At 34.1% G+C, this 72,089-nt stretch overlaps 2 protein-coding genes and 2 long non-coding RNA genes across 10 annotated transcripts; 2 read left to right on the top strand and 2 right to left on the bottom strand.

The window, feature by feature from the left end:
- Positions 1–26,827: 26,827 nt before the first annotated feature.
- On the top strand, positions 26,828–28,329 carry LOC136218742 (uncharacterized). The gene is made up of 3 exons (XR_010683919.1): positions 26,828–26,962; positions 27,505–28,013; positions 28,112–28,329. It is a non-coding gene; the product is annotated as an uncharacterized lncRNA (long non-coding RNA).
- LOC136218741 (BTB/POZ domain-containing protein At1g55760) lies at positions 27,165–29,816 on the bottom strand. Its single transcript, XM_066005815.1, has 4 exons — positions 29,080–29,816; positions 28,685–28,830; positions 28,221–28,339; positions 27,165–27,971 (listed from the first exon to the last, which is right to left on the bottom strand). Exons 1-4 carry the CDS (start codon positions 29,196–29,198, stop codon positions 27,369–27,371), a joined length of 987 nt encoding a protein of 328 aa, XP_065861887.1. The 5' UTR covers positions 29,199–29,816; the 3' UTR covers positions 27,165–27,368.
- Positions 29,817–46,504: 16,688 nt separating this feature from the next.
- Positions 46,505–49,127, top strand: LOC136220634 (uncharacterized). Of its 7 annotated transcripts, none has more exons than XR_010684639.1 (7): positions 46,505–46,732; positions 46,881–46,917; positions 47,132–47,286; positions 47,523–47,689; positions 47,827–48,036; positions 48,702–48,785; positions 48,882–49,127. It is a non-coding gene; the product is annotated as an uncharacterized lncRNA (long non-coding RNA). The 7 variants fall into 7 exon arrangements; XR_010684645.1 differs by having other exon boundaries at positions 47,132–47,272; XR_010684641.1 differs by having other exon boundaries at positions 46,881–46,986; positions 47,132–47,689.
- Positions 49,128–60,957: 11,830 nt separating this feature from the next.
- Positions 60,958–63,930, bottom strand: LOC136220636 (heavy metal-associated isoprenylated plant protein 41-like). Its single transcript, XM_066008432.1, has 3 exons — positions 63,749–63,930; positions 62,663–62,861; positions 60,958–61,991 (listed from the first exon to the last, which is right to left on the bottom strand). Exons 1-3 carry the CDS (start codon positions 63,903–63,905, stop codon positions 61,079–61,081), a joined length of 1,269 nt encoding a protein of 422 aa, XP_065864504.1. The 5' UTR covers positions 63,906–63,930; the 3' UTR covers positions 60,958–61,078.
- Between the last annotated feature and the right edge of the window lie 8,159 nt (positions 63,931–72,089).

Genomic DNA, 72,089 nt, shown 5'->3' on the forward strand with positions numbered 1-72,089 from the left:
ACCCGCAACCCTTGCATATTTGACACCACCCCCGGGTCCTGGGGTGGCGCGCCGCTTCGGGGCGACGACCTAGCAACCCTTGCACATTTATCACTACACCCGGGTCTAGGAAGTGCAGCGCGTCGCTGAGTAGGGAACGCCCCAACGGTATTTATATTATGGTTCATGTCATAAGATGTGGCTAAGTTTTACGCTGGCCGCCACAAACCTACCGCAACCCTCCTCCTTTGTCCGGGCTTGGGACCGGCTGTAAAGGCCACCAAGTGACCCTCACAGGCGGAGTTAGCAATAGAAGCTTCCATATCAACCCAAAATGTTGGGGTTTAGTGTCCTATAGACAATTGTTCTAGGATACAAACTTAATATAAATGAAGTGTTCTTTTATATCATTTGTTTTAATGAGATATATGTTTTACAACTATATAAAGGCAATCACTTTTAAGCACTAAATAAAGTCTAATAAAAAGGAAATCCGTAAGTTTGTTTAAAAGTGATTATAAAGTGTTCATACAAGCATGAAGTGAGACGAAACTTTATAATAAACTAATAAACTTAAAACCACCCCAAGTCAAGCAATATGTTTAGGATTGACATATCGCGGTTGAGACTTGCATGTAACAATGTCTTCTGTCCGACAGAAAGCTGATCTCACAAGCTTCATATATATAGATATCTGGACAGTTACATGGATCCGATGAAAAGTAGTTCATTAGGATTGGGGACCCGACTTGAGATAACATGATGGGTAGATTCATCCTTGTCACCTGTTCATCTCATTGGTATTAATAGGTATAAATAATCATCAGACTCAAATGAATGATAATTTGTATTCTGGATTACGGAATGTGACGCTTTGACTCTGTTGTAACACGATCCTTAACAGAGATGACTCTGGGGTGTGAACAGCAGACATTGGGTATCACAGGAAGTGATTGCGGGATCGTTATACATTGGATTGAGCATTTATCACTCCCGACAAATGGGAGATATGTCCATGGATCGCTTGTGGAAGACTTGACTTTAAATCCTTGCAAGGTGATAGCTTAAGATTGAAATAGAGATTTCTCTTAACCTATCTAATTGGAGTTGACTCGGCCTAGACAAGTAAAACGAACGTCTCGCTATATGTGACTTGACATTATCCATAGTCATAAGATTCAGTTCAAGGACGTAGTTGATAAAGGATCGAATTATACCGTAACTAATACGGAAAGGTCAACGACGGAATCAACCTGTCTTCTTATAGCTCTAGGGGAATGATTACGGACTTGCTAATCACATACTCTGTACATCATTCCGTTATGCAAAGATTAAATATAATTCTTTGAAAATTAATTAATAAAGTTGCATACGGCTAGAAGCAATAAGAACCTAATGGGTCACACATAAGACTTGGAACCCAAAAGAGAGACAAATGCTAATTAATTGACGGAAGCCCAATTGAGCCCAATAAGGCCCAATTACCAAGGGGGGGCGATTTTATGTATGTTGAATACATAAATAATTAATTTGATTTTATCAAATCCTAATTAGATTAGGATTATGAATTAAATTAATTAAAGGATAAATAAGTTAAGAGTTTTAATTAGATTAAAATTACTGCTATTATTATCCAATAAGGTTATTATTATTATCTTTTATATTTAGATATATTAATAGATAATAATTAAGAATTCTATTCCAAATTGAATTCCTATTCAGTAACCTAATTCTATCTAACTAGGGATTAGATACAAGAGAGATTATAAATACCCCCATATGTGATTTTCGAAATTCACGATTGATTCCAGGAGAGAGAATTCGAACCACCTTAGCCGAGGATGAGATTTCACTGCTTCCATCCGTTCAATTGATTTTCATCTTTTTTCTTTATCCTTGATCTTGTGTTGATTAATTAGAGACAATCTACTTTGATTGTTATAAACGGTTGATTCTAACTTGATCTTCCTTTGTTTTGTTTTGTGCTCGGGAACTCGAAGTAAGAGTTGTGGGCACTTCGTTTGCAACGGTAGATAGAACATCTAAAAGGTATTTCTTCTTATCCCCCTTTGTATGAAATAACGATTAACGGATCTTAGGGTTAATGGAAATAGGTTAAAATTTTTATATTTCCGCTGCTATACGTTAGCCTATTTTCCTTCATTGGTATCAGAGCCTGCGTTAAATCTGTTATTTCATATATGAAAATTTAGAAGTTTTTCAATCAGGTGGAATAAATATTTATAGTTAGGTTAATTAACAAAACTGTTTTGATTAATTAGTTCTAAAAGATAAATAAGTTTTAATTAATTGTTAATTAAAATAGGTTATGCACATGTTCCTAATAATTTTGGTTGATAATCATTATAACAAAATCTATTAGTTTTATGGTTAGATTGATAAAATCAGTTTTATTTATTCTAAAAGATAAAACGGAAAATCTACAATAGTTTTTCCTATTTTCTGAAAATCGTTTTAAAACTGATATATTTATATATATTTAAAAAAAAATTACAGAAGCTCGGGTCGCACCTTACGGCGTGTCCCGACTGCTGTCGCGGTTGCTGCCGCGCGGCAGCAACCGCGCGCGGCGCCTGGCCGCCGCTGTCGCAAGGCAGCGGCGGGTCAGACGCCTAGGGCTGCTGCCAAACGGCAACAGCCCAGCCTCAGGCCCGGCCCGATACCCACTTAATTTTAAATCGTTTAAAATTAGGTATATATATATATATATATATATGTTTCAAAAATTAATAGTTTTCTGTTTTGATTATCGAATGGAAATTTATTTAAAAGTTTGTTTTACATATTTGTAAATAAAAAAGGTTTAAATGAATTAAAATCAAAATAATTGGGACGTGCATAATTAAAGTTTTGTATAGTTATATTAATCTAAAAGTTTAATATAAAAGGATACGAAACTGTTAGAAGTAAAATTGGATGAAAGTTAATTTGATGAGTTAATGTGATTAACCTAAATATTACATAAAATATTTATGTAATCAACCAATTAAATTTATTTAATTGAGTCTATGCATGTTTGGAGTTATGGACATATTTGGACCCTCTTTTAGTCTTTTGGTATTTTTGAAATAGGGTCTGCGAGTCCTGCCTTTCTACTATCTATTGTAATTTCTCCTCTCATCTAAATCCCTTCAATTTAATTGAAGTTTTCTTTAGTAGTATAGAAATTAATATGTAATTTCAAGGCGCCATGGAGAAGACGGAGGACCTAAAGAGAAATATGTAATAGTTAGTATTTCCTTAGGTTTGCCCCTTTTATTCCGTCTCTGGCTCGACGGAATAATTTAGATGATATGTCCATAACGCCAATGTATGTGTCTGATGTATGCTAAAGCAAATCAAGACTAAGTTAGATTATGAGACCTAAAATAAAATCCCTCATTAAAAGTTAAGTAAATAAGCAAGTTATTAAAATCGGTTGCCCCTCCCTAATATTATAATTCAGCCGGCAGTACTGAGGGCCTTTGGGTTGTTGAGTAAACTCAAGCTCGGGGTCTTATGGTAACACCTGAATTATCGAAAATCATTTTTCATGAATATGGGGTAATACTTAAATTAGATTATGATAATTGGATGAGTAAACTCATGTTTTCATAAACTAATGGGCAAAACGGTTGGGATTAATATGAATAGCATATTAGTTACTAATGTGGTTAGTAACCCAATAACCTAGGAATCACATTAAAGATGTGATTGATTACATGAATCTACCTAACGAATGAGACTAGCTTGTTGAGTAAACTCAAGGCGAAATCTCAGGAGTTAGGATCCTAGCTCACTAAAGGATTTGTGAAATTCTTCGAATTAATATGGAGGGCTATTAATTTGGCAAAATAGTGGGAGCAATCTGAAATAAACTAAAAGGCCTATAATTTTAGATTGATATACTTTAAACAAATGAATAACATACGTTTACTCTTTCTCACTCTCAGGTTTAATTAAACACTCTTAAAATCATGACTAAAACCAATCTGCAAAACATTCTTACCGATAACAAGTTGAACGGTTCAAACTTCACCGACTAGTTTCGTAACTTCAAAATTGTTTTGAAGTTCGATAAGATAGGGTATGTACTTGATACATCGATACCTCCTATCCCTGCTGATGATGCTCCCATCGAAGAAATTGATGCTTATAAGAAGCACAAAGCTGATGATGATCATGCGGGGATGCATCATACTTGCATCGATGACACCGGAATTACAAAGGCAACATGAGGAAATGGATGCCTATTCCATCATCATGCACCTTAAGGAACTGTTTGGGAAACAGACTAGGTGCGAACGCTACGAGATATCCAAATTGCTATATCGTAGCAGGATGCAAGAGGGCACATCTGTCATGACACATTGTGTCAAGATGATTGGCTATATTACCAAACTTTCTAGTATTGGATTCGCGATGGATAACGAACTAAGCATAGACTTAATTCTTCAATCCCTCCCAGAGAGTTATTCACAGTTCATCATGAACTATCAGATGAATGACTTGCAAACCTCTCTTAAAGAGCTTGCAAATATGCTCAAGTCAGTTGAGCCCAATATGAGAAAGGACAAGGCAATATCAGCTCTTGTCATAGAGGGATCTAAGAAAAGGAAAGGGAATTTTCCCAATCCTAAATATCCCAAGAAAGGCAAGGGAGCCATGCCCACTAGAGCTAAAGGAAAGGAAGTGAAGAAGCCCAAAGGAGAGTGCCACTTTTGTGGTAAAGACGGGCATTGGAAAAGGAACTGCAAGGAGTACCTAGCCTCCCTCAAGAAGGGAAAAGGCAGTGCTTCAACATCTGGTATGTTTTATATTGAAATAAATACAATTTCATAGTCTGAATCTTGGGTACTTGATACCGGATGCAGATCTCATATTTGTACAAATATGCAGGAACTAAATCGGACTAGGGAATTAAAGAAAGGAAGCATAAACTTGCGAGTAGGAAATGGAGCAAGAGTTGCCGCCCTCGCAATTGGAGATTATGTTTTAAATTTGCCCTCTGGGCTTGTAATAGAATTAAGGAACTGTTTATACATTCCACAAATGTATCGCAACATTATTTCTATTAGCCGTCTTGTTGACGACGGTTTTCATATTTCAATAAAAGACGAACATTGCGATTTTTATAGAGATTCGATTTTCTATTTTTCAGGAATATCACAAAATGGGATTTATGTGTTAGATGACAAAATTTCTGTTTTCGCAATTGATACCAAAAGACATAAGCTAGATAATTCAACTTACTTGTGGCATTGTCGTTTAGGCCATATAAACAAAAGACGCATGCTTAAGCTACATCAAGATGGGCTTATAAATTCAATTGATCCTGAATCATTGGAAACATGTGAAGCATGTTTAAAAGGTAAAATGACAAAGACACCCTTTAGCAATAAAGGTGAGCGTGTATTAGACACTCTAGGACTCATTCATTCAGATGTATGTGGTCCTATGTCAGTCCAAGCAAGAGGAGGATTCAGATACTTCATAAGCTTCATAGACGACCATACCCGATATGGTTATATCTACTTGATGAAGCACAAGTCCGAAGCTTTTGAGAAATTCAAATGCTTCAAGAATGAAGTAGAAAATCAATTAGGAAAGAAAATAAAGACACTTCGATCCGATCGAGGTGGCGAATATCTTTCAGATGATTTTCTGAATTATCTAACTGAATGTGGGATATGCTCACAATGGACACCTCCCTATACACCACAACACAATGGTGTATCCGAGAGGAGGAACTGTACCCTACTAGATATGGTACGATCCATGATGAGCATAGCATTACTTCCAAAGATATTCTGGGGCTATGCCTTAGAAACCGCCCTCTTCACCCTAAATCGAGTACCAACTAAATCCGCTAGTTCCACACCACATGAATTGTTCGTTGGTAGGAAACCCGTGTTCTCATTCATGAGAGTATGGGGTTGTTCAGCATATGTCAAACGCATTGCGTCCGACAAACTAGATTCTAAATCTGATAAATGTTTCTTCATTGGATACCCTAAGGAAACTATGGGATATTACTTCTATCATCCAGATGATCAGAAAGTAATAGTATCCAAGCACGTAACCTTCTTAGAGAAAGAGTTTCTCGAAGACACAGAAAAGGGAAGCATGATTGAACTTGATGAAGTTCAAGAACAAGAAACACCAACTGAAACAACAGAAGCGATTAAGGAACCCGATGCAGTCCCATTAGATGAGACTCAAGTGCCACCCCTTCGTAGATCACAAAGAGTTCGTGAACTCCCTATTAGATATGGTTTTCTAGTGGGAGATGATGATGAGGTTACCGTGTTAGACGATGAACCTGAAAACTACGAAGAGGCTCTTAACAGTCCAGATTTTAAAGCATGGCTTGAAGCCATGGATTTTGAGATGGATTCCATGTATACCAACCAAGTGTGGACTTTGGTTGATCCACCCGAAGGGATAAAACCCATTGGGTGCAGGTGGATCTTCAAAAAGAAGACTGACATGGATGGAAAGGTTAGCACCTACAAAGCTAGGTTAGTAGAGAAAGGATATCGTCAGAAGCAAAGAATTGATTATGACGAAACTTTCTCTCCTGTGGCTATGTCCAAATCAATCAGAATAATGCTTGCTATTGCCGCTCACTACGATTACGAGATTTGGCAAATGGATGTGAAAACAGCTTTCCTAAACGGAAACCTGCTTGAGGATGTATATATGATGCAACCTGAAGGTTTCATATCAAAGGATGCAAACAAGGTTTGCAAACTTCAGAGATCCATTTATAGACTCAAGCAAGCATCTAGAAGCTGTTGGAAATTAGGCTAAGGTATAGCAGCGGAAATATAAATTTTTTAACCTATTTCCATTAACCCTAGGATCCGTTAATCGTTATTTCATATAAAGAGGGATAAGAAGAATTACCTTTTGATGATCAATCTACCGTTGTTAATGAAGTGCCCACAACTCTTCTCCGAGTTCCCAAGCACGAAATAAAACACGGGAAGATTAAGTTAGAATCAACCGTTGAATAGCAACCAAAATAGATTGCCTCTAATTAATCAACACAAGATCAAGGATAAAAGAAATAGATGAAATCAATTGATCGGAAGGAAGCCGTAGAGAAATCTCGTCCTCGAACTAGGGGTCGAATTTTCTCTCTCTTGCACTAGGGTGGATTTCGAAAATCTCTCTAGGGTTTTCACACTTGGATTTCGAAAATCCTAAGGGAGGGGGTATTTATAATCTCTTGTATCTAATCCCTAGTTAGATAGAATTATGTTACTGAATAGGAATTCAATTCGGAATAGAATTCCTAATTATTATCTCATTATATATCTAATATATTAAGGATAATAATAATATGAGTATTATAATCTAATTAAAACTCCTAACTTATTTATCTCTTAATTAATTTAATTCATAATCCTAATCTAATTAGAATTAATAAAATCAAATTAATTATTCATGTATTTTACTACATGAATTTCGACCCCCCTTTGGTCCATGGGCCTTATTGGGCTCAATTGGGCTTCCATCAATTAATTAACATCTATCTCTCTTTTAGGTTCCAAGTCTTATGTGTGACCCATTAGGTTCTTATTGCTTCTAGCCGTATGCAATGTTATTAAATAATTTTCAAAGAATTATATTTAATCTTTGCATAACGGAATGATGTACAGAGTATGTGATTAGCAAGTCCGTAATCATTCCCCCAGAGCCATAAGAAGACATGTTGATTCTGTCGTTAACCTTTCCGTATTAGTTATAGTATAATTCGATCCTTTATCAACTACATCCTTGAACTGAATCTTATAACTATGGATGATGTCAAGTCACATATAGCGAGACATTCGTTTTACTTGTACAGGCCGAGTCAACTCAAATAGATAGGTTAAGTGAAATCTGTATTTCAAGTCTTAAGCTATCACCTTGCAAGGATTTAGAGTCGAGTCTTCCACAAGCGATCCTTGGATGTATCTCCCATTTATCGGGAGTGATAAATGCTCAATCCAATATATAACGATCCCGCAATCACTTCCTGTGATACCCAACGTCTACTGTTCACACCCCAGAGTCATCTCTGTTAAGAATCGTGTTACACCAGAGTCAAAGCATCACATTCCGTAATCCAGAATACCAATTAATATTCCTTTGAGTCTGAGGATTAGTTATACCTATTAATACCAATGAGATGAACAGGTGACAAGGATGAATCTACCCATCCTGTTATCTCAAATCGGATCCCCAATCCTAATGAACTACTTTTCATCGGATCCATGTAACTGTCTAGATATCTGTATATATGAAGCTTGTGAGATCAGCTTTCTGTCGGACAGAAGACATTGTTACATGCAAGTCTCAACAGTGATATATCAATCCTAAACATATCACTTGACTTGGGGTGGTTTTAAGTTTATCAGTTTATTATAAAGTTTTGTCTCACTTCATGCTTGTATGAACACTTTATAATCACTTTAAATAAACTTACGGATTTTCTTTTATTAGACTTTATTTAGTGCTTAAAAGGGATTGCCTTTATATAGTTATAAAACATATATCTCATTAAAACAAATGATATAAAGAACAATTCATTTACATTAAGTTTGTATCCTAGAACAATTGTCTATAGGACACTAAACCCCAACATACTCCCACTTGGACTAAAGCCAATTGTTTCCAAAACTTATCATAGTAGAAGTTAAATGACGATCATGTACTCTCTGGGTTAAGGGCTTTGTCAACGGATCTGCAACGTTGTCCTCTGTAGGTACTCTTTCTATTCTCACATCTCCTCTAGCCACAATCTCTCTTATGATGTGGTATCACTTAAGGTAATGCTTGGACGCATTATGAGACTGTGGTTCCTTTTCTTGCGCAATGGCTCCATTGTTATCACAATACAGTGTAATGGGATTTACAATGTCAGGCACCACACCAAGTTCTGTAATGAACTTTCTTATCCAAACCACTTCCTTTGCTGCTTCCGCAGCTGCGATATACTCTGACTCGGTCGTAGAGAAAGCTACGCTTCCCTGTTTGGAACTCTTCCAACTGACCGCGCCCCCATTCAAGATAAACAGGTATCCTGATTGGGATTTAAAATCATTCTCATCTGTGAGATGACTTGCATCTGAAAATCCTTCTATTTTCAGATCACCTTCTCCATACACTAGGAACATATCTTTAGTTCTTCTTAAGTACTTAAGAATGTTCTTGACGGCAATCCAATGCTCGTCTTCCGGATTTCCTTGGTAACGACTCGTTACAGATAACGTGAACGCTACGTCAGGTCTAGTGCATAGCATAGCATACATAATCGAACCGATTGCGTTGGCGTACGGGACTACAGCCATGCGTCTTTTGTCATCATCGGTTTTAGGACATTGATGATTGTTTAACTTTACTCCATGTAGCATGGGTAAGTTACCTCGTTTCAATTCAAGCATGCTAAACCGATTTAGCACCTTTTCAATGTATGTAGCCTGTGAAAGACCAAGCAGTCTTCTTGATCTATCTCTGTAGATCTTTATACCAAGTATATAAGCTGCTTCACCAAGGTCTTTCATTGAGAAGTTACCAGATAACCATACTTTTACCGACTGTAGTAGAGCAATGTCATTTCCCATTAATAATATACCGTCCACATATAGTATGAGAAATGCTATAGAGCTCCCACTTGCTTTCTTGTAAATGCAAGCTTCTTCGCAATTTTGTTCGAAACCAAATTGTTTTATGGTTTCGTCAAAACGCTTATTCCAGCTTCTTGATGCTTGCTTGAGTCCATAAATGGATCTCTGAAGTTTGCAAACTTTATTTGCATCCTTCGATATGAAACCTTCAGGCTGCATCATATATACATCCTCAAGCAGGTTTCCGTTTAGGAAAGCTGTTTTCACATCCATTTGCCAAATCTCATAATCGTAGTGAGCGGCAATTGCAAGCATGATTCTGATTGATTTGGACATAGCCACAGGAGAGAAAGTTTCATCATAATCAATTCCTTGCTTCTGACGATATCCTTTCGCTACTAACCTAGCTTTGTAGGTGCAAACCTTTCCATCCATGTCTGTCTTCTTTTTGAAGATCCATCTGCACCCAATGGGTTTTATCCCTTCGGGTGGATCAACCAAAGTCCACACTTGGTTAGTATACATGGAATCCATTTCAGAATCCATGGCCTCAAGCCATCCTTTAGAATCTGGACTAGTAAGAGCCTCTTCGTAGTTTTCGGGTTCGTCGTCTAACACGGGAACCTCATTATCATCTCCCACTAGAAAACCATATCTAACTGGGAGTTCACGAACTCTTTATGATCTACGAATAGGTGGCACTGGAGTCTCATCTAATGGACTACTTCGGGTACCTCAACCGCCTCTGTTGTTTCAGTCGGTGTTTCTTCTTCTTGAACTTCGTCAAGTTCAATCACGCTTCCCTTTTGTGTTTCTTCGAGAAACTCTTTCTCCAAGAAGGTTGCGTGTTTGGATACTATCACTTTCTGATCATCTGGATGATAGAAGTAATATCCCACAGTTTCCTTAGGGCATCCAATGAAGAAACATTTATCAGATTTAGAATCTAGTTTGTCGGACGCAATGCGTTTTGACAAATGCTGAACAACCCCACTGTAGACACCGAGTCGGAGGACCTGTGACGAAAACCTGAAAACAAGACGGTTGAAGCAATTGATTCCGGAAGTTTTGAAAAACAAAAATATATAAAGAATAATAAGTACATAATAAAGAAGAAAGAGTTACGGCGGGTCGCTGTTGTTGATCGGATGGCTCGCGAATGCTTAGCGGCATGGTGCGAGTGCTTAGCGGCGGCCGACGCACGTTCGACGACAGTCGGACGCCCGTTCGACGACGCAAAGCGCGCGCTCGACGTCCGTCGGACGCACGCATCCAACCACGAATGGCACGCGCTCGGCATCCGAGCGATGCACGGGCCCGGCGGCGCGGAACGCGCGCTCGTCGGCCACAGGGCGTGTGCGCCTGGCAGCGTGGAACGCACGTTCGGCGGCCACGACGCGTGGATGCCCGACGGCACGGAACACGAGCTCGACGGCCGTGGGACGTGCGCGCCTGACGGCGCGAGACGCGCCCCGGCGGCCGTTGGGCGAGTGCCCAACCACGTCGGGCGGACGCCCAACGATTGTTGGGCGAACGCCCAACGATTGTTGGGCGAACGCCCAACGGCAGTTGGGCGCACCCCCAACCTTGCGTTGGGCGCTCGCCCAACGCTGTTGGGCGATCGCCCAACAATGTTGGGCGGTAGCCCAACAAAGGTTGGGCGGCCGCCCAACAATGTTGGGCGGTAGCCCAACGGAGGGTTGGGCGGTCGCCCAACATGCCATGGGCGGCCGCCCAACCCCCTTGGGCGACGCCCGATTTTACTCGGGCGTCGCCCATTTTTCCGGGGACCCGTTTGCCTATAAAAGGCACGGATCCCCATGCATTTTGGGAGGAGAATTTTTGGAGCTTTCTCACTCTAAACATTTTTAGAGAGAGAAAGTCAATTTTTTGGAGAAAATATTTTTTTCCCAAAAAAATCCAAATTTTCCCAAAGTTAAATTTTTACTAAAAACCGGAAAATCACGACTCGTGGAATCAATCGGCTTCGACTGTCCGATACCGAATTTCAGGTATTATCCGAGGACTAGACTCTTTTATTTTATTTTATTTATTCTCTTCTTCTATTTATTTTTTATGTTATAGTTTCTTTATTTGATTAGTTATTTATTTTATCACGTTTTATTTAATTTTTCGTATTTATTTAATTCCCGTCTCGTGTTGAATAAAATTCGGTTTTGCTTTAAAATAAAAAACCTCGTTTTGATATCCCAATACGAACCATGATCCGATAAAAAGGTAGTTCGGGTATTGAAAGCGTTGTAACTATAAGTTTTAATTTAAAGGAATTTCCGAATAACGTTTTAAAATAAAAACGTCGTTTTAGGAACTTCCGTTATTGACTATGATCCATTTTGGTAGTTCGGAAATCCAAAACGATTGAATTAGATTTAATTTAAAGCTTTTGAATAAATCTGGAAATAATTGGAGTGCTGCTGTAATTTACCATTTCTGTCACTAATTGCTGTTTACCGACGGATTTTCCGTCGGTAAATCTGCTGGAATGTAAAAAATGCTGTTTTGGTCCCTCTTTCTTAACTTTTAAGCTTTTAATCCTTCATATGTATATGTATAGTTATGTAATATATATTTTCAAATTATTTTAGACATTTAGTATATATAATTATTTAGGATGTTTGTATATCATTTTTTATTCCATTTTTAAATATAAGTATATGTATATATATATTTTCTTTTTCATTCCTTTTGGGTTATATTGGATTTTATTTTAAATGTTATTTACTTGGGCATTTTGGAAAATAATCAATAGATATTAGTATATGCTATTTTTTTTATATATTTAAAACTATAATAGTTATGTACATATGTAGTTTTGGGATGTTTGAGTTATTTTATTGGTTATTGAATGAAATTATTTTGGGTAAATGTTATTTTCTTATTTATGAGATTTATTTACTATTTTCACATCTTTAAAGTATAAATGTATTTTATCTAATATTTTCATATATGTATTATATAGTTTCCTTTTATTAACTTTTATTTTCATATTCTCTTTTTGATTTAAATGTATATATATATATGCTAGAATTACTTTCTTTATTCTTTTGGATCATTCATGGGTCCATGTTTCAAATGGGCTTTATTTGATTATGAATCTTGCTTTAAATGAGTTTATTATTGTAATTATAATAGGTAGAGAGAGTCCATTAAATAAAAGGAAAAATTAAATCACAAAAAGAGTTTTTAATTTAATCATTTAAACTAATGAATTTTTAGAGGTTCCTAATGTAAATAAATAGTGTTTTCTTGACATTTCAAATCGTTTCTCAAAACATCACGCTTTAAAACCTTAGTCCGTTCCAACGACGGATTAAGCGAGCCTTGTAATTAAAATCATTTTCATTGTGAATAATCGAATATTTTGAACCATTTTCTCAAAAGAATTTGTACAAAATAAAATGGACTTGTATGTTTAACCACGTTTTCTTACTAAAGGTTTTTATCTCAAACGTTTTCAAACACTTGAGTCGTTCCAACGGCGATTCGAGTAAACTTCACCAATCGGGGTTTTAAAACGCACCTAAATCGTTCCACCGGTGATTAAGGTGCGAACCACGTAAATAAACTCGTTTTGGGAGGAAATAAGTTAGCATAGAATAAACACACAGCATGACATTTAAATAAAGTTGTAAATAAATCACTTCTTTCTTCCCCCTTCTCTGTGTATGTATAATATAAATGGGTGATTCTTTACTAATGTGGCTTTTTAATAATATATGCTCAAAACGGTTTCCAAAAAGAGAAAGAAAAGGTTTCAAATGAATTTTAAACTTAAAGAAGTATACGATTAGTCCGTTATCGCCTAACATGCTGAGTAGGAGGCCGGTGGTTCATAACCGGGTGATGTCGGAGTGCCTAGTAGCCTTTCTCCGGAAAGGAGCTAGCCTTCTCGGCTCGTACCTAAGTTTCCCGAACCCACACCGGTCTCACGCAAGGGATCGGTGTTCATTTTCCCATTCGTGGGTGGCGACTCTTCCATATCTCCGAGCTCCGGTCCTGCCGAGCAGCTTGATTCCACGATTGGTTGCTTTTGGCGCCAATCACCGCTTACGTCGCCATGAGGTTGTCCACCCCCCGGTCCGCCCGGGAGATTAGGCCGCGGCACCTCGTCTAACACCCACACTCTCATGAATGAGAACACGGGTTTCCTACCAATGAACAATTCATATGGTGTGGAACTAGCGGATTTAGTTGGTACTCGGTTTAGGGTGCAGAGGGCAGTTTCTAAGGCATAGCCCCAGAACGTCTTTGGAAGTAAGGCCATGCTCATCATGGATCGTACCATATCTAGTAGGGTACGGTTTCTCCTTTCGGATACACCATTGTGTTGTGGTGTATAGGGAGGTGTCCATTGTGAGCATATCCCACATTCAGTTAGATAATTCAGAAAATCATCTGAAAGATATTCGCCACCTCGATCAGATCGAAGCGTCTTTATTTTCTTTCCTAATTGATTTTCTACTTCATTCTTGAAGCATTTGAATTTCTCAAAAGCTTCTGATTTGTGCTTCATCAAGTAGATGTAACCATATCGGGTATGGTCATCTATGAAGCTTATGAAGAATCTGAATCCTCCTCTTGCTTGGACTGACATAGGATCGCATACATTTGAATGAATAAGTCCTAGAGTGTCTGATACACGCTCACCTTTATTGCTAAAGGGTGTCTTTGTCATTTTACCTTTTAAACATGATTCGCATGTTTCCAATGATTCGGGATCGATTGGATCTATAAGCCCATCTGAATGTAGCTTTAGCATGCGTCTCTTGTTTATATGGCCTAAACGACAATGCCACAAGTAAGTTGAATTATCTAGCTTATGTCTTTTGGTATCAATTGCAAAAATAGGAATTTTGTCATCTAACACATAAATCCCATTTTGTGATATTCCTGAAAAATAGAAGATCGAATCTCTATAAAAATCGCAACGTTTGTCTTTTATTGAAATATGAAAGCCGTCGTCAACAAGACGGCTAATAGAAATAATATTTCTAGATATTCCTGGAATATCCTTAGGCTGCATCCGGTATCAAATACCAAAAGATTCAGACTGTGAAATTTCAATATAGAACATACCAGATGTTGAAGTCCTGGCTTCTTCCCCTTTTGAGGAAGGCTAGGTACACCAACATTTCTTTTCCAATGTCCCAAGTCACCACAATAGTAGCACTTTCCTTTGGGCTTCTTCAATTCCTTTCCCTTAGTTTTATTGGGCACGACTTTCTTACCTTTCTTGGGATATTTAGGATTGGGAGAATTCCCTTTTCCTCTTCTTTGATCCCTCTATGACAAGAGCCGGTATGGCTTTGTCTTTCTTCATATTGGGCTCAACTGACTTGAGCATATTTGCAAGCTCTTCAAGAGAGGTTTGCAAGTCATTCATCTGATAGTTTATGATGAACTGTGAATAACTCTCTGGGAGGGATTGAAGAATTAAGTCTACGCTTAATTCGTTATCCATCACAAATCCAATACTAGAAAGTTTGGTAATGTAGCCAATCATCTTGACACAATGTGTCATGACAGATGTGCCCTCTTGCATCCTGCAACGATATAGCAACTTGTATATCTCGTAGCGTTCGCACCTGGTCTGTTTCCCAAACAATTCCTTTAGGTGCATGATGATGGAATAGGCATCCATTTCCTCATGTTGCCTTTGTAATTCTGATGTCATCGATGCAAGTATGATGCATTCGGCATGATCATCATCAGCCTTGTGCTTCTTGTAAGCATCAATTTCCTCAATGGGAGCATCATCAGCAGGGACAGGGGGTATCGATGTATCAAGTACATACCCTATTTTATCGAACTTCAAAATGATTTTGAGGTTACGAAACTAGTCGGTGAAGTTTGAACCATTCAATTTGTTATCGGTAAGAAGGTTTTGCAGATTGGTGTTAGTCATGATATTAAGAGTGTTTTAATTTAAAACTTGAGATGTGAGAAAGAGTAAACGTACGTTATTCATTTGCTTTAAAGTATATCAATATAAAATTATAGGCCTTTTAGTTTATTTTAGATTGCTCCCACTATTTTGCCAAATTAATAGCCCTCCATATTAATTCGAAGAATTTCACAAATCCTTTAGTGAGCTAGGATCCTAACTCCTGAGATTTCGCCTTGAGTTTGCTCAACAAGCTAGTCTCATTCGTTAGGTAGATTCATGTAATCAATCACATCTTTAATGTGATTCTTAGGTTATTGGGTTACTAACCACATTAGTAACTAATATGCTATTCACATTAATCCCAACCATCTTGCCCATTAGTTTATGACAACATGAGTTTGCTCATCCAATTATCATAATCTAATTTAAGTATTACCCCATATTCATGAAAAGTAATTTTCGATAATTCAGGGGATACCGTAAGACCCCGAGCTTGAGTTTGCTCAACAACCCAAAGGCCCCCAGCACTGCCGACTGAATTATAATATTAGGGAGGGGCAACCGATTTTAATAACTTGTTTATTTACTTAACTTTTTAATGAGGGATTTTATTTTAGGTCTCATAATCTAACTTAGTCTTGATTTGCTTTAGCATACATCAGACACATACATTCACATACATTGGCGTTATGGACATATCATCTAAATTATTCCGTCGAGCCAGAGACGGAATAAAAGGGCAAACCTAAGGAAATACTAACTATTACATATTTCTCTTTAGGTCCTCCGTCTTCTCCATGGCGCCTTGAAATTACATATTAATTTCTATACTACTAAAGAAAACTTCAATTGAATTGAAGGGAATCATATGAGAGGAGAAATTACAATAGATAGTAGAAAGGCAGGACTCGCAGGCCCTATTTCAAAAATACCAAAAGACTAAAAGAGGGTCCAAATATGTCCATAACTCCAAACATGCATAGACTCAATTAAATAAATTTAATTGGTTGATTACATAACTATTTTATGTAATATTTATGTTAATCACATTAACTTATCAAATTAACTTTCATCCAATTTTACTTCTAATAGTTTCGTATCCTTTTATATTAATTTTTAGATTAATATAACTATACAAAACTTTAATTATGCACGTCCCAATTATTTTGATTTTAATTCATTTAACATTTTGATTTACAAATTGGTAAAACAAACTTTTAAACAAATTTTCATTCGATAATCAAAACAGAAAACTATGAATTTCTGAAACATATATAAAAACCGATTTTAAACAATTTAAAATTCAAGTGGGTCTCGGGCCGGGCCCGAGAGTGGGCTGCTGCCGATTGGCAGCAGCCCTAGGGCGGCTAAACCGCCGCTGCCTTGCGGCAGCGACGGCCAGGCGCCGCACGCGGCTGCTGCCGCGCGACAGCGGCCAGTCGCGCCGCGAGGCGCGACTCGAGCTGCTGTCGTATTTATTTATTTATTTATTTTTTTTGTAATAACAATTTTAAATATATATATCAGTTCTAAAACGGTTTTAAAACGATTTTCAGAAAATAGAAAAACCTACTATAGATTTCCGTTTTATCTTTAGAATTAATAAAACTGATTTTATCAATCTAACTATAAAACTAATAGATTTTGTTATAATGATTATCAACCAAAATAATTAGGAACATACGCATAATCTATTTTAATTAACAATTAATTAAAACTTATTTATCTTTAGAATTAATTAATCAAAACAATTTGTTAATTAATCCTAACTATAAATATTTATTCAATCCTATTGAAAAACTTCTAAATTTTCATATATGAAATAACAGATTTAACGATGGCTCTGATACCACTGTTGAAAATTAGGCTAAGGTATAGCAGCAGAAATATAAAATTTTTAACCTATTTCCATTAACCCTAAGATCCGTTAATCGTTATTTCATATAAAGAGGGATAAGAAGAATTACCTTTTGATGATCAATCTACCGTTGTTAATGAAGTGCCCACAACTCTTCTCCGAGTTCCCAAGCACGAAATAAAACACGGGAAGATTAAGTTAGAATCAACCGTTGAATAGCAACCAAAATAAATTGCCTCTAATTAATCAACACAAGATCAAGGATAAAAGAAATAGATGAAATCAATTGATCGGAAGGAAGCCGTAGAGAAATCTCGTCCTCGAACTAGGGGTCGAATTTTCTCTCTCTTGCACTAGGGTGGATTTCGAAAATCTCTCTAGGGTTTTCACACTTGGATTTCGAAAATCCTAAGGGAGGGGGTATTTATAATCTCTTGTATCTAATCCCTAGTTAGATAGAATTAGGTTACTGAATAGGAATTCAATTCGGAATAGAATTCCTAATTATTATCTCATTATATATCTAATATATTAAGGATAATAATAATAACCTTATTGGATAATAATAGGAGTATTATAATCTAATTAAAACTCCTAACTTATTTATCTCTTAATTAATTTAATTCATAATCCTAATCTAATTAGAATTAATAAAATCAAATTAATTATTCATGTATTTTACTACATGAATTTCGACCCCCCCTTTGGTCCATGGGCCTTATTGAGCTCAATTGGGCTTCCATCAATTAATTAACATCTATATCTCTTTTAGGTTCCAAGTCTTATGTGTGACCCATTAGGTTCTTATTGCTTCTAGCCGCATGCAACGTTATTAAATAATTTTCAAAGAATTATATTTAATCTTTGCATAACGGAATGATGTACAGAGTATGTGATTAGCAAGTTCGTAATCATTCCCCCAGAGCCATAAGAAGACAGGTTGATTCTGTCGTTAATCTTTCCGTATTAGTTATAGTATAATTCGATCCTTTATCAACTACATCCTTGAACTGAATCTTATGACTATGGATGATGTCAAGTCACATATAGCGAGACGTTCGTTTTACTTGTACAGGCCGAGTCAACTCAAATAGATAGGTTAAGTGAAATCTATATTTTAAGTCTTAAGCTATCACCTTGCAAGGATTTAGAGTCGAGTCTTCCACAAGCGATCCTTGGATGTATCTCCCATTTATTGGGAGTGATAAATGCTCAATCCAATATATAATGATCCCGCAATCACTTCCTGTGATACCCAACATCTACTGTTCATACCCCAGAGTCATCTCTGTTAAGGATCGTGTTACACCAGAGTCAAAGCATCACATTCCGTAATGCAGAATACCAATTAATATTCCTTTGAGTCTGAGGATTAGTTATACCTATTAATACCAATGAGATGAATAGGTGACAAGGATGAATCTACCCATCCTGTTATCTCAAATCGGATCCCCAATCCTAATGAACTACTTTTCATCAGATCCATGTAACTGTCCAGATATCTGTATATATGAAGCTTGTGAGATCAGCTTTCTGTCGGACAGAAGACATTGTTACATGCAAGTCTCAACAGTGATATATCAATCCTAAACATATCACTTGACTTGGGGTGGTTTTAAGCTTATCAGTTTATTATAAAGTTTTGTCTCACTTCATGCTTGTATGAACACTTTATAATCACTTTAAATAAACTTACGGATTTCCTTTTATTAGACTTTATTTAGTGCTTAAAAGGGATTGCCTTTATATAGTTATAAAACATATATCTCATTAAAACAAATGATAAAAAGAACAATTCATTTACATTAAGTTTGTATCCTAGAACAATTGTCTATAGGACACTAAACCCCAACAGAAGCTGGAACAAGCGTTTGGACGAAACCATAAAATAATTTGCTTGCATTTACAAGAAAGCAAGTGGGAGCTCTGTAGCATTTCTGATATTATATGTGGACGATATATTATTAATGGGAAATGACGTAGCTCTACTACAGTCGGTAAAGGTTTGGTTATCTGGTAACTTCTCAATGAAAGACCTCGTGAAGCAGCTTATATACTTGGTATAAAGATCTACAGAGATAGATCAAGAAGACTGCTTAGTCTTTCACATGCTACATAGATTGAAAAGGTGCTAAAGCGGTTTAGCATGCTTGAATCGAAACGAGGTAACTTACCCATGGTACATGGAGTAAAGTTAAACAATCATCAATGTCCTAAAACCGATGATGATAAGAAGTGCATGGCTGTAGTCTCGTACGCCAGCGCAATCGGTTCGATTATGTATGCTATACTATGCACTAGACCTGACGTAGCGTTCGCGTTATCTATAACGAGTCGTTACCAAGGAAATTCGGGAGACGAGCACTGGATTGACGTCAAAAACATTCTTAAGTACTTGAGAAGAACTAAAGATATGTTTCTAGTGTACGGAGAAGGGGATCTGAAAATAGAAGGATTTTCAGATGTAAGTCATCTCACAGATGAGAACGATTTTAAATCCCATTCAGGATACCTGTTTATCCTAAATAGGAGCGCGGTCAGCTGGAAGAGTTCCAAGCAATGAAGCGTAGCTTTCTCTAGGACCGAGTCAGAGTATATCGCTGCTGCGGAAGCAGCAAAGGAAGCAGTTTGGATTAGAAAGTTCATTACTGAACTTGGTGTGGTGCCTGACATTGTAAATCCTATTACACTGTGCTGTGATAACAATGGAGCCATTGCGCAAGCAAAGGAACCACAGTCTCATAATGCATCCAAGCATTACCTTAAGGGATACCACATTATAAGAGAAATTGTGGGAAGAGGAGATGTGAGAATAGAAAGAGTACCTACAGAGGACAATGTTGCAGATCCGTTGAAAAAGCCCTTAACCCAGAAAGTACATGATCGTCATCTAACTTCTACTGGGATAAGTTATAGAAACAATTGGCTTTAGTCCAAGTGGGAGTATGTTGGGGTTCAGTGTCCTATAGACAATTGTTCTAGGATACAAACTTAATATAAATGAAGTGTTCTTTTATATCATTTGTTTTAATGAGATATATGTTTTACAACTATATAAAGGCAATCCCTTTTAAGCACTAAATAAAGTCTAATAAAAAGGAAATCCGTAAGTTTGTTTAAAAGTGATTATAAAGTGTTCATACAAGCATGAAGTGAGACGAAACTTTATAATAAACTAATAAACTTAAAACCACCCCAAGTCAAGCAATATGTTTATCGCGGTTGAGACTTGCATGTAACAATGTCTTCTGTCCGATAGAAAGCTGATATCACAAGCTTCATATATATAGATATCTGGACAGTTACATGGATCCGATGAAAAGTAGTTCATTAGGATTGGGGACCCGACTTGAGATAACAGGATGGGTAGATTCATCCTTGTCACATGTTCATCTCATTGGTATTAATAGGTATAAATAATCCTCAGACTCAAAGGAATGTTAATTGGTATTCTGGATTATAGAATGTGACGCTTTGACTCTGTTGTAACACGATCCTTAACAGAGATGACTCTGGGGTGTGAACAGCAGACGTTGGGTATCACAGGAAGTGATTGCGGGATCGTTATACATTGGATTGAGCATTTATCACTCCCGAAAAATGGGAGATATGTCCATGGATCGCTTGTGGAAGACTCGACTCTAAATCCTTGCAAGGTGATAGCTTAAGATTGAAATGCGGAATTCTCTTAACCTATCTAATTGAAGTTGACTCGGCCTAGACAAGTAAAACGAACGTCTCGCTATATGTGAATTGACATTATCCATAGTCATAAGATTCAGTTCAAGGACGTAGTTGATAAAGGATCGAATTATACCGTAACTAATACGGAAAGGTCAACGACGGAATCAACCTGTCTTCTTATAGCTCTAGGGGAATGATTACGGACTTGCTAATCACATACTCTGTACATCATTCCGTTATGCAAAGATTAAATATAATTCTTTGAAAATTAGTTAATAAAGTTGCATACGGCTAGAAGCAATAAGAACCTAATGGGTCACACATAAGACTTGGAACCCAAAAGAGAGACATATGCTAATTAATTGACGGAAGCCCAATTGAGCCCAATAAGGCCCAATTACCAAGGGGGGGGCGATTTTATGTATGTTGAATACATAAATAATTAATTTGATTTTATCAAATCTTAATTAGATTAGGATTATGAATTAAATTAATTAAAGGATAAATAAGTTAAGAGTTTTAATTAGATTAAAATTACTCCTATTATTATCCAATAAGGTTATTATTATTATCTTTTATATTTAGATATATTAATAGATAATAATTAAGAATTCTATTCCGAATTGAATTCCTATTCAGTAACCTAATTCTATCTAACTAGGGATTGGATACAAGAGAGATTATAAATACCCCCTATGTGATTTTCGAAATTCACGATTGATTCCAGGAGAGAGAATTCAAACCCCCTTAGCCGAGGACGAGATTTCACCACTTCCATCCGTTCAATTGATTTTCATCTCTTTCTCTTTATACTTGATCTTGTGTTGATTAATTAGAGACAATCTACTTTGATTGTTATAAACGGTTGATTCTAACTTGATCTTCCTTTGTTTTGTTTTGTGCTCGGGAACTCGAAGTAAGAGTTGTGGGCACTTCGTTTGCAACGGTAGATAGAACATCTAAAAGGTATTTCTTCTTATCCCTCTTTGTATGAAATAACGATTAACGGATCTTAGGGTTAATGGAAATAGGTTAAAATTTTTATATTTCCGTTGCTATACGTTAGCCTATTTTCCTTCACAAAACACGTGAAATTCATCCATAAATCACCCTAAACACCAATGAAGATCAGAATTAAGGTCTTAAAAAGAAGTTGGGAGAGAGAGAAACACATAAAATCATTTGAAAGTCAGTAAAAGTGAGTGAAATCCTTGATTTTCCTTACTGATTCTCCGGGTAAACACCCAATTCCACAACCTCATCCTTTTGAGAAGCAAGGAAATGGATTAAATCAATCATTCGAGATCAATTATGCCCGGTTTAAATACAGATTCATCAATTTAGGGTTCCATTTTCGGGTTTCAATTGCAGTCCTATTCATCTATGTTCGTGAGTCTACCTCCACGCAAAGCCGAATTATAGCACCAAAGGTAACACTCTTAAGGGTTTAAAAGCATTCCATTAACTACACAAATTTTGTTTAATTCGTTTCGTTTCACTATAGTTTCAGAGCTAGTAGTGGTGTTCGATCGACACTGCTGTAGAATTACAGAATTCTATATTCGTCTATTTTTTCCAGGCTGAGTTTATAATTTCCTGTTTCGATAAATTTACATTCAATTAGGCGTAAATAGGCGTATAAATGCTCAAACACATAAAATGAGATTAAATACAGGTTAAAGGGTATTTTGGGAATACATGTTAAATATGTTAGAATAGGTATGTAAATCACGGATTGAATGCATGTTGATGTGATTGGACAATATGATCTGAATGAGTCCTACTTGATCGAGTCTGGCATCATCGATAAATCCAAAAGACGGGTCCTAATGTCCCACAACTAATATTTATCTGTCTTGCAGGTTTAATAGCTTTAGTTCTTAGGACTAGACTGATTGTATAAGTTTTTTTTTGCAATTTTGAAATGTAATCTATTATTCAGTATTCATTTATCACTTTTGTGTACCGAATGATTTTAAACTGAAAAATGAATTAGATTATATAATGATATTCTAACAGAAGTCAAGTCTATATATTTATTGATCAAACTCTTTAATCATTTAATTCACGAACCTAACTCTGAAGAGATAGCATAGTGCGAGACCATATGTCATCTAATTTATATGTTCTCGGATATTAATCACAGGTGGCGATTCTGACATATCAAATTAGCCTAAAACATGATAAAAAAAGAGGTAAGTAATGCATGCACAAGAAGGGACACGCCAAACATCGTCCTTAAAAAATGTTAAGTGACGGTGTATTATAAAAACAAATCTTTCCAAGTAAAAGGACCGGCCGCTCACAACAGTTACATGGATTGATATGAAAAAGTACATATACATTAAAGATCCAACATGAGATCCCGTATGGATAATCTTTCTAGTGCCATTGGTTGTGATAGTAGGTATAGATTATCTTCATACTTAAATAATCATCATTATGATCTTGGATTATGAATTATGATACTTTGCGTTTGTTTCTTATACACTTGAGAAAGTTGTATCTTAGACAATGATTGGGTATCACATGAAGTAATTGCAAAATAATTGAATGATAAATTAAATATTCATGACTCTCAAAAGATGAGAGATATATCTCATGCCTCTTGTGCATGGCCGGTCATAACAATTTACAGGCTATAGACGAAATAACAGATAAGGACCCCTTTAATAATAAAAAAATTGTACGTAAAAAAAATTTAAAATATATTTCAATATACAATAAACAAAAAAGTATTTCATTAATAATTGTACGGTATGTATTATTACGTAAACTAAATACATTTGTTTATCCAAAATAAAAAAATGTATTTCACAATTTCTTTAAATTAACTGGTAATATATATTGAAAAAATTAATTGGACCTTCTTTAAGTCTAAAATATTAATTATTTAGGTTATTTAAAGTCTAAATAATTTTAATATATGTGTAATTTTTTAAGCAGAAACTAATAAAACATATATATATATATATAAACCAAAATAATACAGGGTAAATTACACTCATGGCTACTGAACTATATCTATTTTCACATTGTGGCCACCGAACTTCAATTCTTCCCGGTATGGTCATTGAACTTTATACTTTGTTACACCAGTGGTCACTGTTACCGTTGACCACCATTTTTCCACCTTTGACTTCCATTTTAACCGGATGTCTCTCTCCTTCTCCCTTCCTCAATTATTTTATACCCATTTTACCCTTATATATATATATATATATATATATATATATACTCTTCTACTTCCAACCTCATCACCATTTATTATTACTTAACACCTAATTTAGCATCCAAATACATATTTTTATATATATCTCAAGGAAACTCTATTTTAACCTTTTTGTATTGGCTTAATATATTTTATTTTAATTAAAAACTATATTAAAAAACAAGAGGAATAAAAAAAACACAAACACAAAAATAAAAAAAAAGACATTTTTTAAGACCGAGCCTGTGAAAAACCCAGTTTCCGGCCATTATCTTATCCTACTTCTTCTTTTGTTCTTGTCGGCAACCGTCTCTATCGCAGACTTAACAATAATCCTTCTCACCTGTCGATTTTCTCTCATCTCTCTTAGTCGGCGAACGAAGATTTTTATGAAAAAAAAATTGAAGTGGACAGATTAATTAACAGGAAGAAAAGGAAAAAAGTGAGTGGAAGGAGGGAGACACGGAGGATGAGGAGAGGAAAAAAGGGTTGCGGAGCGGAGTTGTCACTACCGACCTAACAGAGGAGAGGCGTTGTTGTTGCCGCCTCACGAACTGACCGGAGAAGGAAATACAGACCACTGGATTTGAACTCCGGTCACCGCCTCTCACTCCCCTTGCTGGACACCGTTGTGACCATAGTTCGCCGGAAACCGTATCTTCGTCGCCAAATCAGAAACTGATTTTCTGAAACTGATTTCTGAAACTCGCATATAAAAATGGGTAAAATGTGTTTGATGACCTGGGAGAGGGGTTGAAGATGAAGGGTGAAATGGAAATTTTAGGATTCAGAAGGGTGAAAGGAGAGAGTCAGCCGGTTAAATGGGGAGTCAACGGTTGAAAAACGCTGGTCAACGGTCACAGTGGCCATCGGTGTTAAAAAGTGTAAAGTTCAATGGCCATATCAGGAAGTAATGAAGTTCAGTGGCCACAATATTAAAATGGGTACAGTTCAGTGGCCATGGGTGTAATTTACCCAAATAATACATATATAGTATACACAATTATTCTCAATAAGATGTTTATTATGTGCAAGGCACGTGAAACAAATGAAACTACATTAAGTGGTCAAAAAACTCTATTAAACTTATGATCATAAAATTCAAGAAAAATTGTGTTTTGCCCAATTTATAAATACATTGACGTGATTTTAAAGGTTTGTAAATAGAGACGTGTAGTATGTTTTGTTTACAAAACAAATTATCTTAAATGACATTGTTAAATTCTTATTACAAACCAAAGACATTTTTATCTTAAAAAACTATATATCTACCTATCGATAAAACACAGTCCCCCCAAAACACCGCTCCCTAATCAAAATCGTATAGCGGATATTTTGCATTTTTTTTTACTAATTTTACAATTTATGAACTAATTGATACTTAAGTTCATTTTACACGACTACAATTTGATTTGGGGTATGTGTTTCGTCAATATGGTAAATGTAATTTTTTTAAAAGATAAAAAATTTCTCGATTACCATCAAAACGTGATGGTGTAATTTCAAATACTTTGTTTTATAAAAAAAAAAAAATATACCATAAACCTTTATTACAAACTTTTAAACAATATACCCATATTTATAGATAAGACAAACCATATATATATATATACAAAATTTATGATCATGAAATTTGTAATCACAAATTTTTTTACCACTAAGATTAAGTCCCCTAGTTCCATAAAGGATTTCACTTATTAAGCTCGGGGTCTTTTACTAAATTTTTATGGATCATTAATATTCAATAGAATTTTATATTAAAAAATATAAAAATAAATAGATAGATTAGAAGGGTGTTTTTTCAAAAAAAATTAGAACTGTGTCAATTTTTCATAGTTAAATAAATATAGGGAAAATTACACAGAAATTCGTCTTTTAGAAACTATTTACAACTATGTCAAGTCATAATTCTGTATTATGTGAAATTAGTAAAATCAGTACTTTTAATATATTTTAAGGATTAAAATTTATAAATTAGAAGTCTAGAATATATTTTTTAGGGTTTATGATTTATGAATTGGAGTCTATAATTTTTAAATTATAGTGTAAAATTATAATATATAGAGAATAATGACACATTAAGGATTAAGTTTGGTGATATGATTTAGTTGTAATTTTGTAGTTAATTATGATATTCATGTAATTGACCCTTAAATATATACACTTGATATAATGAAATGGTAAAAATTGAATCTTATTACATTATATTTATTTTTTCAATTTTAAACTAATATAATAAGAGCGTAAGTGTAGATGTACTACTTGGTCAGCCTTATTTGCGGGCCTGCTTAGGCCCATTAGTTTCTACAATTTGGTTTATAAGCTTGTGTACGAAGTGATTTTGAACTGTGTAATATCAACCAAACGCAGTGTGCCTTTTCTCTTTTTGAAATATTTCATGTAGAGATGTGAAGGAAGAAATTATTTTGCAATGCATATCTACTTTTGGTAGATACTTTAATAATAATAAAATGATAGGAGGCAATAAAGAAAAATAATAATAATGAGAATCTCCATGGGCCTGAACTCAGAAAGAAAAAGATGCTAATAATATTCCCCTCCATATTCGGATTCTCAATCTCTGCTCATTTCTAGCATCTGCTTATTTTGTTACTTAATAATCTCCTTCCTTATACTACATCTCAACATTCATCTTCCTCGGATCGGATTTCTCTGTCACCTTCCATACCATACCAGAGGCACAGGTAACTTCATTTCATTTCCCAGATACATACTGTCATTTCTCTCTTTTCTTTTTTTCTTTGATTTTGCATATCTCCATTAACGATATCTTTTCATGAATTTGATTTATTCCTAATATCACTTTATGATTTGTGTTTCTGATTGTTTCCTTAGGAACCAGATTTTGCTTCATTTTCAGATCCTAATCATTCTCAAAATACATAATTCAAATAACAAGAAACATTTCATTCAATCAAGCATCCATAAGAATATCACTTCTAGTTCATGAAAATCAAATATGTACATCATGATAACAAATTCCTTTCAGCTTAAAGAATTCTTTTAATTCCAACAAATAAATGCACACTAATCTTTCTAACAATCCACTTCCGGATTTTGTAAAATTCAATCAACTTTAACAACAATACTTCAGAATCCTTTCCAGGCATTAAGAACTTCATGGAAAACTTCAGCTATCAAATCCCTGTCAGCACATTGCATAAACACATTGAAATCATCCCGAATATCAAATATCTTACTGAACTTCACCAAATATCTCATGCAGCTCGTCTTCAGTTTCGGTAACTGATACAAGGATGCACTTTGTAGCCTCTCAAGCACATTCTTTGTATCAATATCCTCCAAAAGACTCTCATGACATGCCTCCTTCAAGTCATCCATATCGTACTTATCGGCTGCTCCGAGAAGTGCGAGACGGTGGGTCAGAAAATCCTCATGTTGGATGCTTCCGTAAATGTAATTCAGAAATGTGTGACAGGCTTCAATTGACATATCAGAGATATTTATGGTAGACAGTTCTTTTTCTTTCAAGTCATGAGCAAACATGCTGCGGAAAACAGGTGATCTTGCAGCAAGAACAGCACGATGGGCTCCGATGCTTCCATTGGAAGCATTGATCGTAATGTCCGTATGGATGCTTTCGGATAACATTCGACTAAAGGATGAAAGAGCTGTAGCATTTGATCGCTTTTTTGCAACTCCTTCAGCCCAGATGGAGCAAGGTTCTCCGCCCTGTATATATTTATAGATTGAATCCCATACGTTAAAATTGAGGTAAAGAACTCTTCCAATTATTAGATTTTCCAATCATGCTAGATTTCAATATAGTAAAGTGAAATTAACAACACTAATCGGGTTTTCTATATATGTAGGTAAATAAACAGGACCATCATATTCAGTAGTCTTTTTGAGGAAAAGTATAATAATTCTTCTGCATCAGCCTAATGGCCAGAGAAGCAAGATGGGGAAGTTAGAGCATACGTCTGGAGATGGTGTCTTTAAATCGAGAAACTCAATGTCGATGATGAATTTTCCTGTAAGTGGAACCTCAATTTGCCAAACAAAATCCTCACTATTCTTGAGCTGCTTATCTGTTATCTCTGCAGGCACATAAAAACAGAATTATATAACATAAAATTGACAGTTCAAACAATCAACATACATGACAGAAATCTTGATTAGAGATGATTAAGAAAATATAGAAGGCAATTCTTATTTCTCGGGTGAAATTGGATCAACACTCCAATTCAAATAACCACAGGTACCCATAACAGAGTAGGAGAGCCCCAAGTTAGGCCTAAGTTCAACTTAAGAGTCCCCTAATTGAAGAATCACTTTGATTTAGCTATAGACTAATCATAATTAGTGTACAATAAAGATGATGTAATCCTTCCAAATGAAAGAATTCATAGAATTGAGAAATGGAAATGTAAGATAGTAGTTACCTGGGTGAGTGAAGGCCTTTCGATCTCCAACAGAAGAAACAACTCGAATAATGAAAGATGCAATTGGGGGAGTGCCTCTAGTGAGGTTGGATATCTCTGGGAACAATTTAACAAATAGCAACCTGCTCTTCTCCACCGATATATGCCTTTTTTAGTCCAATCCAAATACACACAGAGTCAGTTAACAAAAGAGAAACAAACTAGGCAACAATACAAAACTCATTCTAGGATATTTTTAGCAAAGAAACAAAATTTGTCAGAAACTGAACAATATTATTATGCCCATCCTGTTTATGAATTAGACCATAACTGATATCTTATCTACATCCAATAAAATACAAAAAACGCAGTTGATGATAATATTGATGAAATAGAAAAAGAAGAAAGGATCTGACCAATTCCAGTTGCCGATCTTGAAAGGATCGGATTTGCGGTAGGTACAGGAAGCAAGATTGTCTATCCTCCATTGAGCGAGACGACACGTAGTTTCAACTTTATAAGCAGAATCGCTCATCCTAGCGAAAGCGAGTGCCCCAGTGATTTCATTGATGCAATCGAATATCCTCCCGTCCAGAAAATAAGCACTTGCCTTGCCCAGGTTTATTAATTTTTCTAACCCACATGAAAATTATCCCCCCAACCCAACCCACTATTCTTCTCTTATTCTTCTTCTTCTTTCACCTTCTCATCATCATCATCACTCCCACTCCTACTCTCGAAATGAATAAATTTATTGTTTATGCGCAAGAGAATCAATCAATATAAATATAAATATGAAATCTCTGGTTTGTTTAAAAAGGTTTCCGGCACGCAAGGGCAGTGGTGTTCTCTTTCGTTTACGCCATTGATAGTGAAATACGAAGAGAGAGAGAAAAGGGTGATGATTTGGTGAGGGTTTGTTGGCTTACAGTGCACTTAAAGGAAGGAAATAGGGTGAAAGCATAGATTGTCTTAATTAAAGATTGTTTCTAATACATTAATGGAGACAGGCATATGTGTGTGTACGTGTTTGGGAGGAAAAGAATTCCCCTTTTTCCTTTTTTCTATTTTGTTTTGTAAAAATGGGTGCTTTGACGCAAAGTATCTTATTCTTACTTATTTCCAAGCTTAACTCAATGTTTCACTTCCAATTTTAATTCAACCAATTGGATTGCTTTTCATTCCTTCATAACGCACTAGACCAAGACTTCTTTATCTATAAAACCGGATTAAAATACCTAAAAGGTTATTTGGGATAATATTAGAGACTCTTTATAATCAAATGCTTAAAATAACCTATTCCAACAATATTATCACACTGTAACAAAGACAATGAAATGGATTCTTCTATTACAAATCCCTTCAAATTATTTATCCAATTACGACTTAAAATGCACTGTAATCGGGCTCATTATGATACCTTAGATACTATAAGAGTGGTAAGAATTCGTGCATTTTATAGAGATTTTTAAAATGATAGGACAATAGATTCATGTCTCGTCTCTTTAAAAGGAATGAGAAAGTGGTGTATATTTATTTTTAATTTATTAATTAAGATTAAATTAAATGAAATATAAATTAAATAGCGTTTGAATTATTCGGTTAATGGATTGAATAATTAATCCGTTCGAAATGAAAATGTGTTAAATCCATCTAAAAGATGAATGATTAGAGTTAGAGTTTTATAGCCTAACTAGGCTATAAATAAATAAAACCCATCTAACCCTAATCACAAGCTGATACACAAATGCCTCCTCCCTCTCCTGCACCACCCTCCCTCTTGGTCTCAAACATCAGCTTTAATTTGCAGACTCACTGTTTTTACCTCGTGCTTGATAACTACGTGGGAGATTCATGACTGTTGACATGAGATCGCGGTTAATCTGATTCTTTTGCTACTTATCTTCCCAACAGGTTAAGCTCTACAAGAGATAAGCCTTAAACTCGTATTTGTATTAGGATTATTTATTAGAATAATCCCTTAATTGCTATCAAAGCCACAAATCTCGTCATTTGTTTTTGTATCGTGAATATGAAGAAAACATAGTTTTTGCATGCTAGGATTAATATTTGTATTAATTTTGTGTTAAATGGGCATGTATAAGTGTTTTTGTGCAAAACGACATAGAAATCACATGAAACTGTGTACTTTTGTGTATGGGGTTTTTCTATTTCAAAGTAATTGGTATCCCAGTCTCAACCGAGAGTGTGCGAGTTGCAAACCCTATTTTATGTTCATCGCATGGACAAACGAACTTCACCGTCGTGATAATGGGTCTCGAAAACCCTAGAGCAGACCGAATTTCGAGACCAGTAGATGATGGGAAGGTAGCGCTTGGCAGGCGCAAGTCACGTGTTGCGCACGCCAACCATGTTGCTACACGTGGTCACATGTGCCCAACCACAACACGCCATGTCGCATGTGTGGACCCCACATGCATGTAGCGCGTGAGGGGCTATCCCGAACCCGGTTTTTTCCAATGCATCTTTTGGAATTTTTCTAATTTTTGGTAGTTTTCGGATAATCAGAATATTTAATTTTGATTTATTTAGTATTCTAAATTCACTTAAAAATAATAGAAAATATTTTTCTATTATACAAAAATTACGTAAATGTTTATAAAAAATTCTAATAATCAGAAATAATTTTTTTTGGAATCATTTTTTGTTCAATCAAAATGTGTTATGATTGATAAAGACATTTTTGTATATGTAAATTAACTCTTTTTCCATTTTAATCAGAGAAGCATGGAGGGTCGCAATACCCTGCATATCTAATGGATAAATTTGCTGAAGTTATCTCTCACTGTCAACTAAATGAAATTATTCCCTAAGGTGAGAGATTTACCTAGGAACATGGAAGGGGAACGAATTGGTGGGTTTGAGAGAAGTTGGATGACGCCTTCTTTTTAGACAGTTGGGGATTGAGATTCGATGAGCATAAATTGCAGAACTTATTTTCCACATAGTCTAAAGGGCACTGTTTATAACCTTGTTGAATTAAAAAAAAGTACTTAATCAAACCACTACCTTATGGCATGTTTTAAACAATAAAAGAACTTATTAAGTTTACAAACCATGCCTTTTTCAGAGACCCCTAAACCTGGTGGTAATTGCATATAAACCTCTTTATTCAATTCCTCGTGTAAGAATGCATTATTAACATCACATTGTAACATGGGCTAGTTATGTATGGTAACTAGGGCAAGCACCAACCTAACTGTGGTTAACTTATTAACTGGGGGAAAATGTCCATAAAATCAATACCCTCTACTTGAGTGTATCCTTTGGTAACTAAGTGTGTCCTGTACCTTTTTAGAGTGTCATCACTCTTCAATTTAACTTTATGCACCCATCTACAACCAATTAGGACCTTTCCAGGTGGCATATGGCAAATGGTCTGTGTGTTAGTCAAGACTAAAGCCTCAAGTTCTTTATCCATGGCAGTTCTCCAACACTGATGTTGAGTTGCTTGTTTATATGTCTTTGGTTCTGGTATAATAATGAGGTTCATAATATACCTTTTATGGTCTTTAGATAATTTCTCATAACTAAGAAATGTGGATAAAGGATATTTAACATTAGTGGTATACCTAGGCTCTTTGCTAAGCTGATTATATTGATAGTCCACAAGATAAGGAGGAGTATGTTTATCCATGGTTGATTTTCTAATATGACTATGAGTTGGTACCACACTATGACTAACACATGCGTTATCATTCAACCTATGAACAACATCAACCATATTATTATCACGCAAACTGGGAATAACATCAATAAAAGTACTAGCACCCAAACTCAGAATAACATCAACCACATGATCATTAATATTTGAAAGAGGATGAGTTATTGTAACTGGTTTTGGAATATGCACAATATGTGGAATACGCTTTATTGAAGCATATTGTTCTCGTAACGTACTACTGATTGATGAAGAATAGATTCTTGGAAACCAATGTCAACTAGTTAATCAAGTATAGGTATAGATAAAAATTCTTCACTAAGCAACTGATAGGCTAAAGTTGTATAGCTAAATTAAGAGCAAGTGAACCCTATTGTTATCAAGTAGTAAACGTTCCTAATTAGACTAGGTTCCAATTCCCCACTCGTATAAAAATCCTATGTTATCTAAGGAATAATAAAGAGATTTGAGTTGTTGTCACTTTAATACTAAATTAGACTAGAAAGCAAAGATTAATATTCGGTTGTCTAATGAATGAGTGGAACGTAAATATATTGGATTCCCATGTTAACTATTGTGGAATAAACTATGTTGTGTTGCAACAAAAATAAAACTCGAGACGATAGCCTTCCTTAATAAAATAGTAATCCCATCCTAAAATTACTAACTCTATTCCTAGTTCACTTAGGTCGATGCTTAGTTAGGCAAAATCCATAAGATTACTAAGAAGCATGAATTACAATGAAAGCTAAAGCTAGGCGATGACTTAGACTACAAAGGCGCACTATCTGGTTAAGGTATAGGTAAAGTTAGGTTACTCGGTTGAATCATTTACTTGATTAGGTTTCACAATTCAACCTCTTTTGCTAATTACTTGATTAGGCTTCTTAGCTTAAGATGAGTAAATAAATCCTAACTGAATCTCTCATTCTTGTATTTTTTACAGCACAATTTAAACAACAGTTTATTAATCCATATTTGTTACACACGGTTCACCTTCATTTAGCCCAAAGGTGGGTTAGCTCATGTTCAAGCTAAAACATAAAATGGGAGTAAGATGGATTGAAGGTAAGCCCATGTTTATCGAGTACGTTTATTTAATTCAAGACCGATGAACGAGAAACGAGATTAAAAGAACTTAAATATAAATCAGTAATAAGATAAATAAGGGATGGAGACAAACCGATATTGAAATCTTAAAAATAAAGAACGAATCTACCTTGATAAAACTGAATTGAACTTACTTGAATGGAAAATGAAACTAAAAATGAACTAAAACTAAAGTTAAAGCTATAATGTAATTGAGTACTAAAAACTGAATGAATTATACATAGTGTTAAGTCTATATTTATAGTGCTTAAATCCTCTTCCTGGTCTATGTAGGTCTTCAACCACTTTAGAGTTGAAATACAATGTTCGTGGTCGATTCAGATTAGAAGTCTCGAGTTAGAGATGTAATAGGAACAAATAAGCCCTTTTAATTGTTGCTCGTCGAGTAGCCTAAGGTCTGCTCACTGAGCAACATGTGTAAATCGTGTTTTGTTCCTTGGCTGACTTTTCCTTAACAGGTGACTTTGACATTGGACCTTTGACTGCTCTTTTGGTACTTACTTCGACGAGTAAGGAGCTTACTTGCCGAGTGGTCACTTCTAGCTAGTCGAGCAATGAATCTCGATTTGTTCCGTTTTACTCTGTTTCATGCTCGATTGTTTCTGAAACAACTTAAAACACTTATTAGACATATAGTGGACAGAAGACACTATAAACCAAGGTATTAAGGTGATAAAAGCATATAAACGAGGCTTAAACTATACGTAAAACTCTATATAATATGGCGCTAACAGCAAACGATGATCTTCAATTTCCTGAAAAAGGACTAGTAGAAGCATATGGAAAAATATTTTCCAAAAATTTTACATCCCTAGACATAGTATATTTGTGTGTATAAATTATAGACTTTGTAGCCTTTAACATGAGGTTTGTATCCCATAAAAATTTAAGGTATTCCCTTTGCATCAAAATTATATTTACCTGGTTTGAAATTCAAAATATATACCAAACTTCCAAAAACTTTCAAGTCTTCATATACTAGTGTTTTACCAAACAATGCTTCATAAGGTGTGGAATTATGTAAAACTGGTGTTGGCATAACATTTATAATATAAACATCAAGTAAAATGCAATCAGCCCAAAAAGATAGAGGCAATGAAGCTTGAAAACGCAAAGATCTAGTTGTAGTTAATATATGTTGATGTTTCCTTTCCACAACACTATTTTGTTGTGGAGTACAAGGATAAGAAAACTGATGGATAATCCCATTTCTATCACAGAAATCAGCTAATCTCAGTTTTGGTGCATTATCACTTCTTATGGATTTGACAGACACTGCAAATTGATTCCAAACATGATTATAGAAATCCTCAATACAACTAGGTGTTTGAGATTTTATCTTTAACAAATATACCCAAGTATACCTGCTAAAGTCATTAATAATTGTCAAGAAAACCATATAACCTACATTTGACTTGGTTGAAAAAGGACCCCAAATGTCTAGATAAATTAGATAAAAAAAATAGCTGTAAAATTAGTAATACTAATATGGAAAATTGTTCTTTTCATTTTGGCTAAGGGACAAATCAAACAATCACAATTTACATTCTTAGAACGAATAGAAAGTGGTAACAAATAAAATTTGGAAACAATGAAGTGGCCTAATATGTAGTGCCATAGTTCAACATCAGAATAAGCCTTTATTGAAGGGAAAACAATATTTGCAAAATTATTAGTACTAGTAGAGGATAACATGGTTGATTCTTGAACAAGTTGTCCATAAGGTATGATGTATAAACTATTGGTTAAACTAGCTAAACCAATCATCTGCTGAAAGATGATGTCCTGAATCTGGCAAGAATCAGCATTAAACACACACTGAGTATTTGATTGTGCTGCTAATTTACTAACAGATTTGATATTAAATTTGAATGTTGGGATATAAAAGACCGTATACAAAGTTAAACTACTTTTAACTCGAATAGTGACAGTTTTAAACAGTGGTATTTGTTAACCATTAGGCAGCTTAACAATGACATGTGCAATATCTTGAATGGTTTCAAATAGCTCAAGTGTATGTACCACATGATTAGTGGCACCACTATCAAGAATCCAACCATGTTCCACTATACTAGGACTTTGTGTCAATGAATTAGCAAGAATGGAAGTATAAATATATGAACTAGCAATACTGCCAACAATGGATGAAGTTGCGGGTAGAAAATGAGTCTGTTTACCATCAAGCAAATGAATCAACTTGTTGAACTGAGATTTAGTAAGTGTAACACCAGAGAAATGGGATCATATAAATTCACATCTAAAGCACTAAAATTTGGGTTATCTTCTTGTATATTGCCATCAAAATTAGCAACATGAGATTGAGAAGTTGGTATGCCTATATTCCTTTTCTTAGTGAACTTCAAATCTATTGGAAACCCATGCGTACGATAATATTGGCCTATTGTATGTCCAGTCTTGTCACAGAAGCTACATTTTGGACTTTTCTTTTTTGCTACATGAAATCGGCCTTTAGCAAGGTTAACAGAAGATTCAACTAAAAAGCTCCAATATGTTGTCTTTCCTGTTGAAGGACTAGAGAGAGTGCCATTGTGATACTAGGCAAAGGTTCCATTATCAAGATTGGCGATTTTGCATTCAAAAATTCACTATTCAAGCCTCTAAGAAATCTAATCACACAATCTTGACCTTGAAATGTTTTTGCCTTTTTAAGCACCTTTGATCATTTACAAACTGTTCGACAACTACAAAGACTTATAGGTCTATAATTCAACAATTCTTCCTAAAGAGCCATGAGTTTAGTATAAAAGTCAGTAACACTCAAAGAGCCTTGACTAAAAGTAAACAATTCTTCTTACAACTTTGTTATTTTAAGAAAATCACCATGTGCATACCTCTGTTTTAGATTCTCCCAAACTTCTTGTGCAGTATTAAACTAATGAACACTCTAAGCAATCGAATGGGCTACTGACCTACTAATCTAAGCAAATACCATAGTATTACAATGCTCTCACGCTGCTCGATTTTTATCTGTAACTGCTGGTATCGCGAAAGAACCATTAATGAACATTGTCTTATTCTTTGCTCGGAGTGCTCTTTCAAATTCTCTACTCCAGGCATGATAGTTTCCTCCAGTTAGCAACTGTCCTATTAAAACTAACAAAGGATAATCACCGGAATGCAGAAAAAACCGACTAGAAGGATTCATTGTTGGATCAACAAAATGATTTTCAGTCCTCTGCTGGTTAACCTCTGGCGGTGTAAAATGGTTTTCAATCCTCTGCTGGTTAACCGCTGGCGGTGTATTTTGTGATTCTGTGTTTAAAATTTGAGGCATTGTTTGATGATTTGTATAGAAAATCTCAAAAGAAAAAGAAAAATTTAAAGATTCCGATTGAAGAACAGAAAATTAGGGTTCAATCTAAAGGTTCAATATCGAAATAAAAGATTCCTCACTGAAGAATAATTCCAGAGAAACGATGAATAAGATCACACAGAGCGTGCTCTGATACTATAACAAGAAAACTGGAACTGGAATTAAAACTTCACCAAATTGATGATGAAGGAATGAAGAAAATTAGAGAAGAAGAAAATCTAGAGAGATCGTTTACATGAGATTAGAAATGGAAAAAAAAGTAATATCACATTCTCTCATGAACTGATTATATAATACTCATAACTAGCCATTGTAACTGTCTTTTAATCTAACAGACAAAAACGGTGCATTTTTCTCTTTCTTATTCTATTACTTATAAAACCCCTCTAATGTTTTCACCAATAGTTCATATATGAAACAACACTAAGAAAACCCTTTTCAATTTTTTACAATCTTTGTCAAGTTATGTTTAAATTGAATCATTAATCTTTCTTTCATGGGCATTTTCTGTTATTCATATAGTTCCGTATTTTCAAAAATATAAAAATTATTTAAGCGCAATAACCGCGCCAAGTACTTTTTTTACTCAAGGGTTTGCCACTTCGGTAATCTTTCAACTCCTCAACAAGTGTCTTACCACTATTCAACTATCCTCTCTACCCATCATTTTCTAAAAGTTTCAAAGTTATCATTAAGATACAACTGATTTCCATGCTATGAGGACACAATAGGTGGGTTGGGTTGGGTGTGTAGATATCTATATGTTTATGATTCAAACAACGTTGGAAAATAAATGATGGGACTTTGAAATAACCCAATTCTATAACATTTATCAAATCTATTTTTAATAATGTTTGTTTTTCATGAAATTGAGTGTTGAACACTACTTGGATCTCATCTCATAGTTTCTTTTGGAATCCTCTATTAATCAATCCAACGAACATGAATTGATTCATTTTGTATAATGTTAGCTTGATAGAATTGTTAGCTTAATTAATACGATGTGTTAACGTCTAATTTATTATTGAATGCATTAATTTATAAAAATTTGAAGGATGGTAATCATTTGAGCCAAATCCTAAAATAATAAAAGCTTCTACTTTAATACAACAACAACAAAGCCTTGGTCCCGAAATGATTCGGGGTCAGCTAACATGAACCATATATTTTGGTTCATGTCATAAGATGTGGCTAAGTTTTACGCTGGCCGCCACAAACCTACCGCAACCCTCCTCCTTTGTCCGGGCTTGGGATTTGTAAATAAAAAGAAAGAGAAAATTGTTTTATTTTTTTTCTTTAAAATGCATTTTCCTGACTTTTTTAACCTCGTTTTTCAAAAAATTTTATACCGTTGGACTCGTCTTAATTAAACGGTCATTTTAAGATCCATGAAGCTCAAGTAAAAAAAATTCCGGTGAATGGAATCCGGGTGGGCGTTTTTCGGCAAGAAAAAAAGTGTCCAGAAAATTCTCAAAAAATTCCAGAACATGTAAAACATTATTCTAAGAAACTTTAATTCTTGGGTAGAAGCAAGATTTCTTACGGTTTAGTCCCAATAAAACTTTTTCCTTAATTTTATCCATTTTACATGCTTCAACAATTTGTTGGTAAAAACTGTAAGGAATCTCGCTTTGAGCCAAGAATTAAAGTTTTTTAAAATAATGTTTTACATGTTTTGGAATTTTTTGATAATTTTTTGGACACGTTTTTTGTCCTACTTACGTTGTTCCAAATCAATGTACCATTTGTTCCAACATAATACTTATATTGTTCCAACAGAAAATTGTTTTATTTCTTTTCTTTAAAATACATTTTTCTGACATTTCTAACCTCGTTTTTCGAAAAAATTTATACTATTAGACTTATCTAAATTAGACAGTCATTTTAAGATCACTAAAGCTTACGTAAAAAAAATTCCGGTGAATGGAATCCGAGTGGGCGTTTTCTGACAAGAAAAAAAGTGCCTAGAAAATTCTAAAAAAATTTCAAAAAATGTAAAACATTATTCTAAGAAACTTTAATTCTTGGGTCGAAGAGGGATTTCTTACGTTTTAGTCCCAATAAAACTTGTTCCTTAATTTTATCCATTTTACATGCTTTAACAATTTATTGGGTCAAAACTGTAAGGAATTTCGCTTTGAGCCAAGAATTAAAGTTTCTTAAAATGATGTTTTACATGTTTTCAAATTTTTTGATAATTTTCTGGGCACGTTTTTTTATCATACTTACATTGTTCCAAATCAGTGTACCATTTGTTCCAAATCAGTGTACCATTTGTTCCAACATAATACTTGCATTGTTCCAACAGAAAAATGTTTTATTTTTTTTCTTTAAAATACATTTTTCCGATATTTCTAACCTTGTTTTTCGAAATTTTTTATACTATTAGACTCGTCTAAATTAGACGGTCATTTTAAGATCCCTGAAGTTCAAGTAAAAAAAATTCCGGTGAACGGAATCCGGGTGGGCGTTTTCTGGCGAGAAATAAAGTGCCCAGAAAATTCTCAAAAAATTTCATAAAATGTAAAATATTATTCTAAGAAACTTTAATTCTTGGGTCGAAGCGGGATTTCTTACGGTATAGTCCCAACAAATTGTTGAAGCATGTAAAGTGGATAAAATTAAGGAAAAAGTTTTATTGGGACTAAACCGTAAGAAATCCTATTTCGACCCAAGAATTAAAGTTTCTCAGAATAATGTTTTACATTTTCTGGAATTTTTTGAGAATTATCTGGGCACTTTTTTCTCGCCGGAAAACGTCCGCCCGGATTCCGTTCACCGGAATTTTTTTTACTTGAGCTTCAGGGATCTTAAAATGACCGTCTAATTTAGACGAGTCTAATAGTATAAAAATTTTCGAAAAACGATGTTAGAGATGTCGGAAAAATGTATTTTAAAGAAAAGAAATAAAACAATTTTATCTATCCTCTCTTTCATTTTATTTACCAATTTGCCACCTTGCCCTTTTTAATTATCATCAAAACTACGTAGTTTTGTTATGTCATACAATAAGCTCATTGTCACAACTTAAGCCATTGTCACGCTGGATCTCACCCATATATATATATATATATATATATATATAAATACATATATGAAAATACACTGAAATTTATATATAAAAAAAAGCTTAATACATACCCAGCCTATTGAAGTTGTCATTTTTATTCATTTAACCTCTTCAACTCAAGTGACATCCCTTTCACCCATAAACTCACCAAAAACACTATCATTGGCCCCTTTTAATCTTACATGGCATTGACTTGGTCAATGTTTGGGTTTCACACAATGAAGACGCGTGAAAGCCTTATTTCCTTCTCCCAATGGTAAAAGAAAAAAAGTAAAAAACCATATTTAATACTCTTCTCTTCTTCTTCAACGATGGAATCCCTAAATCCCTAAATTTTCTCTTCTTCTTCAACTCTTCTCTTCCAAATCCTTCACATCTGATCTTCTTCTTCACATCGGCTCTTCTTCTTCACATGTTCTCTTCTTCTTCACCTCTGCTCTTCTAATTTTTTTTGTTCTCTTATCGAAATCGAAATCTGTTCATCTGATCATCTGGAAGGCAAAAAGCTAAGATCTTTGGAAGGTAAAAACAAAAACGAAAAATAAAATTGAGATATAAAAATTAGGAGAAGTGAAGGGGAAGAGAAATTAAATGTGGAATTTGTGATTGAATAAGTAGGAAACGGAAGTTCTTTGGATTCCTCGAGAATGAAAGCATAACACAAAGAGAAGAGAGGAGAAGGTAAGGGAGAGAACAAAAAGTTCTATACGTTTTGAAGGGTCTTTCGTCTTTTCACTATAATTGTTGAGGGTATTTTAGACTTTTTCTTTACATTGTTGACATGTCAAAATTTGCTGCCACGTGTCAAGCGCGTGTGATATACGAAAATGAGTTCAGCTCAACATTTAAAAAGGGGGGCTAATAGTAGTGTTTTTGGTGAGTTTAGAGGGTGAAAAAGATGTCCCTTGAATTGAGGGGGTTAAATGAATAAAAAGGACAACTTCAGGGGGTTGGGTATACATTAAGCCCAAAAAAAATACTCCAATAATACAATAATGTATTAAAGGATGGGAGAGTAATCATTGGATCCCTTAATTAGAGAATATGTTAAGTGGTTCACTAACTGTCTAATAAAAAAGAAATTAAGAAGGATCAACATACAAAAAGCCTTTCTTTTGTGCGAAATATTTTTGCCACTATCTATACCTTGCCACTATTTTCTTTTGCGGCGACATCAAAAATTCGCCACAAAATACCCTTGTAATAGCTATTTCTAACAGAAATTGGTTTCACCGCAAAAAAGCAACTTTTGTGTGGTGAATATTGAATCCCCACTAATCATAATATTTCCCCCACAAATATCCATTTTTTTCTTGCTTAGAATTTTTTTTTTTTGTGGAGAATAATTTGCCACTAATGATTCATCATACCATGAGTAGAAATATACTTTATACTAACTTCTTTACATGCCATTAACTCTCTAACAAAATGATACTTAATCTGTATATGCTTCATCTTGCCATTTGATCTTTGGAAAATGCTATAGTATGTTGAATATCACAGTTTATTACTACGAGTGTATTGGAGTTGGCTAGATTTAGGTGGTTCATGAATTTGCTCACCCACACTGCCTCTTATAATGCAAATGAGTATGACGCATACTCTACTTCCATGATGGATAAAGCTACACCATTTGTTTCTTGTTGCTCCATGATATAGCTTCATTGCCAAGCAAGAAAACGTAACCTGATGTGGACTTTCTTTTGTCTAGGTCTCCTGCCAATCAACATTTGTGTATCCTCTTAAGTTGAGATTCTTCCTTAATAACATAAAGAATAATATTTTATTGCCTTGAGGTGCCTCCATATCCTATTTAGGACTAACCAATATGTTTTTCCTGGACTGGACTGATATCTACTCACTATCCCAATGACATGATAGATATCGAGCGTACATTGTGTATATTAGACTACCTACATCACTGGTGTAAGGTACCTTTTTCATATAGTCCACATCTTGTTGTGTTTTAGGACAAGGATTCGTACTAAGGATCAAATCCTTGGACATAAGACTATCTATGAGCTTGCAATTCTTCATACTGAATCTATCTAGAATCCTGTTCACATAAGTCTTTTGAAACAGTCACAACATGTTCTTTGACCTATCTCTCGGAATATTAACGTCAAGAATGTATGTTTCTCTTATATCTTTCATCTCGAAACTTGAGCTGAGCTAAGTCTTAACTTGATCCACATGTACTCAATGTCATTTCCCGTTATCAGGATGTCATTGACGTACAATGACAAAATAAGAAATTTTCTACTCGAGCTCTTTATGTAAATGTTGGTATTCTTCAATGAATTTGCAATGATTCGATATCATCTCAGTAAGAAATCGAATGTACCATTGCCTAGAAGACTGTTTGAGAATATGTATATATACATCAATGTATCCTCTTTAAAATGATTACGTGTAAGTAAATTATTTATAGAACTAATCTATTTAACACCATATTAACACTTTTTTGATATTTTTTTTATATATAATAATATGAAATATATACGACTTGCTGAGGAGCTTTTTGCAAGGGAGACCGAGCAAGTGGGAAAAAGTTCTTCCAACTTCAAACTTTGCCTATAAAAACGATGTGAATCGGCCGTAAGGAGGGAAGTAACTATTCGAAGTGGTGGATGGGTGTAAAGTCTAATTTGCAACCTATTCCAAGCATGACAAAATTAGATCATCGTTCACTTGAAATTCATAAATTATTCCCGAATCTATATTGAAGCCACCAATTAGCACGCGTTTGACGAATCATTTAAACGATAGACTTTTGTTCCATTAAAATCATTTGATTGTTTGATAGGAGGGGATAAATAAATCATGACACCCAATACGAACTCATACCAAAACATAAAGTATGAGATTTGAGATCTTATATTTCAAGAACTATTGAACTAAGAGTATAAAATCATTTTGCTCCCTTAACGGTTTTAAAGGAAGTGAAAAGAAAAAGAAAAGAAGTACCTAATAATTTGGATTTGGATTTGTATGCTTAGCTACATAATTGTTTCTTGTATGTCTATTTTCAGAAAAAGAAAAAGAGAAAAATGTTTTATTATTTTTGAACTTAGTTGCAATTCAATTGGAGAGACAAAAGATGCTCCATACAATATACAAGAAGCTTATATATGGACTAGTCTCTCGGAATTGATTGAAAAATCTCATCGTTTCTATTGTTAGAATAGCTGTGTTAGCGAAAATTTTCTTTGAAGTTGTTGAGATGGTGATAGAGATGACACTGTTAGAATAACAATGTAACTGATAATATAAACATTGTCGGTTCTTACGTATTAAACTGTTTGATGTTTGAGATGGAATCTTCTCCAAAATTATATCATTAAAACAAAATTTTAGGGATAAAATCTCTCTAAAATTCTATTAAAATAGAATTTATTTATAGAGAATGAGAACCTAATTGAAATATCATATATAAAATATGGGCAAATTGACCTTTAAGCCATATAGAACTTATAATATATTTTGATATGAGAGAGAAATAAAAAAAGAAATGGAAAGGGTTAGATTTGAATGTTGGATTCTTTCATTGATTTTTATTAAATACATAATGGTAGAGTTTCTTTGGGCTATTTGATTGGATTCATTTATTGGGTATCTTTTAATAAGAAGACAATAAGGGATATTTCTTAGTGGGCCACCACCCTTAGAAGAATCATATCATATTATTTGACACTTGTAATCGTCACAACCCCCACGGCCCACACCACACCACAGCCACTAATTATCAATTATTATACTCTAATTCTAATTTTAATATTAATAATTGGGAAACTGGTAATTATGTCATCAACCTTTATTTAAAATTAAAATTAAAATTAAAATCCTAGCTAATAAAATTTCATGACATCTCCTCTTCCTTAGTTTTTCATTCATCATTTCCTTCTTTTTTATATTAGATATGTCCAAATTTTGTGATTATTTTAGTTTCTATTTACAGTATAATAATAATTTTACGTTTTTTTCTTGCATATATTAAGATTTATATTATTAGTTTCCTGAATCAATTTTTTTTTGTACAATTCAACCTTCTTGGGTTTGAAATTGTTTTCTCAATATATATATATATATATATATATATTTGTGATTTGGTATGGTTACGTAAAAACCACGAGTAAGTTGGGGTGCTAGCATAATTTTGTACTTTATATTTTGAATTATATCCTTATTACTAATAATTTATTATAATACTTTTTCATATCAAATCTTACCAAACATTAGATTAGATTATTAACATTTCATCCAAAGAAAGCGTGGAAATATCATTTGTGAAGCTGAAAATGACCTAACAAATACAATCATGCAGTTTTGTTTCAAAAGTATTGTTAATAAATGTTCTACTTTAATACTAATTATCTCTCTTAGATTATCTATATAAAGAAAATTTATTACATCAACTAGTTGCTGATTATGCCAATCAAATTTTAACATAATGGATTCAAAAATAAAATCTAATTCCACCTCTAAACACTCACATTTGCAAGTCTATTTTTTTCTTAAATGTTTTTTTTTTAATTCATTTCCATCTGCTATTCTAAAGTTTCATGGGATGAAATAAAATATAATAAAATTATTAAGGAATATAAAAGAAGTGAAGAGAGTAAAATGTTGGAATTAATCATGAGACTAATGACAATATTAATGGAACAATTAATAGGACATTTAATTATAAAGGAAACGTAATTCATGGGTCAGTTACTAGAGAAATGATCAAAACAGTTGAACAAACTCTCATATTTAGTGATATTAATTGTGGGACTAATGACGATAGTAACAGAATAATTAATGACAGTTGCTTACGAAGGATACATAAATCATGGATCAGAACGTGAGACTAGAGAAAATATTGTGGTTATAGAAGTAAAACGTAGAACGAAAGAAGATGTTTTAAATGAGGGGGAGGATGCAGTTTCAAATAATACTCTAATTGTGGATCCAAAAAATAGGTTTTAAGTGGGCTTTACTGGACAGACCCACCCATCATTATGAGTCGATTAGTCTGGAACTGTCGTGGACTGGGCAACCTATGAGCAGTTGGCGTTTTAATGGATCTTGTCCAAAATTACAAATCATTTATTATTTTTTGTTCTCGTATTGCTGGAAACTTTTCGGTCAGGGAAGGTGAAGCTATTGGTATTCGAGAGACTCTTAGGTGGATCAAACTCAAGGGTTTGGATGGTGTGGAGGTGGGGTCAGATGCATTGTCAGTGGTGGAGCATATGCATCAAACATACTTTCGTTCTTCTTATGGTTCAATTATAAACGATTATAAAAGTCTTACTTCTAGTATCAATGATATTTCTGTCAGATTTATAGGCCGTTCTGCGAATGAGATGACTCATGCTTTAACTAGATCTTCTCATTCCTTGTCAGAACTTGTGGAGTAGGGTACTGTCCCTCCATTTTTATTTTACATTCCTTGTATGTTCATTCTATTTAATGAAACTTATTTTTTTTAAAAAAAAATAAAAAATACATATTCCGTTTAGTTGATGGAATGAGATAAAATGGACTAACTAATGTTGTAATTCAATTGACAATCTTACCCTCAAATCTAATTTTTTATTTACTTTAAGAGTTTAATTATTACCATTAATTATTCAAATATTTAATACAAATTATTTAAATAAAAACGTGAAAACATAAAAAGGAAAAAAAGCCGTGAAAACAGTAAAATGTGAAAAATGTGAAAAGCGATTAAAACGCAAAAGTTTCTTATTTTTCATTTTCTCCGTTTTCATGTTTTTACTATTTTTCACATTTTTCTGTTTTTCATGTTTTCGCATTTTAACCGTTTTCTCGTTTTTTTTTTCATTTTTTCGTATTTTTTTGCATTTTATCATTTTCCACATTTTTATTGTTTTTCAAAGAAAATATTAGTTATAATATATATTTTGATGGGATATTAGTTACTCCATCCATTCTAAATTACATGTCATTTAAGAAAAAAAGAAAAATTCAGAATTATAAGTTGTTTTTACTCAATTTCACTCATTTTCTCAAAATTTTCCTTGCTAAAAATTCTCCTTTTGATAACGCTTCTTTCCAAGAAAATTGAAAGTTTATTAGAAAATATTGGGTGAGAATAGAGAGAAGATTGTGTCACTTTACATATTTATCCACTACAAGAAAATGCTCTATCACCGACAGATCTCACCGACAAAAAATTTAGTGTCGGAGATACCGACAGAAATTTAGTGTCGGTCATCACCGACAAATATCCCTACACATATTTCAAATGTCTCGGTAAATGAAGGCGGGATTTTTCCTGCCCCATTTACCGACATATATTGTCGGAGATGAAACTTGTAGGAGATGTCACCGACAAATGTTGTGTACGGACCGACAGATTTGTGTCGGTGATTATGATATTTTATAAATTAAAGCTTCATAAAAAAACAATGAAAAGTTAAAATCATTATTCATTATCTTTACTAATCATAAAGTTTCTATAAAAAAAAAATAAACAAGAAATTAATATTATTCTTTTTAGTAATAAAAGAAATAATGTATAAATATACAAAGTCACGCACACACCTTATTCATCAAACTTTACTGGTCATAATTTTTTAATAAAAAAATTAAAAAATAAATTAATATAGAAGAGTTGAAGTGCAAGCCCTAATTCATACCTCCTCATGTCGCCGCCCAATTCTTTTCTTTCCCCTGGTTGATTTTTTTTAACCCTACTACCGCGTCTTCCTCGTCTCCACCAACACCTGCACCAGTTTTTACGAACACCGGCGCCTGATGCTTCTTATCTACAACGCACTTCTCTTTACCTCTGTTCCGGTTCACTTCTCCAACTTCTGAGTGATCCCAAAATCTGGCGGGTCCTCGATCTCCGATCTCTAGGTACCGATCTCACAGTCCTTAGTACTTGCTTTTCATTTGATGTTTGTTATGGTTATGCATTCTCTAGGTACCGATCTCACAGTCCTTAGTGCTTGCTTTTCATTTGATGTTTGTTATGGTTATGTATTGGTTGTGATTACTGTTGTAGGGGGTGCTATTTGTTATGGTTATGTCTCGAAATCCAGGTTCCTCCTTTATCTTTGTCTTTGTCTTTCATACTGTATCATAATCTGTTTGCATCCTGTCATAATATGGTAAATTGAATTTTCATTCTATTAAACCTTATTTTAGACAACAGTGGACCTATTTTCATTTTTTATTTTTTCTGGATTGAATTTTTGGCGAAGTTGAAGCTCCAAAAGAATTAAAATGAATTTTTTATGTATTCATTATTAGCAGTTATGTTCATGATAGTTGAGAAAGTCAAAGAAGTGAATGCGAATCCCAAGTCCAAACAGATCCGAGGAAGCTGCTGCGAAGAAGGAAATTGCATCTCCCATTTACTGGTATTCATATTTCACTCGTCTCCAACTGGCCAAGGTAACAAACAAAAGGTCTTTTGCCTCTTCTTCTTACACATATACAAGTGGGTGCTTTAATCTGATGTGGAGGTTTGAATGAAATTCCCAACAAAACAGGGTTTAAGCTGTTTATGGTGCCTTACATTAAGAATTAAGATGTATAGATAATTTTGCGTCCATGGCCCTAGATTTGCATCAAAGTGGCTTTGAGCTTGATTTAAAAATATTTGGGCTTGTCACTTGAGTAATTATTTGTTTATTATTGACAGTTAATATAATTTGGAGAAAATGTGTGCACATTTGATGATGGAAGTAGCAAAGGATGAATTATCTACCCTGGTGAGGGGATTTTATGCTCAACTCGTAATTGTGAAGGATTTAATCACTTAGTTTGTGCAAAGGAATGGCTTCATGTCTCAAATACAAGAAAATTTGTGTAAGTTCTAGTTGTTTGTGCTTTTAAGTTTTATGGTATCTATCTAGTTAATTAAGCATTGAATTTTTATGGTATTTGAGATATCTTTGTTTGTTCTTGTGATTTAGTTTTCCACATAATGATCCTCATAATTACAGGTTCAAAAATCACCAATCTGCAATTCTGATTATACTTGGGAGTTTACAGATATATGGGCAGTTTGGTGCTAGTAACAAATGCATGGGATAAACATGTAGAAGAAGAGGCACAGGCTAAGGAGTGAGACTACGAGAGATATTGAACACGCCACATGTTGACAGGCCAAGGACTGATAATAGCATGTTCCTAGAGGTTGATAGCACTTGAAGGTATTTCAGAACTGTTTTTATATGTACATAAAACTTCAAGTGTACATTTGCTCTCTTAGTTCATGTAGCAATTACATTCATTTCATATTTTCATGATTATCTGGAGTCTAATTCATAAAATTTGGACTTCTAACTTAACAGATGTTTTAGTATTGTAGGTTATGTTAGGGTATGTTGGACATAAAACCTTTCTATGTGACAAAACTCCATTATATTTATATTTATAGGCTTAATATACCAGTTTTCTTATACTTGTCCAAATTATCCTATTGCCCCTTGAAATTGCTTATGATGACCTCTTTGCTTTCTAAACTTACTTAAAATGACTTATTGGGTCCTGAAGTGGTTATAATGTTCCGTTAGCCCCTCTAAACTTCCGTCATGCCAAGTCAATTTTTTATACACCTATAGCTTAATGAGTTATGTTTTTCCTCATATAAGAAGTTTTTTTAATGTTAATAAGATATCATTGCCCTGCAATTTTATTACTAGAGAGTAATTTGTTGATTTACTCAAGTTAGAATTGTAAAGTCAGATGTGGATAATTTTTCCATCTAAATTCAAGCCACATGTATGGTTTGAAAATGGTTATTGATTAGTATATGAGGTTGTTATGGATAGTCTAAATCAATATCAATACCTAATAATGATGTGTCACTAATTAGGCTCAAGATCCATGATCAGATTTCAGGATGTTAAACAAGCAAATGGGACGAATCAGCCGTATCGGAACTCATGGAAAAGATAAGGTTATTATTTATAATGTTTTAGCAGACAGCAAGATATTATGCTGCTATCTATCTGCTGTTAGGCAGTTTATTGAATTTTTTTTATCTCATATATAGGCATTGGACATGAGGGCGAGCCTTGGCGCAACGGTAAACGTTGTTGTCGTGTGACCAAGAGGTCACGGGTTCGAGTCTTAGGAGTGGCCTCATTCATGATAAATAGTACTTGTAAGGCTGGCTTGTTAAATTTTGATGGTTATTGTAATTGTTTGCTTGCATTATTCGCTATGGGAATCTAGTCCGATTTTATAATGTAATTAAGGGTGATTTTATCTAATCCAATTTTAACCATACCATTATTGATTTCTATGCAATTTTTAATTTTTATATTGTTTGTAATTATATATATATATATATATATATATATATATATATATATATATATATATATATATAAAAGAGCTTCCTTCAATCCAAATAAAGTGACTAAAAAGAAATTATATAAATGATTTTGAATATATTTTACGATTTCCGACACAATTGCCGACCAATATCTGTTTGTAAATTATTTAAATTAATATTTTGAAAAAATAGATCACCGACACATATGGGTCGGTGATGTAGTCGGAATGTCCGACGGAAGTCACCTACTAAAAGTAGTCGGTATTTCCTACACAAAACACAGACTGAAAATTGTGTCGGTGATATTCATGTGTCGGTAATAAATTATCGCAACTACTTACCTACGAGGTCAACACCGAGACATCAATAATTGTCGGTCTTCCGTCGGTGATCATGATCACAGACGCAAATTTGCTAATCACCAACGTATATTTCCGTCGGTGATAGCTTTTTTTTCTTATAGTGATCTATTTCAATTGTATTGTAATTAATGAGAAGGAAGTGAGTATTGTGTGAGAACTAGTCATCAAGAATGAGATTATAATGTAGTATTATCTTTTTAAGCCTTAATAGGGGGGATATGGTATAGTTATTTTTAGGCTAAATTAAAGAATCGAAAGGCACAAAGATTCTTCAAATCTAGTCATACCATTTTGTTATATTGACAATTTCAAAAAACTGTTCATACTATGAACATAGTATGCTGGCGATCGGGCAAACGTGCCCCCATCGCTAAAGGTAGTGGTAACCAACTAAAGCAACAAACCACCTTAAAAAAACTATAAATAAAACCTAAAGCCTTCATTCTAAAAGACCAACCAACAATTCCAAAAAATAACTTCAATTCAATCCTTTAGCAACCTGTTTTTAATTCTTTTACGTTCAATTGTCAAACTGCGAGTATAAAAGTTATCAATTCCATAGATCAAAGCTCATTGAAATCATTTTCTATCTAGTTTATAGGTTATGTCCAATCATTTTCTATCTAGTTTATAGTTTATGTCCAATATTTTTCCGTTTCCCTTTCAGACTATTTAAAATCTGGTTTTGCTCTCGATCTTTTATAAACATTCGTTCATGACTTCCTGAAGTTCAATTGAGCCTTCCGTTTTGCCTGATTCAGTATCCGAAAACTCATTTTACGAGCTAATCTTTGCACGTGAAATTCTTTTACACAATCAGCTCAACCTTTACATATTCTGCCCATTAATTTCGTTTTAAAGTTTCTGATCCTTTAAAGTCGGTTCTCACTTTCGACTTCTGATAAACATTTGTTACTGACATTCTAAAGTTTATATTAGCCTTTTGTTTTACCTAATTCTATGTTTACAAACCCATTTTACAGTCCATTCTTCTATCCCTAAATCATTTTACATAATCTGCCCAACTTTTATACAATCTACACAGTAAGAATCCACTCTAGAAATGTTTCCCATAGACGTGAATCCCTTGAAATCAATGGAGTTTCTATGGTGTCTTGACATGAATGAGAAGGTAGTTGTACAAGCCCAAGAAGAGGAGGAAAATATATCTCATGACCTCGATTCTGATTTCAGCTATGAGGATGACGACCTATCAGAAACTTCTAACTCGGGGGCATCCATGAAGCACCTGTAGAAATTCAAGAAGTTGAGGAAGATGTTTCTTGGAGCTATGATTCAGAATCCAGTCAAGAGGATGAGGTCTCCAACTCGGGGGCATCCAATAGGAAGAGGTTCGACAAGAATTTATTTTAGAAGAATCTCTCACTTCTGTAAAATCGTTAAAATCAAAAGATTTTGTGAAAAATTATGATATCAAAGAAGAAGAAACTTCAGAAACTCAAGAAGGGGATGAAGATATTTTCTACAACTATAATTCACAATTCAGTCTGGATGAAGAAAATTTATGTGATCATGTTTCAGGGGGCAATCAAGATAAAGAGATCCAACAAGAATTCATGCCAGAAGTACCTCTAATGACGCTTCCAACAACTCATATTTTTCTAGAACCTATGATCACTACGAAGCTTGTTAGCTCGAAAGGAAGATCAAATTTGCAATCTATAATTATGTTCGTCCTCAATCTATTTCAGCTTTCCTACTATCTGGATAATTCATGAGGTTTTTACTTCTTAACCCTGTCTATTTATTTAGATTCTAGTTTACAATTAAATTTTTCTATTTGGAAGGAAAATCATGAAAATAAGGTCTCTAACATGGAAACATGTATTCTTCTTGAAGAAATGTTACTTAACACCTTATGAGATTATGATATGATTTTATACTTACAACATAGTCCATAAGACCATTCGCGACCAAAATAAGTTGGCATTTTGACCAACATAAAAAAACATAAAATGAAAAATATAGCAGTTTTCAAAATAATAATAAGTTGTTCATATTTTCTACATTTCGTTTCACATCTTTTTAGTTATTAGCTTTTATAAAATATATTAATTAACTTGTAAATATATTGTTATATTTTTCGTTCATTAAAAAAAAGTTTTCAAAGTATTTGGACACAAATGAGTAATTAAATACAAGATTGAGATGAGGGCATCAAATTGTTGGTATGTGGAAAACGGAATCCACACGCCGAATGGTTCTTCCCATATGTTGTGTGGGAAGTATACAAAACCTCCTGATCCTAAAAATATATTTCACACACCATGTCACTAACCCGACACGTAGTGTGAGACAAACAATAAAAAGAATATGAAAGCAATGCCAGTTTGAAGGCAAGACGAGTACTTTCGTTATTCCTTCCTCAACAAGGACAACCTTCAATTTTAGGTTCAAGTTCATACTCTTCAAATCCCAATTCTCCCTATCAAAAAAAAAAAATCCCAATTCTCAAATTCATCTCAAAAGCTGAGTTAAATTCATATCTTCCAATAATTTTTTTTCCAATTCTATTCTATATAATTGTTATCCCGTCATTTAAACCTTTTAGTTTCAACATAATATACGATTCCTAATCATTGATTTAGATTAATTTTACTCATCCCGTAATCTGCTCATCTTCTTCATTTGCTTCAAGCTCCAACTCACTAACCGAAACACTCAAAACCTCATTATTGTGACATTTTTTGTTCGTAAACCTTATCTAAAACGTATTTGCAATCTATTAGTTGATATCAATAATACTCAGAATCAAAATTTTGGTAATTATTGATCTTAAAATCATAATTTCCATCAAACAACTGTTCTAATTAGCTTTTTTCCTATCTCTACGTTGATATCCAAACTATAAGTATCAGCTTTTATTTCGCTCAAAACGACCTCTTACGGGTTCAATTTTCTCACTCGACATCACCTAATTGTCATTCGATTTTCCTTGCATTAAATAATTGCTGTTGTTTTCTTTTTCTGTTAATTGGCAAAATTTCACTTCAATCCTTCAACTTTTAAAACAATTCCAGCACATCCAATTCTTACATCCAGTTGACCAAATTCCAATCTGATTATTCTAAAAGCCCTATTTAGCTTAGATAAACATTATCCAATCCTATATTCGAGTTAATTGTGTCCAAATCAATTTTCACTGTTGTTATAGCTTCAAGTTTTTTCATTAACCCGAGATCCTACAAACAATTTCCATATCATTTTCAAAAACAATCTATTGATTCTGAAGTATCAATTATCCTAATCAAATTTAATCCCATCAAACAACTGTTTTGAATAGCTATTTTCTCAAATTTATTCTAACCACCACGACCGATCATCGACCATGAGGTCAAGTTTGTTAATATTCATTTATTTTCGCACAATTATCGTGATTTATTTTACCGTATATATTGCTTTATTTTTACAATTTGCTCATTTAAATTACTTTTTCAAGTTGTAATTTTTCTGCTTTATTTTTCACATTTCTTAACCCGAAAACAATTGAAAAGAATTACAAAAACAAAATTAAAATAAAATCCATGGGCTCAAACGAGGCTCTTATAAAGAGTCCAACTTTGGAAATCTGACTCAGGACTCGCAAAACTTCACGGCTTGCTTATGTTGCTCACTGCAACGGGTCCAATCTCTTCATTAGCTTCTCTCATCCCGTACGAAAGCGAGGAAGCATGGGGGTTTTCTTGTTCGTAGGAAACTGACAAGTTTCCTAATGGAGGGCCAAGTCACGAGCGTCTTTCCAAGAAATCAGGGCAGTGATATTCGGTGAATTTTAATAGTAGGCCTAAGTATTGTTCAATGTACCTCTTGCAACTCTAAGGTTACCTCTAAATTAGAGCCAGCTCAAATGGTATCAGAGCATGATCAAGCAATTGCAGATTTATGCGCAAAAATTCAGCAACAAGACTATAAATCAAACATGTATTTTCAGTTTCAAGTCATTCAACTGTTTAGTCTATCTAAATTCAAATTAGCCAGTCCATATATTTATGGACTGTGTTTATTCGACTAGGTTCTAACCTTTTTTAGGGATTGATCATTAGATCCTATAGACATATTTCTTTATTAATTGTTTCGAATGCTTCTTATCTTCTTAGAATCTTTAAGAGTTCCATTTACTATGTATGGGATTGTGGAAATTTGTTGTCAATGAAACTCGAGCTATTATGAGAAAAAATTTGTTCAGCCAATGCCCGATGCGCGTCTGTGTAAGGACTTTTTCAACAATTTCAGAAAGCAACAGTCTTGACTTCGGTGAACGGTGGTGTCCGACGGGTGGAAAGATGGGTAGTGGCTAAGTGTGGCAGCTTGAAACTAAACATTGATGTTGCATGTATACCAGAAGCTAACTCTATAGGGCTGGGGGGGGGCGTTTGTCGCAATGTTGCTGGATTCTTTCTTTGTGCTTATACATTAAAAAAAATCTGGTATTTTTTTCGAGGATGGTTGAGGCATTGAGCCATCACCAGATGCTACTAATTATTACTGACAAGAGGTGGTCGAATATCATTGTTGAGATGGGCGGGGAAGAAGTTGTTCTGATAGTTTGACCTAATCCGCATGATTTTTCAAAATTTGTTATAATCATTGACTTCTGTCATAGGTTACTTGTTAATTATCATGCCAATAAAATAGCGTATCTTTTAGCGAGTGTTACTTTATATGTGGCTACACCTACAATTTGGTATTCTAAACCGGTTTCTATAAATGTAAATATTTACTGATGTTTTGCTCTTATAATAATAATAATAATGTATGCTTCCATTTGTTAAAAAAAAAAATTAATACAAGTATAAACTAAATAATATAAAAATAGTAGAATAGAAAAACAATTGAAAGAGTGTAAAGAGAATTAGGCATTGACGTATAAAATAGAGATACTAAATTCAACTTATAGCCAACCTAATTAATTGACAATTTGGTTCCTTAATTAGTCCATTACTGAAACTAAATTAATTTGACCCAGTTTGAGAAAGTAGGTGTGTTGATGTCCTAAGTCAAATAGCAAATAGAGCAATGCCAGGTTTGGGCATAAAATGGCCAACTCACCTCCTTTGGTATTAATTCTGAAAGGACCCTAACCTTACATTTACTTTTCGCTTAGCCTTGCCACCTTTCTAATTAGGGAAAATTACAAAATTGGGTCAAATAGAAAGCCTATTTACATATTTAACCCATTTACTCATCCTACTACATATCTAGACTGATTTTGTGTGACTTTCCCATAATACCCTCAATATTTACGCGCGTCTCACCCCCTCCCGTCTGACTTCGCAGATTTCATATTATGCAAAGCCTACGAAGCTAAAGTTTGGTTTACTTGATGAATTTTGTTCGCATATGCGAAGCCTGCGAAGCTAAAGTTTGGTTTACTTGATGAATTTAGTTCGCATATGCGAAGCTTGGATATGTTGTGAAGCTAATTCGTGAAGTGGTATATAACAAAAAATGGCAAACAACAACGGATTCTAACATTAAAGCATAACATTGTCAAAATTTACAACAAGATTGCCACAATAACAACATTAAAACCATAAGATTATCAAAATTTACTACAATAAACTCCTAACAAATCACTCCATAATACATAGGCTACTATTCACTAAGATTGCCACAATAAACACCTAACAAATCACTTTATTATACATAGGCTCTTATTCACCACCGATGGATGGATGTCTCGTGACACATAGGCTCTTATTAACCACTGAGGGATGGATGTGTCCCATGGTGTAGACTATTGTTCACGACCGATGGTTGGAAGTCCAGGCGTTTTTGAATGGATGTCTCTCATGGCACCCTAACACGCGCCGGCTTCCAGGAATAAATATTACGTATTCAACCATTTTCAGAAAAATTTAATCGTGTTAGTCAGAAAAAAGAAAGATTTGGCTTCACGAAATGATGATTCGCTAAGTATGCGAACATAAATGTGCAAGAAAGATGGTGATTTTACTTAGCGAAACAATGATTTCGCAACGTCCGCTAGGAGGAATGTGATTCTCTGACTTCGCGAAACAATGATTTCGCGGAGTCTGCGAGGAGAAACGTGACGCTTTGACTCCGCGAAACGATGGTTTCACGGAGTCTGCGAGAGAAATTTATCGAATTACCTCGCAAACTTCGCGTTATCATCGTTTCGCGAAGTAAAATCGATAAATTTCTCCCCGAAGACTTCGCGAAAACCGCATATGCTAAGTGGATTGGTCCGAGAAACGCAGAAAAAACATTATATACTTACATTTTTCAACGAACCCAATATGGTAAACTGGGAAAAACCATGAAAATAACGTAGAATCACCATTTCTTCAAACGAGCAGGAAATGGAAGATGAAGAACCATGGCTTCGTTTTCTAGGGTTAGGAAGTTGCAGAATCAAGAGATGAAGAGAGGAAGAAGAGAAATACATTGTGATTTGGAGAAATTGTGCAGATTTCGTACAATTTAAAGAAAGATAGAAAGATCAAAAGTCTTGGAATCATTAATGGGGAGCTGCCACCGTTTCGCGCAACCAAGGAAAAGAGAAGAGAGACCGTTCGCGTTTGTGGAAATGGGAAGGTAAGGGGTATTATGGGAAGGTCACATAAAATTAGTCTAGATATGTAGTAAGATGAGTAAATGAATTAAATATGTAAATATACTTCCTATTTGACACAGTTTTGTAATTTTCCCTTCTAATTATTACACTGTCCCCCGTTTCACAATATTTTTCATTTCAATTTTACCTAAATTACCCATTCAATTTTTCTCTTACTAAAATTCTCACCACTTAATTTCAAATTCTAATATAAAAGTCACATTTATGAATATAAAATTCATTCGACCTTAACCACTATAACAGTGGATAATCATTGATATCATATATGTAATTTTAATTTTTTAGTTTTGAAGTTATATAGATAATGTTTGATTAAGAGAGAAAAAGTGATTTTATAAAAAAAAAAATTTGAAAATTGTGATTTGAAATTTAAAAAAAATATAGATCTATAAAAAATGTGATTCTAAACAATTTTAATTCTTCCATTTTTCAATTTTGAGACCGTTACAGTCATTTTGAAGCCATTTACTTTGGTAAGTAGTTAGTAAAAATAAAATTGAATGACTTTTATGTTATGTTTTGAAATTTAGTGACTATAACATTAATACGGGCAAAGTTGAGTGGACATGAGTGTACTTTTACCTTTTTTTTTTTTTTATATTACATAGAACATCTACAAGTGACTAATTTGTTAGAGTATATCGAAGAGACTTTTAGGAAACTCTCTAAAAAATAATATAAATAATTGATTTTTAGTGATTTAAAAATGACTAAGATATATTATTTCCAACAATACTTTCCATATTCACTCATTATTTATTATTTTATCATTAATAATAATGATTGTTATATTTACCAATAATGAAAGGAGAGAAGCTCATCAATAATAAATTATTAATAATAAATGAATCAAGAAGACACCAAGAGATGTAGAGATGCTCTCTATTATTAAAGAGGATGAGGAATGATTTGAGAAGCCACTAAGAGACCGTTGAAGCTTATTTTTAACTCTTTCTCCTCAAATTTTAATTTAAGAGTTTTTTTTTTGAAACTTATTTTAATTTAAGAGTTAAACTAAGAAACTATTGGAGATGCTCTTAGGCTCTTAAATTAAATTTTGAGGATTTTGTGGCAAAATCTAACTTCAAGAGCATCTTAGTTCTTCCTTAAATAACTAAGGGTGCGTTTGGTATGACGTAATGCAATGTAATGTAATCAAACTTGTAATGTAATGGAATGGAATGGTGATTCCATTACCATGTTTGGTTAAAAAAAATGATGAAATGTAATTAGCATTACATTACTGATGTTTGCTTAGTTAAATATAATTGTAAAATTTTATTTACATAATTAAAATCAACAAAAAAAAACATGAAAATCGTGAAATTAATATATAATTTTTCGTGTTTTTATAGTATTTTTTTTACATTTTTTTCGTTTTTCGTTTTCCATTTTCACCGTTTTTTTTTATTTTCTCATTTTTATTTTTATTTTATTTTTTGCTTTTTTTTCGTTTTTAGGTTTTCTAGTTTTTGCGTTTTTGAGAATGATGAGAAGTGAGATTTGACAAATGAGAGGTTAGATGGAACTTTAAAGATATAAATTAGGATTACTTGTTGGATGTAATGAGAATTCAATCCATTTTTTTTTATGTAATGAGGATTACAATAGTTGTTAAACAAAATTTAATCTATGGATTTCTCATTCCATTACAACAAAATTTTAAAATCCAACCAAACATGGTAATGACCCTTCAATGTAATGGGCATTCCATTACAAAGCCCATTACATCTTACCAAACGGACCCTAAGAGTCTTAATTTTCTTCTCATTATTTATGAGCCTCTCCCCTCTTAGTCTCTTTTTATTTTTTATTAATTATTTATTATTGAAGAGTCTATTTCCGCTCAGTATTGGTAAATATAATAATACATGATAATTTTAACGATAAAATAAATAAATAAAAAGTGAATATAAAGAGTATTATAGAAATGACATGTATTTTAATGTTTTAAATAACTAATAGTCAGTTGTTTATATTATTTTTAAAGAGATGACTAAGGGCTTGATTGGATGAAGGGTAGGGAAGGGTTAATAAAGGAAGGGTAGAGAAGGGTAAGGAAAGGGAAGAAAGGGTAATTTCTAACCCTTCCAAACCCACCAAATTGGAGGGTTCAAAATTGGATGCAATTTGTTAAAAAGAAACCCTTCAAAATCCCTCCAAACCCTTACCCTCCTAAGTTTTTTTATGTTCCAAACATGGGTTTGTAGAAACCCTTACTAACCCTTCCTCCTCCCAAACAAGGGTTTCTATCAACCCTTACTAACCCTTCCCTTACTAACCCCTCTAAACCCTCCATCCAATTAAACCCTAATTTATTGGAGACGCTCTTACGGCTAATTTGGCCTTGTTGTAGCAATAGAACTTGCTAAAAGAAAAAACGTCGTGGAAAAATATTGATAAATGTTTGATAAATAAAAGATAAAAGTCTTAAAAATCTTTGTAAAAAAAGAAGTTTTAAAAGTCAATAAAAAATATATATTATATTATATTAAAAGTTATGGTTATTTTTTATCTAAAAAATTTTAATATGAGATGTTTTGAAAGTTATTTTCCCTAAAATCTATAAATGGTAGATTTTCATTGAAAATAATTTTTCTAGCTTTCCAATTTTTAAGAAATACATAGTTTTATATTTAACAAATGCTGATATCGGAAAAATTGTTTGAAGCTTATGAGAAAAATGTTTTTAGAATCTGAAAAAGTAACGTTACTTATTCTGTTTAGGGGGGATGAAAGACAAAGAAAGAGATCAGGGGACTTTATGATAGGAGAAAGGAAAGGAGCGTGGTTGGTGTATCACTGGGTCGGTGGGAGAACCTGTAGGAAGGGGGGACGACCCGCCGAATTCACATCAGAAATCGCCAACATGAACACAAACGAAATCGTGAATTGCGTATAGAAAGAAAACGAACCACTTCTATTCGCGGAGCTAAGATATATGAAGAATGGCTTTTTGGTCCCTTTCATTATTTGTTTCTTTTTATTTTTCACTTTTATTATTTTAACAAGAATTAAGAAGTAATTAAGTTATTTTAAATTTACCATAAAATTAAGCGATTAAAATTAAATGACCTTATTTTATAAATACTACTACTTAAATTATTTAATCTACAAACCTAAATTTAATTATTTTAACAATGTAGTTGCATACCTATTTTTATGGGTAAATTACACTCATGACCACTGAACTTTATCTCTATTAACATTATGACCACTGAATTTTAAAATTTAATATAAAAATCACTCAATATTCCACTTTTAACATTATAGCCACTAAAATTTCTATTAATGCCTAGAAAATTTCAAGAATTAAATTGTTTAGAATGACATTTACCATGGAGCCATGCTTCTTATTTTCTAAAATCACTATTTCGGAGCTTTCTCTCTAAACGTTCACTTTCTCTCTCATAACCAAACAACACGTAAATGACCTCAAAACGAAAAAGTAAAAGATCTAAAGTTTCTTAGAATATCATTTCTATCAAATTTATAATGAAGAATTACCTACTATCAATATTGAATGACTTTTAAGTTAGAAACTGTAAAGTTGTGTGACTCTTATGTTATATTCTAAAATTTAGTAGCCATAATGTTAGTCGAGATAAACAGCCATGCGTGTAATTTACCCATTTTTTTATTAAAGGAAAATCTAAGTGTGCCATAGATTTTTGGGCGAAATCCAAGATTATAAAAGACGTTAGGCACTAGTTGGACGTATATAGATCTCGAGGATTAATCTGGAATTAATCGGAAATTAATTGGATTTATTTATATTTTTAATTTATTAAAGAAACAAATTTTTATTTAAATTAAATTAAAATAGGTATTATACTATTTAAAAATAATAATATAAAATTATTTAGTATAGAAAAACATGTATATTCATAACATATAGCTTTAAAAATATGAAAATATCAACATTTAAACAAAAAAAATCATTGAAATAAATAATATAATGCTCGCAACTAATATAATTCACCAAAAGTTATGAAATAATGTTCTTAAAGTCTTAAATCACATTATAAAAATAAGTAGAGAAAGCAATTAAATAAAAATACTGAAAAATAATAAACAAAATCACAAATAACGACGCAACAATGTTCAAAAATGAATTATAATAAAGCAAATAAAATCAATAATAATAAACGCTTTTGTTCATCATTGCTTAGACAACGCTTATATGGTCTAAACGGATTCCAAACGGTCTAAGCGGAGCCAGAACGGTTAAAAATCATCTAGGAGTTAAAAAAGCTCAGATGGACTAATTGGAGAAAATCAGGATGGATTTTTGATTTTGAACGTTTAGACTGTTCAGACGGCCTCGTTTTTTTTAACAGTGGCAAAATCTCAAATATGTGAATGATAAATTAAACTGTTTTGTAAGCTACGAGTCATTTCACCAAGGATGAAAGTTAAATTGCGGTTTTGACTTCCATATTGAGAATTGTGATAGTCAAAAGGACGAAAACAACTAAATTCGTAATTATTTTTTGCAAGGAACACAAACTAATTAAGTGAATGCGTTAAGGTGTAAATACTAAAATTCGAAAATGCTAAAAGCTAACTAAATTGAGCATTTGAAAATTAAAGATTGCTCAAATCTGTCGTTTCATTTTGAGTTTTAAGTTTGTATTTGAGTGCTTTACTGCTTGGTTGAGGTTTGAAATTATTGCCACTTCTTTGTAACTTGTTATCCGTATCTTCCACTTAGAGCATACAATGAGTTGCAGTTATCAATTGATATATATCTTTAAGTTTCATAAACATTAAAATATAGCTGTTAGCTTGGATATCGTAGCCTAGCCAACCAAAATGAACCAGTAACAAAGTTGAAGCTGGTTTTACCTCGATCTCAAGATATGTACAAAAGTTAAAATATCCATCCAAAAACTGAGATCGAACAAAAAGATAGCCGAGAGGAAAGCTTTTCAATCATAGCGCTGGAACCCGAATGCTTTTCCTGCATTCTCATATAATAAATTCACTTCATGTAATCTTCTTGAACCACTTTCAACAGACCTTTGATACTCGCACATATGTGTTCCTTTTGAAGACTGGCCATAAATCATCGCCCTCTGCTTGCAACCATCACTAACGTACCTATCTGATGCATTAAGACTTCCCCTTCCCATTCTATCTGATAAAGGCGCCCCCATGTAACCAGAAAAGTTGTTCATATGCATTTTGAATTCTCTTTGTACATCCCAAGCTCCAAATGGATCTCGCTCATATTGATCTCCCCTTTGATTAGCCTGATAATGCTGCCATCTTCCAACTGCTTCACCCATGGACCTTTCATAATCAAATCTCGGCCTCCCGTGCAAATTCATTCCAATAGGTGTCTGATAAATTTCCGAGGTTTGATTCCAGTGGTATACATTTCTAACAGGTAATGCCTTCTGCACAACTACATCCATATTGTTGGACAAACATCTTTTGGGATGTCCATGATCGAAACGACTTGCCTGATAATTTGTCTCAAATGAGTAACTGTTAGATAGCTCAGATCTTTTACGAGTATTGTCCACTTGCATTGTTACTCTTGACATCTTCTTAATAGAAGGAGAGAACCTGAACTTGAAGGTACTGCATTCTCCCAAGGGGAAGGGCTTATCACATCTTCTCATTCTGCTATCTCCTCTCTTGTTGTTATATCCTGGATAGTCTTCTATCTTAAAATCAGCACACTCTATTAACCTTAAAGAGTTCTTCCAAGCAAGTTCCTCGATGTTCCAGCGGCTAAACGGATATGATGTTTTGTGAGTTACATGTATTTCTCCTTCGGCTCGTAGCATGCCACTTGCACTTGTGAAGAAACCAAGCACAAGTTTCTTATGTCTCCTACAACATGATAGGCAGTCAAAAAAAGGCAATGGCAACAATATATGCCAGATTGAACTAGGCAAAATGTAAAATTTGGCCTATGCAGTTAGCTTGATGTGTATATTTGGTCCCCCAAACATAGTTTGATTAGAAGCAGTCCTTGTACATTTTTATTTTATTACAAATGGTCCCATATTGTAAAATGCAGAATGTAAATTATACACACTTAAATTGAATTATTAGCACATTTAATCTTGTTTTCGTTTAGACCATATCCCTTTTACATCTTAATATTGTTATAGGACATGTCATATGTTTCTAAATGGTAATTAGAGATGGATTATATGTGGTAAAAATGAAATGACATGCAACACGCTATTAACATCGTGTCATTCGACTTTCTACTTTAGATTCTGGACCATTTATGAGCAAATCAACAAGTATAGGGACTCTGGTATGACCAAATTGAAGTTCATTAACCAAACATACACATTGAGACATATAAAGGGATCAAATTTAGTGTTTTTCCATCAAACTATAACAAAGTACCTCAAAAAATTTGATGTTTCAGTTCTGTTTTATATTGGAAAATAATGTGTATTCATGCTAGAAATTCTAAAGAACAAAAGAAAGCCTCATAAAATATACTGAAAGTCATCAAAGTGATCATAATGTAACAGGCAGCTTACCCAATCTGATGGATGTCCTTTTCCCTCCCATGAAACCCTGCATGCGGAAAGTTAAAGATAATCCTGTCGAACTTTTGCATCTTCAAATCTGAGTAGAGTTTCATTTTGGTTGCATCAACACCATGTAATATCCATGCTCCTAACTTGAATAACATTTCCAAATTCCATTTTGCTTTCTTGTATTTCCCAACCACAATATCTAATTGATCAAACAAGCAAGGAGAAAAACAAATAAATGGAAGCAAAAGAGAACAAATAACATCCACCATATATTAGTTCAAAACTGAATAAAAATCCAAGTGGCAATCTATAACCAAGAGGTTTTGAGCACCTAAAAAAGTCGTCCCCTTAAGTTATAAAATATCAGGTGAAAGTTTGAAGCAAATGTTAGACATGTCATGTTTTTCTTTTGTTGACTTATGTAGACAGATTTATAGTTAGAAGAAGCCGAGAAAAGAAATTGCATATTTAGTGATTGATAAACAACATATATGATATATTTAACTAGAACTGAAACAAAAGCAACTAAAAATTCGGTTTTGATGGGCACTTATATTTGAATCAAACAACAAAGGCACATGAATATCCAATTAAGGGTTGCTTGGAGAGGTTAAATACGGGAAGGAGAAGGCGAGGTAAAATTAAATAATCAACCTTATTAACATCTTGTAAACAAAAACCTCTAATTTGGTAAACATTGAATTAACTTCCATTATTTAACATCTCAAACACAAGTTAGAGGTAGATTAGACAAGCTATTGATCTCTGAATCAAAATTTGGTATATTAGGAATGAAAGTCAAGAGTAGCATAAGCAATGATGGCTCCGTGAGTCCATGAGTGAAGCTCACTCATATTCAAAAACTCAAAATTAAATTAGTGTTCGTATAATGTAAACCCTAACTAACAATAACAATATTAAGTGTGGTGTCGATGAGCACTCATAAGTTATATTTTTAATTAATATAATCAGTTGCATTGTCCAGAAAAATGTAGGTGAAGTGATCTGATCCCCATGAAAAAGTAAGTATACATACATAATACAAAGGAGTAAAGAGTAGAGTAGATAGAATAATGATGACCGTACCATAAGTATCAAGAGAGGTCGCAGTGATGTTAGAGGCAGAACCAAAGTAGAGAGCCAAGCATGCTGAAAAAGAGAAATCGCCTTCCCCAACTAATAGTATACGCTGATTCGATGAATAATGCTTAACCCATATCTCTTCATCTTCATCATTCTCCATTGATGGACCAAATGAAGAAAAACACTTCGCCTTCACCACCAAGGGAGGGAGTGAAGGGAATACTCCTCGACGACGTGGCATTATTAATAACGACCTAAATGCCAAAATTTAGCTTTCTACAATGACGTGGAATACTCCTCATGTGCCTTAATGGTTTATGGACAATTTTTTTTTTTTTTGTATACTATTACTATATTTATATTTAGTAAAACTTGATAATTATTTTAAAGGGGTGTTTGCTAGGCAATTTTCTTACAAAGCTATTCTTATACTATTACTATATTTATATTTGGTAAAACTTGATAATTATTTGAAGGGGTGTTTGGTTGCTCATTTTCATGATCCTTTTTGTTTTTTTATTTCAAAAGGGAGAGTTTTAGGTGTTTGGTTAGTGACTTCCTGTTTGCTTTGTACATCTGAAAAACAGTATTAGGTGTTTGATTATTGATATCCTGTTTGCCTTTTACATCTGAAAAGCAGCCTTTTACAAAAGCAGAGAATCTCTGCTTTTTGAAAAATCAGATTTTTTCCAACAGCAAACAGCAAACCGTAACAACAACAGCAAACTGTAACAGGAAACAGTAAACTGTAACCAATGTTATCAGAACCGGACCGGACATCAAACCGGATTGATGACTAGGTCACGGGTCACTTGGTTGGACCGGATGGCTCGGATTGGTCGAACCGGATGACGTAATAAATAAATAAATAATATTTATATACATTAAATATATATAATTAATTTAAAATTATTTTTATACATTATATATATATCCAAAATAAATTATAAACAATTTTAGTTTGTTATTTTTTTTTGTTAACTTGAGTCTTAAATATATAATGAATAAACTAAATTCAAAATAAATTGAAATATATCAACGTATTCTATGTCATAAGATATTTTTAAAAATATATTATAAACTCAAAACGGACAAAATATGAATGAGAAATTAATGCTCAAAGTGAACCACTTGAAATGGTTTGGAAGAAGATAAAATGAAATTAAACATTTACATCCCACATAGGAAAGAAATGTGAAACTTAACTACTTTATAAGTAAATAGGCTTTACAAGTCTTTAACCAATTACTAGAGAAAAGACTCTCTCACGCACAGGAGAGGGATGCAATCGATTGACCATCGGGTTAGGGGCGCACCCGCACGACGTGGACGACGCGAATGTCGCACCATAATAAGGTCACATGGACTTGACCCCTTTTTATTTTTAATTTCATTATCTTAAAATTAATTCCAGCCATCCCGCCCTACAAAAAACCAAAGCCAACCTTTCAAATTCAAACCGCCCGCCCATATTATCCTTCAGCATTTTTTGTCTACAGACCCGGGGTCACACCGGGTCCCGGACCAACCCCGGGTCTCTCCGGTTATTTTAGCACTGAAATAACCGGACAGGCTACAAAAAACCAAAGCCAACCTTTCAAATTCAAACCGCCCGCCCATATTATCCTTCAGCATTTTTTGTCTACAAACCCGGGGTCACACCGGGTCCCGGGCCAACCTCGGGTCTCTCCGGTTATTTTAGCACTGAAATAACCGGACAGGCTCGGACCGGCTTTCTCGCCGGTTCCCGGTTCGACCGGTCGGACCGGCCGGTCCGGCCCGAGCTTGATAACATTGACTGTAACAGCAAACAGTAAACAATATGTAAAACAAACGGACCCTAAAACTAGTATTGTTTCCACGCATTTCGTGAATCGATTACTTTTTCAAAAAAATAATTTTTAAATAATTTTTAATTATATATTATTTATATAAAACGATAATAAATTTTTGTTTTAAAATAATTTAAATTTACAAAAAAATTATTTTAAAAAATAACTTTATATAATTTTTTGTTCTTTAAAAAAATATTTATCTATAAATTTAATATATGTATAGTAATTATATTGAAAATAATATTTTTTATTTATTAGATTATAAAATAAAATAATAAATAGTTAATATTTTATTTTATTTTATTTTATTAAAAAACGGAGCGTAATGATTCGAATAACATCTCGCTTCATAAAACATTTCACTTCATAAACTTTTTAAATTTCTATATTAAAAAATAATATAATAGTGAATTTTCATTATAAATAATATAAATTGTTTTTTTAAGTAGTTTACAATAGTATAAACGAATCTATATTGTATAAATATTTTTTCTTTCTTTAGTATGATATATTTTATATTTTAATGGTATTGAATAATTAGACTAAGTTTGTTGGTGTTGTATATTTTAAGGATACGGTACCAAAATAGGCCTATCATTTTTTGGAAGTATAAATTTAGACTCCACCTATAAATAGCACCAATATAACCTTAATGTTTTAAAATATGTATCAATTTGAGCATCGATAATGGATTGGACACGTCATTCCTATTACTCAGTTAAGTTCTGATTTCTCCATCCACGTACAATTGACAGAACTTAACGAAGTCATATCAAGGACGTATCTCGTTCCATTATCGAAGCCTAAATTTGTACCATTTTTTAAACGTTAAGCTTATATTGGTGTTATTTTATTCATAAAGTCTAAATTGATACTTCTCCAAAAACCATAGGCGTATTTTGGTACTTTATCCTTATATTTTATATTATGTATATTCAATTTTATATATATATATATATATATATATATATATATATATATATATATATATATATATTATTGATAATTCAAATCAAATCAAATTAAATTTATTGATAATATATATATTATTGATATTTTAATATTTTTTAATTATATATATATAATTGATTTATTTAATGATTTGTAACTTTTAGTAATTTTAATATATGTTTTTTCATATTGTTTTTTAACTTGAATTATTTAAAATAATAATAATAAAATATGAAATTAATTAAGAAATATATTAAAATATAATGAATAGTCGAAAATTAAATTAAACTATAATTAAAATTCAACATTATATTTATGAAATAAAAGAATTACAATCTATGTTGAATTATTTAAGTCCATAAATTAATTTTAGTTAAATAAAATTAAATTGCAATTATAACCACTCAATAAAAAACGTTTATAATTAATATGTGAAATTATTTCTATTAATTAGAGTCATTATGCTCAACAATTAGAAATTGAAGAGTTTCAAATAATAATACTTTTAATCAATATTTTCCAACAACTTACCTATGATCATGTTTCATTTTCATTTGTTAAAAACTCTTGAAATACTAAATTTTTTGTATAAACCACAATATAATAGTTAATAACTATATAAGCTTGTGTTACAAAAACAATTATCTCAATATCCTATAATTAATGTATATTTTCGTATTTTGAGCATTAAAATTTATTTTTATTTATTCATTTTGAGTTCATATCTAACATAATCCAATTTCTTCAAGAATAATTGGACGCTAATAATAATAATAATAATAATTTAGAATCTATGATTAAAAAAAATAAAAAAGAAATTTAGAGTAATAATGATATAACATAATTTAGAGGGCGAGCCTTGGCGCAACGGTAAACGTTTGTTGTCGTGTGACCAAGAGGTCATGGGTTCGAGTCTTAGGAGCGGCCTCTTGCAAAATAAATTGGCAGGGGAAGACTTGCCCCCAGTACACTCAATGGTGGGACCCCTCCCCGGATCCTCGCTCAGCAAGGATACGTAGTGCGACCGGGCCGCCCTTTTTTTTATGATATAACATAATTTATAATTGAAATAAACTCTATTGTAAGTATAATATTTCAATACTTTTTAAATTATTTTTTTCAATATGTCTCTAATTTCAATGAACCACTATTGTGTATGAAACTTTATATCTATCTGTACCAAAATACATAAAAATAAAAAATACAATCCATATCAATTAAATAAACTCAAATTAAAAAAATTAGTGTACTTCATTAACATTTTTTTACTATTCCCTACACTTGCAAGAGGTCTAGCATTGTTAAGCCGATCAATCATATCATGAAACGAAAATATTTCGGACTTCTCCAATTTAGAAGACATTGATGGTTTGTTAGTATTCATAAGAAAATTATAATCAACCTTTTCACTTCGATTAACCATATAAGGAAAACTATAATAAAAAAGGGTATTGCTAAATACCGCCCCTAATTTCCGGTTCACCGCACTGTTTTGACCATTATACCCTTGCCACTTTTTTTCTCCTAAAACCTTCAAAACTCTCTCTAGTTTTCTCCCGCGAGCACAAATTCCGGATTTGAAAAAAATGGATCAAAACATTCCCGAAGACAATGAGTTCGAACACGAGGTAATATTACGAGAATTAAAAACGTTAGTTAGCATTTTTTTTATTTTTTTTTATTCGATTTTTGCCTGGACGGGTGGCGAATACCACCCGTTCCTTAGGCCGAACGGATGAACTACCCGTTCGGCCTAAAGAACGGGTGGTAATCGCCACCCGCTCCACCCATGGAACGGGTGGTACGCGCCACCCGCTCCACCCATGGAACGGGTGGTACGCGCCACCCGTTTCACCTATGGAACGGGCAGTACGCGCTGCCCGTTCAGGCAAAAATGGGCAGAAATTGCCCCGAATTAATTTCGAACGGGAGAAATAGCCCCGAAGTATTTTTTTTGTAATTTTAATGTAAATTTTTCGTATATTCAGGTACCGATAGAAGATTGGAACCCCGATAACATTGATTATAGTTCGCGTTTTATAACGGATACCGTTTTCCCCTCTAGTCAGGATGCTATTGATTGGGCAAAAAAGATAGCTATTCAGAATGGGTTTGAGCTTGTAATATCTTCGCACAAAAATGGGGGAAAACAGAAGTTGTTGCGCTGTTCACGGGGTGAACGATATAGAGGTGTTGTGAAAAATGATGAAGATCCTGCAATTAGGAAAAGTAAAACTAAAGCGTGTCGCTGTAAATTTCAGATTAAAGCCTATCAACATGCAGACCTTTCGGGATGGGGGATAAAGGCTAAGGCTGGGTTAACTGGAATGCATAACCATACAATGCGTATGTATCCAGAGGGAAGTCGGCAAATGAGCGGACTCAGTATTTCATCTAAACAAATTGTGTGTGATATGTCTTCAGCTCAAGCAAAGCCTTGTGCTATTTTAGCAGCAGTTAAAGAAAAACACCCAGAGGACAACTCAGTAATTAAACACATATATAATTACAGGGACAAAATGAGGAGGGACGCGTTTGAAGGTAGAGACCTGGCTAGTCAATTCTACCATATTGCTGTGGAGAACAAATATGTCAATTACACACAGGCTGATTCAGGTGTGATAACGCATGTGTTCATGGCACATCCAGAGTCAGTTGATATGTTCAGGACTTACCACTGGTACATCGGCATTGATTCAACGTACAAAAAAAACAAGTACAAAATGCCGTTTGTTGAGATTGTTGGGATGACGCCATGCAATAATAACTTCAAGATAGCGTATGCTATTGTTAAAGACGAGACCGAAGGGAGCTATCGTTGGATTTTGCAAAGGCTGAAGATTTTGCTTAGGGATGATCTTAACCCGACCGTTGTTGTTAGTGACAGGGAGCTTGGGTTATTAAAGCCGATACAAGAAGTTTTTCCACAAGCAGCGCACTTGCTATGCACTTGGCATATAAATAAGGATGTGGAAGATCGTGTGTATAGAATCATTGGAGATAAAGGCCTTGCCTCTAAATTCAAGAATGGAAAATGGAGAACAATATTAGAATCATTAACCATTGAGGAGTACGAGACCAATCTTATGATGATGAAGGAAAAGATGAGCAGGTTCAAAGGAGTTATCTCGTATGTTGAGGAGACGTGGTTGGTGCATAAGGAGAAGTTTGTTGTTGCTTGGACAAAGGAGTTCCTACATTTTGGTAACACAACTACTTGTCGAGTGGAGAGCGAACATGCTAGTCTAAAGCAATGGCTCAATACGGCAACTGGGTCCCTTGACACGGTATGGCAGAAGGTTCACAAGCAGATTGAATCACAAGCAACCAATATAAGGTATTTGCAATTTCTTCTACTGCGATTTTGGAATTTGCATTTAGGGTTGTATCATTTCACTAACTAATAATAATTTTGTCTTCGTATCAGGTACATGCTTGAATAGTCACGGCTTCGTCAAGCAGTCACTTTCACCGGACGCCCATTAAGCCAACTTGTATTCAAAGTCTCTCATTATTGTCTGCAGTTGTTGAATCAAGAGTTAGAGCGTATGAGAGGGTTGAGCCATGAAGTGTACGTGCGTTGCGGTTGTGTATTGAGAACATCGCATCAGATACCATGTGCATGTGAACTGAAACGAGCTTGTGATCTGGAACAAATGATCAGTTCTGAGAGTGTTCACGTGTTTTGGAGAACACTTTTAATCAATCATGGTCACACTGATGAAAATGACGGGCGTAATGATCTGAACGAGGAGCAGCGATATTTTAAGTCCTTAGTGGACCAAGTCTCTAAAGCCGACCCATCCGTAATGTGTAATATTTCAATGTTTATCCATGATCAACTACACCCTGATCAAGCTCAGTACACCGAACCCGATGTCAAAATTAACGTGCGGGGGCGACCTAAGGTGAGCAAATCCACAAAACGTATGCCGAGTTCTTGGGAATATAATGAAACTCGTCGTGGACGGGCTCGTTCTACTAGTTCATCTAGGAGTCGTGGTAGAAGTGGCAGAATTAGCTCGTCATCCTCGGTACATAATGCTGCCTCATCAGGTAAATTATATCTGATAAACCTAACTTTTTTTATAACTGTTTTGCAATATAGAGTTGTTTTACACTAATATACATGAATGCAGATGGAAAAACGTATCATGGTTCTGAATTCGTACATTCCGATAAAATAGTTGGCATAATTAAACCATACGTCGAATCATACTACGACGTTGTAGGTGATGGAAATTGTGGTTTCCGTACGGTAGCAACTTACATTTTTGGTGACGAAGAAGCGTGGCAGACAGTTAGGCATCACATTCGAAATGAAGTAATTGCTAACCGTTGTTTGTATCAAAGAGTGTTTGTTGATACTGTTGATGCAGCTCTTCGTAGAGTAAGTTGGGACGGTGCAGGTTGTACGCCGGATTATTGGATGATCGTTTGGGATGACTTGTGGCCGGTTGCTACCATGTACAATTCTGCTATCATGTTATTTGGCTTCTCAGGTGGGGACACATTAGCGTTGTGTGGTACTATCTTACCATTGTATGTCGCATCGACTGCTACAAGACCATCACGTGAGATTTGTATAGCTCATTTAAGGAATCACTGCCAGCACATGACCTACAGATGTATAAAATTACATTAACACATACAAGTAATACACAAATTTGTTTTAATTGCACAATATTTATAATTATAAAGCAAGTATACCTCATCTGCTGTCAACACATCAAGCCGGGCACGAAATGCTCTCAGCCGCTCATCGCTCTTCTCCATCGATATAGATGGCCACAACGAAGCCCTAGGAAGATCCGGGTCAACTGTAACTGCCTCTCGATGTGGCCTGAAGTAAGGAAAATACTCGTAAATCCAAGACTGGAGCAATGTCATACAACCCGTCATCTGCCCGCAATCTCCTCTAGTAGCAATACCAAGATGACGGTATAGATATGCTAGTGCAGCTGATCCCCAAGAAAGTCCAACGGCTCCAGCCACCGAGTCCTGCACCTCTAACAGACAAGAAGGTCGGATGCGGTCACCACTCTTGTCTACGAACAAGGTGGAACCGAGCATCAGCCACGTCCAAGCTATAGCCTAGGTCTCAGGAATCCGATCACCTCTACAGTGCTCCATGACGGAAGCGGCTCGTATACCACCAGAAGCATAATGACGGGCATCTAACTGAACCCGAGTCACCCCAAACAAATCCATCACGCACTCCTTAAGCTCATCAACAGTCGCATCAGCATTCACCATGGCACCATCTACGGGGATGCGTAATATCTCCCACACATCATGCATCAAAATGGTCATCTCGCCAAATGGCATGTGAAATGATGACGTGTCTGGCTGCCACCGCTCTACAAATGCCGTGATCAGAGCAGCATCTATGTGACTGTGCATAATACCAGGTAAATGGAACAAGCCAGATGACTCGATATGCGACTGAATCGTCCGGGAAGAACCACTGTACCATAATCTCAGCTTCGTGCAATACCCTGATCTGGTATGACACCTAAGGACGCCCCTATCCTGACCGGCCCATATAGCACATGCAA

The sequence above is a fragment of the Euphorbia lathyris genome, chromosome 2 (assembly GCF_963576675.1).
Source record: "Euphorbia lathyris chromosome 2, ddEupLath1.1, whole genome shotgun sequence".
Lineage (NCBI taxonomy): Eukaryota > Viridiplantae > Streptophyta > Magnoliopsida > Malpighiales > Euphorbiaceae > Euphorbia > Euphorbia lathyris.

Excerpts from the sequence above, each read along its gene's own strand:
- LOC136220636 (XM_066008432.1), bottom strand. The coding sequence starts at position 63,905 with ATGGAGAATGATGAAGATGAAGAGATATGGGTTAAGCATTATTCATCG. Across the intron at positions 62,862-63,748 it reads GACCTCTCTTGATACTTATG|ATATTGTGGTTGGGAAATAC; the intron begins GTACGGTCATCA and ends TTGATCAATTAG. Across the intron at positions 61,992-62,662 it reads AAGGACATCCATCAGATTGG|GAGACATAAGAAACTTGTGC; the intron begins GTAAGCTGCCTG and ends ATCATGTTGTAG.
- LOC136218741 (XM_066005815.1), bottom strand. The coding sequence starts at position 29,198 with ATGAGCGATTCTGCTTATAAAGTTGAAACTACGTGTCGTCTCGCTCAA. Across the intron at positions 28,340-28,684 it reads AAAGGCCTTCACTCACCCAG|AGATAACAGATAAGCAGCTC; the intron begins GTAACTACTATC and ends ATGTGCCTGCAG. Across the intron at positions 27,972-28,220 it reads TAAAGACACCATCTCCAGAC|GGCGGAGAACCTTGCTCCAT; the intron begins GTATGCTCTAAC and ends AAATATATACAG.